This window comes from Cryptomeria japonica, chromosome 11 (genome assembly GCF_030272615.1).
Source record: "Cryptomeria japonica chromosome 11, Sugi_1.0, whole genome shotgun sequence".
NCBI classification, from domain to species: Eukaryota; Viridiplantae; Streptophyta; class Pinopsida; order Cupressales; family Cupressaceae; genus Cryptomeria; species Cryptomeria japonica.
In genome coordinates, this window is record NC_081415.1 from 622571313 (window position 1) to 622643401 (window position 72089).

Consider the following 72089-nt stretch of genomic DNA (forward strand, 5'->3'; position numbering starts at 1 on the left):
TTACATAATTTTATCCTTAAGATTACTATAGGAAGTTTTTCAGCTATCTTAGCTTCCTTACAAGTAGTATCAGAAGTTAATCAACTTTGGTTTTAGTTGTTATTTGTTAAGTTTTTGGAATAAATTTAGTTTTGAGTAGGATCTTGTGCAAATGATACTTCAAAATTTTGTTGTAATTATTTTTCAGATGTTTTTGATTAAAAAAGCAACGTTGTTTGGGGCTTGCTCCCATATGCTTTTGTGTAATTATTTTTCAGATGTTAAGTTTTGATTAAGTGAAAATAGGTTTTGAAGGGACCCTAAACCCTTTACAAAACAACCAAGGGACTAGACCGCTCAGTCAAGAGGAGAGAGCTACAACCCAAAAAAATAGAAACTGCCTCTAAAGACAGCACGCAACTCAACCAAAGACATGGCCAGGAAAGCCAGCCCAAACAACCACCAACAAGGGCCCTCAATATTTACAATTGGCCTTGTGGGAACGAAGATTCATATCAAAAGAAGGCTTGGACGTCTTTGAATGCTTCCCCTTAACAGTAATCCACCCTTCTTCAACTTTAGTAGCCACAACTAACTAGTCTGAAGGGCCCAACACTGATCTTACTGGATTGGGAGAAAGAGCATCAGAAGATGGAGCAACAACCATCGTGGACATCGGACCACAACCAGGAAATGGGGCAAAAGTTGTGTCAATACATGGTGAAGCAGCCATCGGGGAAAGAGACAACAATCCATTTTCAGTAGAGGGGACAACAGCATCATGTATCACAACATCTTTAATCTCAGAAACATCCTTCGTGGTAGCCGAAGAATCTTTCATCGTCAATAAAGAATTTGAGCCAGCTAAAGTAAAAAACCCTAGCAACCAACAGCTCTTTAGAAGAGTCCAACTATTTTCTAACCATATAATGTCGGTGTGAGGCCCCCGACCACCATGAGGCCATAGAATTTTGCTTCTCAAGCCCACAATTCTCAACTGCATGGTTGGTTTTGAAGCATCTGTGACATCTAAAAGGAATACATTCATAATCCAAAGTTTGGACCCAGCTGCCAAAAGATCAATTAATGACGATTTCAGCTAGCAATCCCTTAGAAACATCTAGCTCAGCCAGAATATGAGCAAAAGTAGTACGATAAAGCCCATAAGAGTCATTATCCACCATAATGAAGCTCCCAATGGCATCACCGATTTCCTCAAAGAGAGAGTAAGCCCACAAGTGGAGAGGAAGGTTAGGAAGCCTAACCCAAACCAGGATTTTGTTGATCTTCTCTGAAAGCAAGTTAAAATCAGAGTGCCAAGGTTTGGCCAAGAGCGGCATATTATCTTTCTCATAGAAAAAGCTTTCACATAGGATTTTTCTTCTATCCTCAGCATTCTAAAATTTAGAAACAAAGAAACCTTTAACCATAGGGTATATGAGAACTGTACCATAAATGAGGGGATCCTAGTGTTGGGAAATCCATTTATGCAACTCCGGGAGGCTAGGCCAAATACCCTTGAATCTGCAAATAGAGATGTGCTCCATGAAAACCTTCACATTGTTCTCTATTTCCTATTCAGACTCCTTATTCACATTAACAGAGATGGCATAGGAGACAGGGATAAACCCTCTTCCATCCCCTCTGCATGAAGATGAAGGGGGGACCTTGTCTGGATTTCAAGCAGAGTCTAAGCAGGGGGGCCCAGCGGCCACCGACGCCCATGAGGGACCACCAACAGTAGTTCCAACTGTATCGGCCAGGAGATCAACAGTAGCAAGGGAGCGTCCAGTTCCATCCGTGTCGTCCGAGAGATCATTAGCCGCAGGGGAGCGTCTAGGGAAGCATCCAGAAGAGAAGGCGGGAGACTGCGGTAGGTTCAAAATCTCCATCGCGCGGGAGCAGAGGTGCGAAAAGAAGAAAATTCTTTTTCAGATGTAAGTTTATCAAGGAGAATAAAAGTCAAAAAACAATTGGTAACAATTTTGAGATGTAGACACTGAAGATGGAAGATATATTAATTCATCGAGATCTATGGAATGCTCTTTATGAGAATGTTTAAAAAATTCAAATATACTACTTTGGCCAATCAATATTTTGTTATAAATCATAAATTCAATGGTTGAAGGATATTGTGCCTGAAAAACTCTATTTTAATCAATGTCCATAAAGATATATCTAAAAAGAAAGTATGGAAGAAACTTGGAGAGATATCAAACCAAATCTTTAGGGAACAAAAATTTTGAGGAAGAAAATTTAATCCTTTAGAGTCTAAGAGGGTGGACGAATTGTAGACTACTCGAAAAAATTTAATATGTTGGTGGTTTAATTGGCATCCATTGTTGTAAAAATGGACAAGGAAAAGATATGTCGGATCATATTTTATTGTTTTCTTGCTTCATGGGAGACTCTCAATATGGCTATCGGGAGTACTTATGTTGTCTCTAAAGTTGAATATGTTGTGGGTTCTTTTGTTTCTAAAGAGATGAGGGAGACATTGATCACTGCTAAAAATGCCTTAAATGTTTGTAAATGACCTAACAGAACAGTAAAGAATGAGAAATATGATAAATAAGTTCAAGAGGACATCAAAATCTCCTAGAAAGTACAAAGCTATTTGTTAGAACTACGATAAGCCTAGATGCTTTCATAAGGAGTGAAAAAAAATGAAAAAAACAAAAACAAAATTTGATTCTAACTCTTAAGTTTGAGAAAGAAGATGGTGATGAATTCATTGCAACTTTGGCCACTCGTGCAAATAATGATACATGGTTATTTGACTCAAACGCATATTTCCATATGACCTTTAATAGAAATTGATTTTCTAAATATAAAGAATTTGATAGAGGTAAAGTGCACTTGGGTGATTATTCTTATTTAATTATTGTTGGTCATGGTATAATTATAATCAAGTTTTCTACAATGGAATAAAAGAGACTTGTAATGTGGTGCATATCCCTAGATTAGCACAAATTTTTTAATCTATATAAACTAATAGTGCAAGTGTGCAGGTAGTCATTTTCTATATAAGATGTTAGATGGTTAGATTTATAATGGTAATCATTATATATGAAATTTGGCACATTGTATAAACTTGATGCATACAATTTTAAGTCCAATAGTAATATTAAAAATAAGTCTATGGCTATTTTGTTGAAATGTGAGGATCATATTTTTCAACAGATGGTCATAACTTCTGAGCACCCAAGGGTGCTCTTTCTTTTGAATTGAAGTTACATATAGAGAAGACTTTTTTATGGCACCAGAGTTGAAATTTTTAGTCAATTTTAATAATTTAAAGCAATGGTTGTGTTGCAGACTGGGAAAATAAATTATTTGAAGATTGACAATAATTGTGAATTTTTCTCTAATGATTTTGATAGATTTTATAAAAATTGTGGCATTCTAATATTAAATATATATATTCTCCATAGTAAAGTGGAGTACCAAAATGAAGGAATAGGACACTGATGGAGAAGGTTAGGAGTAGGCTTAGTGGTGCTAGTCTAAAACAAAAAATTTGGGATGAAATTGCTGTCACTGCTTACTACATGATTAACAATTCTCTATGTCATTTTTTATTGCTAAAATACCTACCACAAGCCTTAACTAACAACTATTAAGATTTTTTATTGCAAGGCATATGCACATGTGCTAAAGAAGCAAATAAAATCGCAAAACAAGATTGTGAAATGTATTCCATTGGGTACAATTATGATGTAAAAAAGACAAATTTTCGAATCTTGTTCTCCAAAAAGCAATGTATAGTACAAATATTATTTTTAGAGAAATCAAGTTTTCTTCTATTACATTTTAGGTAAAACAAAGTGAATAGAAAGATGTGATTCAATTTTCTTTTACCCCTGAACAAATTGAATCAAAACCTCTTAGATAGACAAGAAATTCAAAGCTCATCTAACTCTAAATTTTTAGAAGAGGAAGAACCTCCAACTTAGCTTTTTACTTCACAAGGCATAGACAACCACGTGAAATATACTCACCTGATAATTAGAAATGTACTTTTGCTTTGAATATCAACATGGATGAATCCAAATTTGTAGAAGCATTAGGTATGGATGATGAAAATCTTGAAAAATTGTTATAGATTTACAGATGAAGAAATTATTGTATAGCAAACAGAAAAAAGACATAAAATTTAGTACCATTGCTTGAAAGATGAAAACATATTGCTTGCAAATGTGTGTTCAAAAATATATTGGTTCAAAAGGAGGTATTGAGAAGTACAAAGAATGATTGATTGTATAAGGTTACTCTTAGATTGAATGTGTTAATTAAAGTGACATATATTCTTCTTTTACAAAAATATTATCGTATAAATTTTTGTTTTTTGTTGTTGTGAAAACAACTTTCCTTCATGATGATTTGGAAGAAAATATTATAATACATCTACAACACTGTATGATTAAAAGTAAAAATAATTTGATATGTAAATTGAAGAATGGTTGTATGACATCAAGAAAAATCCTAAAATATGTATACAAAAAATTAGATGCATATATATTGAGTTCAGAATTTGAACATTTTATAGTACATCATTGTGTTTATTACAAATCTAATCATGATTATTTCGTGTTTATTGCATTATATATTGATATGTTATTTATTGGTAAAGATAAAAGAAAAAATATTTTAAAACTAAAGCCTCAACTTACAACTATATTTGAAATAAAATATCTTAATGCAACTAAACAAATGCACCTAAATAACTTATGTGCATTAAAATGATATTAACCTATAGTTAAAATAAAATTCACCATGGTTATGTTTATGATTGCATCGGCTTTATTTTCATGTCCATCAACTCGATATAAGACAAATTTTTGAATAAGCTTTTAAAGGAGAAAGTTTATATGGAACACATTGAATGTTACAAACAAAAAAGAAACAAGCAATTACTTTGGAGACTACATGAAACATTGTATAAACTAGTAGTCCTAACATTGTTTTATCAATAATCGATGTGTTCCTCTGGAACAAAAGTTATATCTATTGTAATGTCAATTCAAATGTTCACACAAGCATATTTGTGAGTCAATTGCAATATTAACTTTAAATGTTAGCGATGCTATTATTATAAGTGATAGATCTCAAAATATGAATTATGTTCAAAGTCTAAATGAACAATTAAATTTGGGATGACCAACTATGATGAAATTTACTATTATTTGGCCATTCAAATTTTAAGAGACGAGAGAGAAGAGACAAAATCATCATAATCAAGAGAAGTACAAAAATGCTCTGAAGTAGTTCTCTAATGGAATCTAGTAAGAAACTTTTGCATGAAATTTATCCCAATACGCAAGATTAAAAAAATGACTATTGTCCCATACTGTCGTGACTTCTTCACGCATCACCCCATTGCAAATGGGGACCCCCTTTTTGCTTGCTTTGCTTAGTTGCTTTAGTTGTGTGGGATTTTGATCCAACAACAACTCGGTCTCAAAATGGTCTCGATTGAAGAAATTAAAGCAAACTCCCAAAATTCTAAAATGAGAAACTTTGATCTAAGCAATTATCATTCATTGTGCTAAGGTGATAGAGTGAGAATCAACTTAGGTTGATAAGGAGTTCTAGAGGAGACCTTGCAGATTGACTTGAGTTGATGGGAAGTAAAAAATTTCCAGTTGTTGGTGTTGGAAATAAGCCACACCCGGACCGACGATGGACTGGTCCAAGAGGGGCCAGTAGCTCAATGGTAGAGCACTCCAATAGCATATGGAAGGTCCTAGGTTCGAGTCTTAGTTGGTCCATGTCTCAACATGGTATCAGAGCCACGTCCAGGCTAAGAGCCTCAAGCACACGAGAGGTGTGGCTTAAGGGGGGTGTTGGTGTTGGAAATAAGCCACACCCGGACTAACAATGGACTGATCCAAGAGGGGCCAGTAGCTCAGTGGTAGAGCACTCCAACAACGTATGGAAGGTCCTAGGCTCAAGTCCTAGATGGTCCATGTCTCAACACCAATCTCCAAGAAAAGGAAGAAAACAAGATCATAAAGGAAGTTGTCAATGTTGAATCCTAACAGAAGAAGTCAAAGACAAACACTACCTCCCCAATCACAAGTAGTTCCTCAAGGGGAGAGTTAGAAATGAATTGAACTTCAGTTGAAGAAGGCAACTTGGGAAATGAGCAAAGAATAGAACAACTTGTTTGTGTTCAAGACAGAACATCACCAATTCGGGATTGTATGGAAGAAGAAAGGATAATCATGATGGAAGATCTAGAAGGTCATAACTAAAACACAAGTGAGAATCAAGATGAAGTTGTCATTTCAACCTTGAAGGGAATCAGTAAAGATAGCAGATTGGAAGAAGGGGTGGAATTGTCTACAGTTCCTGATTGGCTAAAAGATAGAATGAAGAAGAAACCAGTTGTAAAAGTTCAACCTATTGGAGACATAGATGATTTCTTTGCAAGGATCAATCAAGCTAAGGAACAAAAGAAAGCAAAGAACTTCTTCCACATCTTCAAAGATGATTCAAGATCATGCATACTACAAGTAGAAATCTCTATGGTTGACAAGCCAAGAGATGAAATCACTACTACAGAGTATGAGGTAAAGACAATCGACATCGGGCACACAACTGAAGAACAAGAATTTCAAGAATTGGATGATACTTTCACATCAATTTGACAAAGGCTTCATAAAGAAAAAGAAAATAAAGATAAGGTAAAAGCAAAGAATGCAAGATTGAAGGAATACATACAAAGGCTAGTGAAGCCAATCAGATAGGAAGATGAAACATTTGTTCCACTTTCTTCCATTCCCCAAGAGTCATTTGAGAGCCTTGAAGCAATGAGAAACTTAAACCAAGGATTAAAGAGATGGATAGAAAGCATCTCAAAGCAAGTGGAATTTTTGCAAGAGGTGGCAAGAATATATAGTGAGGTGGTAATGTTTAGAGGAAGATTTCAAAGCATGGAAAATCAGTGGAAATACTTCCCAATGGCACAAGATAAGATGATTGTTCATGTTAAGGTGTTGCGATATATTCCTATTCAAGTATTGATACAAAGAGGTGTAAATGAAGAGGGTAACATTTATGACTTCCATCGTTAGCATATCTCTTTGATGGTGATAAAGACAACACTTGATAGGGCGAAAGGAGAGTGTGAAAAGATGGCGGAATTGGTTAAAGGAATTCAATCAAAGATCTTTGGATCATTGGAGGAGTTGTGAGGACAAGAAATGAATGAAGAAGATGGTTTGGATCTTGAAGAGTTAAAGAAAAAGGTAAAAGTGTCTACTTCCAAGGGTTGGAGTTCGTTCAAGAAAGTCAGTTGAATAATATTATTTCATTCATGATCTTCATAAGTCACCTCCAAAGAAGACAAACAAAGTGGGAGAAAACTCTTGAAGCTTGTTATGATCAGTTGAACATGGCAGATTTGCAGCTAGATGCTTTGCCAAGTGTCGCCACAGAGGAACTTGAGTTAATCATGCCCAGATTCATTGCATATGGAATTAGAGAAAGGGATAAAGGAAACAAAGTTCTAGAAGATAATGTTTTGGATAATTTGTTGTCATCCAAATTTCTCATTGGTTCTTGCTCTTCATTGTTAGTGATGAAGATAATGTTCCACCTTTGTTGCTTAGTATTTAGTAAAAATTTGTTGGAAACCCTAATTAAGGCTTAAGTGGTTTAATCTTGGCCCTTCATTCTTTTGGAGCTCTATATAAGCTACCATTTTTCATTTGTAACTAAGAAGAGAGACTTAAGAATTGTTGCTATTTTGCTGCTAGATAAATAAAGACATTGAAGTGTGGTGTTTCTATTCAATCTTTGGAGCATTTGCATGGTTGTTCATCTTCTCAATTCAAGCTTTAATTTTTGTTTAAGTATCTAAGTTGAATCATAGAATGTTGTGTATGATTCATGGTGAAACTCTTAATCTATACCACTAGCAGTTTGTTGATTGCAAATTCACCTTGTGTGGTCAACTGAAATTCTTGAATGTGCTAAAGTTCAAATGTTATTCAATGATTGATATGCATTCAATTAATGGTGTCTATGCTTGGTAACAATTTGAAAATTTATTTAATTTCCTTAGAAAATTGCATTAGCCTTTGTGGAGTTGTTCTTGTATGTCGAAGCAAAGCCTAGTAGAGTTTCACTAAAAGTCATCCTTCATCCTTGCATTCTTAGGCATAGTTTAATATCTCTCAATCCTCAACTTTTGTATTTTCTTTATTAAACATCTAGTAGTAGTAGTAAGAGAGCTATATTGCATATCATTCAAAAAACATTCCTTGAAAGTTAGATATCCATCCCTTAAGAAGTACGTAAAGCCCCTTGGAGTAACAACAATTACATTGACCAATTGAGCTTATCCACAAGTCGAGACCTGACAATAGAAACCTTGGAGTCTTCCAATTGATCACACAGTTTAGCATTTGGGAAGATTTTGCTCAAGAAAGGATAAGATACTTTGGTATTTTATTATGTGTTTGAAGTGTCTAAAAAACACATCTACACATACCTGATTGCAATTGGAAGTTTGAAGCATGCAACAAAGTCCATTAACTTTGGCATTCCACTTATTCTAAGCAAATTGAGCTAATTTTCAAATAATCCTTGACCTCAATATCGGATGATTGTCAAAAGAATTTTCAGATATTCTCAAACTATTGAACATAAGATTAAATTCAATGAGAGCTCAGAAGAATCTCACTCTTACTGGATATTGTGATGGAGATAGGGCAAGGAATATTGATAACCAAATATCAACTTCAGAGTACTGCTTCATTTTAAATGGAGGTGTAAATTTACAGACAAGAAAGAACTGACAATTCTCTTTCAAATGCTATTAGTACATTGCAACTCGTCAAATCATAAAGTAATAAATATTGTCGAGAAAATTGTTGCAACCTATCGATATTACTCAAACGTAACCTGCAGAGTTGAAACATCATGGTCAAAGTTGCATTGTATTATAGAATTCAAGGTTTCAAAGAACTAAGCACACTTAAGTGAAGTATCATATTCTTTGTGAACAAGTTGAAAAGAACATTGTGCAGATTGAATATTATGCAACAAGAAACGATGGTGGTGGCTACATTATAACAAACAAATTGCCAAAAGCTATGTTTGAGCTTTGTAAAAACGGATACCGTGCAACAATTTAGCTGAAAGATATTTGGTTAAATGGAAGGCTTATATATAGGAAAATGGTGTTGAAGTAGAAAAATAACCATTGTGCTCAAGAATTTTATTTTCAATGATACAGCACATGTAAAATGTGTTCTTAACGTGAGTTTAAATTGGAAAGGTAGAGGCAAAATAAGTTGAGTACTTTAGTAGGACTGTTCAACACTAATTTTAGTCCACAAGAAGTTAACCATTAAATAATGTGAATGGTTAATAAGATATTCCAAAATATATTTTAATCTAAGTGTCAATTCTTGCACAATATTCTATTTTTCCTGATCTGCATTTTCTGTTTGGTAATTTGTATAAACATCATAAGGAGTTTGTTCTTGGTCTTGCTGAACAGAACAGAGTCATAGCCAGACTCCCCAAAATGACCCCTCATAGCAGGTACTCCCCAAGTTTGATTTCTTGCACAATATTCTATTTTTTTCTGATCTGCATTTTCTTTTTGGTAATTTGTGTAACATCTTAAGGAGTTTGTTCTTGTTGCACACAACAGAGTCATGGGCAGATTCCCCAAAATGACACCTCATACCACGTACTCATAGCTATAACATAAAACCAACAGTAATTAACAAAAATAAAACAATAATTTAAAACTTGAAGGGAAAGGAGCGGTGCCTAAGATAAAACTGATTTGACTTACAAATTTTATTTTAAAACTTAAGTAAAGAAATCACATGACTAATGGAACAGCCTGGGTTTTTGGTCAACTTTATATACAACAATAGTACAATTCAAAGCATTAAATGAGTTTAAAAAAGAAAAAGGGGAACCCAGAAACATTTACATACAACGCACTGAAGCATCTGACACTTGTTCAAACACTGGTGGACAAATCATCATAACCCAAGGAAAGAAAAAAAAACTATGATATTATCGAAGCATGAATTCGGAATTGGAACTATTGAATGAATCAATTTTGACCACCTATGTAACACCATTTAGCTCCCAAGTTTAAAGGCATCCACAAAAAGGCCCAAGCAGACTCCTGCTTTCCAGAAGTTTACCATAACCACTAAAGACTGTAGTTTGCGTATAGGTATAGGGTTTCTATACATTAGTATACCAATGCCCTCAATTGCAGCAACTACAATACCAGCAACCAAAACATCCCAATCACCTGTTTGTCCTATAATTGTAGCCAAAGCATTTGCTGTATAATAACCTAAGAGTAGAAGAAATGTTTTCATTGGAAAATTGCTTCGGGCTCCATTAATTTTATTTAAGAGTCGACTTCCACTAGCTTGAATTATTCTACCCAAGCGAGTACTTCCAAGGCCTGTTCTGGGAATATCTTCATTGACTGTGCCCTCATTTCTGTCTGAATTTGCTCCTGTATCTAAAACAAAACTTACCTGGCGAGCTCCTCTCTTTGAACTGTCACTGCATAGAAACAAACAAAAAATAGCTTCAGCACTATATTACCAGTTTTGAAACAACCAATCACCTTCTAAAAGATGCACAATGCTGAGTCGAACAAAAATCATTGGGAAACAGACTGGAAGACTTGTTGTCCAAGACATTGCCAAATTTCACCCTGTAATATTTTCTGAAACAAATGATAAATCATGCATTTGTATAACTTAAATATATTTAAAACCACAATGCAAAATCTCATTATTCAGTTATCATGAATCAAAACAAAAACTGGTGAAAATCTGCAATTCATGTGTGTTTTAGATCTATAAATAAGGAAATGTTTCTCAAACAAATGTAAATCACAGTTCCACCACAAAATCAACTGAAATTTTAGTACAAAATAAAACCAAAGAAAAGAAACCATCCATATCAAACGGGGGACTGGCAAATATGACATAAATTTCAGCACGGCCAAGGCCAGAAAATAACAAATTTTTCATCTGAAACATCATTTCTTAATAGCTTTTCTATTTCAACTGGCAAATGTTTAGGAATCCCTTATCTATGGTTCTGCATCTCTGACATGTACGAGACAAATCCCCAGTGTTTTACAGGTATCTGGTGATGACTGAGACACAACCTTGTATCCTCAAAACACAGGAAACATAGGGGCCACATCCCTGTGACCAAGGGACACACTGTATAAAATACTAGATTTAAAAGAAAATTTTCACCAAGTGATTCAATTATAAACTCTCTAATTTGATTTTGAAAACTTACTTTCATAATTCCACTTGCTCTATTACTGTGTTAGGAAATGATTTGATCATTTTTAAAATGGTGTCAGCAAAGGATTATGTGCCGGTGTATTTTGGAAAGAAAGGAAATCAATTTGAAAAGTGTATACTTAATCAAGACAAAGTTTGAGAGAAGACATTCTTGTTTATCCATTGTTTACCCGTGCTTGTTTGTCTATCATTGGAAATTGGGCAGAATTCCCCTAATTTCTATAGCTAATTAATGGACGAAAACCCCTGAACTAGTCATGATAGTCTCACACAGGGATTGTATTTGGTCTTCACTGATTTGTTGTTTGGCCAGCTCCTACAGCACCTGTTTGTCTAAATATTTAGATGCCTCCCTTAGTACCTAGGAATTGTAATTCTGGTTGTTGTAGGTTGCTATATCTCTGATAATAATATCGCTACCGTTATTCTTGAAAGTTCTGGCAAACTAAATTGTCTGTAAATGTAATTCTTCGGAGTAATAAGAGGATTAACCAATTACCGATTGTGTTCATTGATCATTTTGCGAAGGTTTATCATTCACTTCTGCATGTACAATTAAGTATATTATTTATTGCAATAGATCTGATTTGAAATAATATTTAATAATTGGTATCTTGTAGAGTTAATTAGAAATATACAATATCCCTAATATGGCATAGGTATCAGAGTTAAGTCCATGCCCCACTCCCCACTTGGAATCAAGGGCCAACATATTTTGGTGAAAAGTGGATACACAAGATGGCAAATAGATGGGGGCACAAATTTACAGAGGAAGAAAAGGCTGGAGCTATGTTTGAACCTGTGATCAATTTGAATGCAGGCAAGAGAGAAATGGCTCAAACATTAAACAAGAAAACAATCAAGAATAGATACCCCATTCTGGATGAATTGATAGACGAGTTACATGAACTGTATACTTCTCAAGGATTGATATGCATTCAAGGTACCATTAGATCTAAATGAGGAATGAAGATGTTCATAAGATTGCTTTTAAATGTCACCACTTTCACTTTAAATTCTTAGACATGCTCTTTGGCTTGACTAATGCTCCTACAACATTTCAATCATGCATGAATAAGGTATTCAGCAAACAATTAAGAAAGTCTGTCTTGGTTTTCTTTGACGATATCCTAATATACAGTAAAACTTGGGAAGAGCACTTGAAGCAGCACTCATTCTTTGTTAAACAATCAAAAGTGCAAATTTCGGCTTGAGGAGATTTTGTAGTTGAGTCATGTCATCAATGAACACAGGGTCCAAGTGGACCAGCAAAAGATTTTAAGGATTAGCCATCCCCTAAGAATGTCTCACAGTTAAAAGAATTCCTAGGGTTATGTATCTACTGTAAAAGGTTTGTAAAAGGATTCTTTTAGCTCAGTATCACTCATATATCTGACTAAGAAGGGAGCATTTAAGTGGATAAATGCTGATGATGGTTCACGGAGTGTGACCCAAAATGTTGATCCAAAAGTTCAGACACAATCAAATCCAGAAACAAGAAATAATTTTTGATATGGATTGTGGAAATCTATTTGCACTAATGGATAAATGCTACCAAGCAGACTTTCAACAAACTAAAAAAGTAATGTGTTCATGTCTAATGCTTGTTGTCCCAAATTTTACACTGCCACTTATGTTGGAATGTGATGCTTCTAGTGAAGGCATTGGAGTTGTTTTGATGCAACAACAGCATCCCATTGCTTTTGAAATTGGGACTAACAAAGGCAGAAAAGAAGTTTTATCTTTACGATAAGGAGATGCTAGCAATGATGCATGCCTTAGTGAAGTTTGTGGTTAATACTAATCACAGCAATCTTAAGAATTTCCTCAATTAGAACAACCTGAATGATAGACAACACAAGTGGGTAAACAAATTGCATCACTGGTATCATATCTAAATATGCCAAGAATGATTTTGCTACTAAGCTATCGGATGAAAGAGTAGAAGATGGCAAGTTCAAAGTGATGGGGGAGCTAATTCTGCATAAAAAGATGACATATTTGATCCCAGAATCAAAGATGAAGGAAAAGTTTTTAAGAGACATGCATGATACTCCATTGCCTAGGCATCTAGGTTATTTTAAGGCATACAAATATATCATAGAGAGATTCTCCTGGAAAGGAATGAAAGGGGATGTGGTCAAGCATATTCATGTTGCCAACAAAACAATGCAGAGCAAATCTATCCCACAGGCCTAATTCAGTCATTACCCATTTTTAAGAAAAAATAGGAAAGTATATCTATAGACTTTAACATTAGGTTACAAAAGATAAATGGTAAAGACTGCATCTTTGTTGTCGTGGATAGACTCACCAAGTATGCACATTTTTATGCCATATCCTCTTATTTGAAGGCTTCCCAAATTGCTGATTTATTCTTCAAGGAGGTTTCCAAATATATGGGTTACCTAAGAACATTGTTAGTGGCAGCAACAACGGATTTTTGAGTCACTTTTGGCAAGAATTGTTTCATTTGGCAGGAACAAAGCTCAACGCTAGCATGAGTTATCTCCCCCAGATGAATGGGCAAATTAAAATTCTCAACGAATGGATCAAAGGGTACATAAGAAGTTACATTCATAGGCAACAAACAGCTTGAGTCAAGTGGTTACATTTGAGAGATCACTGTCATAACACCTCCTACTGTATGGCCATAGGTATGTCATCTTTCATGGCTTTGTCTGGATATAATGCTCAAACCTTTGTGGATCTTGCAATCATAAAAACAAGGTGCCCAGAGCAACAGATATGATCAAGCAAAGTCAAGAGGTATTGAAATCCCCCAAGGACCATCTTCAACGTGTCCAAAACCAACAGAAACTCTATGATGACCAGCAACGTACTAAAAGAGTGTTTAAAGTTGGAGAGATTGTTCACCTAAGGCTGAAACCCTATAGCCATCCTTAATTGAAGAATAAAGGAGCATAAAAGTTGAAACCCAAATTCTTTGGTCCCTACAAGATTATAAGAAAGATAGGAAAAGTAGCCAATGAACAAGAGCTACCCAAAAACAATGAAATCCACAACATCTTCCATGTTTCTTGTCTTAAAAGGCATTGGGGCAGCACATTACTGCCGTCCAAAGCCTTGCCACATTTGCATGATGAAGGAAGACTCATTTTGACACCAAAAGCTATCACTGATACTCAAGAAAGAAAGTTGAGGAATAGAACCATTAGCGAGTAGTTGGTGAGGTGGAAGAATCTACCAACTGAAGATGCTACATGAGAAGGAGCCAACATCTTGAAGCAACCAAATTTGGATTGCTCAAGGGCAAGCAATCTCAGGGAATGAGGACTATCATGTCCCCTTTTCCCACAAGATTCTGGATTAATCCATAAGCCTTATTTTAATTTCTCATGGGCTTACAAAAAGTAACATAGAGAAATGTAAGTGTTTAAATTGGGCATCTAGATTATAGGGCCGCTAGTGTTAAGTAGCAAGTTAAAACATTTTAAAAATAATGTCAGCAAGTATTGTGTATGGGTGTATGTTCAAGGAAAGGAAAAGAAATTGAAACTTGCACATTTAATCAAGATACGTTTTGAGAGAAGGCATGCTTGTTAATCCATTGATTTCAATCGAATAAATTGGATATCTTGTCTGTCTGTTATTGGAGATTGGAGGATAGAAACCCCCTGATTTCCATTGCTAGTTAGCGGATGAATACTACTGAACCAACCTCAACAACCTCACACAAAGCTTGTATTTGGGATTCACTGATTTGCTGTTCAAGTGGCTCCTACAGTGCCTGTTTTTCTGAATATTTAGGCGTCTCTCTTAGCACCTAGGAATTGTGGTTCTGATTGTTATAGATTGCTATATCTCTAATAATAATATTGCTACTACCGTTGTTCTTAAAAGTTCTAGCAAACTGAATTGTCTATAAATGTAATTCTTCGTTGTAATAAGAGGATTAACTAGTTATTGCAAACTGCTGTGTTGATTGATCATTATGCAAGGGTTTATCATTCATTTTTGCATATGTTGTTAAGTATATTATCTGTTGCAGTAAATGTAATTTGAAATAAGATTTAATCATTGGGATCCCATGGAGTTAAATCTATGTTACCCCGAGTTTCCGAGACGGGGACATGTTGTGACCTTTTCACACATCGTCCCATTGCTAACGGGGACCCCCTCTTTGCTAGCTTCCTGCGTTGTTAGGTTAGGGTTTTGGCTGCTTAGTGGGCAATTTTGCATTTCCCGTGCCCGAGTCTCAGAGTTTTGATCATGCCTAGTGCCGTCTAGGGTTTTTGAAGTGTTAGGATCAAGTTGCAAAAGATGATATTTTAATGATCCTAAGTTTTGCTAAGTGTTCGACCTATTGAACGTTAACGTGTTTTTAAACACGCGCATCAAGTGATTTTAAAGTGCCAAGATATTCACAGACCTTTTGGAGTTGTTTTCTCGCTCCTAAGGTAATATTTAAGTTGGTTTTGCACTTTATTCCAATATTTTCCTAGCGTTTCGCTCATATTTTTGGAAAATTAGTATAAGTCCAGTTAAATTTAAAGTTGTTGAGTGATTTTGAGTGGTTAAAATGATAAAATCCTAAGGGAAATCCTTATTCCAAGGGTTAAAGGGTCAAAATCCATGCTAGAGGTGATTTTCCCCTCACATTCCAGACTACCCAACCCATTCCCCCACTCAAAATCCATACTACAAATGGGTTTCCCCTGGAGTCCATACTGGCCACTAATTTCCCCCACTGTTTATCCACACCTGGAGCGATTTTCCCCTTGAAATGTTAAAATTTGGCTAAGTGTCAGGATTTATCCAGACTACCATCGAATTTCCCCTGGGAGTGCGGACTGGAGTGCAAGGATAATAGGATTTTTGTGACAACTAAGTGAAGATTTTTGTCAGGATTTTTATCCAGACAGAGGTCGATTTTCCCCTGAGCATTTTTGTAAGGATTTTTGTCCGGATTTTTATCTAGACAGGGATCTATTTTCCACTGGGAACATTATGAAGAGTTTTGAGTCCGGATTTTTATCTAGACTGAGGTCGAATTTCCACCAGGGAGGTATTTTTTCAAGTTAAGTGAGTTTTGAATGTGGATTTTTGTCTAGACACTCATCGAATTTCCCCTGGGGGGTGATTTTTGCAAATTGAGTGCATTTTGGTCTGGATTTTTGTCCAAACTCATATCGATTTTCCCCTGGGATGGTTTTTATGTGTATTTTGATGAAATTGAGCATAGATTTTTGTCCAAGCATGGGTCGAATTTCCCCTATGGGGCAAATTTTGACACTTGGTGATTTTTGAAGAGATTTTTTTAATCCCAACCTATAGCGATTTTTCCCTGGAGGCTTTATTTTGGATTTAAATTGAAATATTTTAATAAAAAGCCCCATTTTTTATTGCTTTTAAATGATTATTAAATGATTATTTAAAATTTAAAAGCAAATTTAATAACTTGCAATAATTATTAAATGTTTGAACCTTCTAGAAGCAAGTTAGGGTTTCACCAAGCAAGTATTTATACAAGTGTTTTTTATCCTACATTGCTTGTGTGGTGAAAGTGAAAGATGAAAGCAACTATATGAGAGGAACTTCAGCATTATTTTATTATTATTTCTGCCAGGTGTCTCCATGAAAGCGATTTTTCTCCAAGTTGGGCGAATTTTTAGCAAGGCATTTTTGTTAAGTGTGGGATTGAGGATTTATTTTCCTCCATTTTTTCCAGCTTGCTGATTTATTCCTCCTTGGCTGCCATTAAAGACCAGTTTCAGATTTTCGATTTTGCTAAGTTTGGCAATTTTTTCCAAATTTAGCATTTTTGGGTGAAAGTTGGCAAATTCATGATTGGAAACTTGGGCGATTTTTCCTCCACCATTTTTGCTGTTGTTCAGACCTTCATTGCTGCAGATTGCTGCCATTAACAACAATTTTCAGAATTTTAAAATTTTCAATTTTTGCTAAGGCAGGCAAATTTTTTGTGTTTGGGGTATCCGACCCCAACTTGGGCGATTTTTCCAAATTGCTGCCATCCTTCATTGTTGCAGATCAGAGCTACCATTGACATCAAATTTTCAGAATTCTATTTTGGCGCTAGACTTGGGGAAAATTCGATTTTGCTTGGGAGGTGTTTTGGTGCCATGTTTTGATGATTTTCATGCATGTTTGGTGGCTGCCATCACTTCCAGCCTGCTGATTCGCTTCAGATCTGAGGTTTGCTTTAGATTTTGACCTCCATTAATGGCTGCCATTAATTTTCAGACTTAAGTTTTTTGCCCAGCCAATTCCAACTTAAACATTTAGCATTCGGAGGCATTTTATGGAGTTTTCTGTGCACTTTTTAGACCATCATATCGCTGTTGCAGGTCTGAAACTCCATTGTTAGGCGGTTGTCCTCAGAAATTTTCATTTCTAGCCACCTAACCAACTTTGGCGAATTTGCTTGGGGTTGTTTCCTTAGCAATTTTTCATCATTTTCAAGGATTTAAACCACTTTGCAAGGTGCTGGTAAGTCTGAAGTGTTCGATTTTCAGACTTGTCCTCAGAAAACTAAATTTTTACCAGCCATACTTACATTCCAGAAAATGATTGTTTTCATCAACAAAACTGATTTTTATTGATTTTATGCACATTTTGAAGATTACAACATGTTTTTGAAAGTCTGATTTTTCAGGTTGTCTTCAAAATTTTGACCTCCATTGTTGACTGCAGAAGGTGTCTTCAGACATTCACCGTGTGAAAACACAACCTTTCACACCTTTCCTTAGTCATCATCAATCCGATATACTCCTTTGCATTCTTTGCTTGCATATTTTCTAAGCATAAGGAGGTATAAATGAATTTTATGGAAGGCTTCCATGCCTTAGTGTTGTCACACTTTAAACGTAATTGCTAAAATTTACCAAGTGTATGGATTATTTTCCTAACTCCATGCTCTAAATTAGCTAAATCTTTAGAAAGTCAGGAATTTTATTACAAGTATTTACTTTTATCCTAGGACTAACTTCCAGCTTCATACAGGTGCGGTGTCAAAATTAGGATACAAGGAAAGGAAAGAGCTATTGAAGACGTTGGAGACTGTATTTTATCCAGAGTTTAAGATTTCATCCAGATGGAAGATCACTGATACCAACATGCATTTCCTAGACTTCGACCAGATGCAGCGTCGGATGTTCGGATCCAGAGATAAGGTTCCTTCTCCAGCATATGCGAATATTATGAAGAGTGGCATTTTCCATGCCGCTGGGTTTCCACAATCCATACAGTGCAGTGAGTTGATCCTGGAGTGTGCACGATGTTACGATCCACTCACAAGAATGATCAAGAGTCCCAAGGGCGTTGTCATCGCCTATCTTGCTGAGGATGCCATTGCTGAGGTGTTCGGAATTCCACGCAGTACAGATATGAAGGATGTGACCAAGGAAGATTATGCAGACAGATACACGAAGAAGATGGGTGTATGCAAGAGTTTAATTAAGAAAGAGTGGATGATTGAACCTAGGAATCATCATTCCAAGGCTCCCAAGACACTTATGTGCGTAGATTTTAAGGAGGAATATAGTGATTTGATATTCCTACTCAACAGAGTGATGGGAATGACGCAGGGAGCAATATTTCATGGATGGATGTTCTACTTCATCCAAGATTGTCTTAGAGGAACACTAGTGAATTGGTCCAAGATCATAAGCGACAATCTAGATTTCCAGTTGAGGAATGTAGAGCAGTCCAAGTCATTCGCCATGACTTCCTACCTGGTATACCTGCTTGCACGGTTCGTTTCATACAGAGGATTAATATGCAAAGGTGAAGTCGAGAATGGGCAAAGACAATTTAAGAGTTATGAATGCTACCCCCAGTTGAGTATGCACAGAATTGAAGACTATAAGAGAGTGAATGATGCATTCACTATGTACATCACGCGGATGCTGCAGGGCAGATCCACAGAAGATTGTCCAAGGAGGCAACAGAGTTAATAGAAAAATATGGATCTCGGTATATACAGTTCCCCACTTTCACATACCTCAGGATTCATGGGTTTCAATCTGAACCCTATAGACTTCCTAGGTATCCTACCGACAGAATGATATTGTTGGAAGTGGTGAGACAGCTTCTAGAGTTCGATGTTATCCAGAGAGAGAAGCATAGGATAGGAATGACATTCCCTATTTCAATTGGGAAGACGTCAGAGGTCTGCCAATCCGCCATAGCTGCCAGCACTGCAGGTGAGGAGATTGCATTCTACAGATTTGCTACCTACAAGAAAAGAGAAAGGTTCGATCTAGACAAGAAGGCCGGAAGGATCAGAGGAGAGAAGTTCACTCATAAGGTTGACATAGAAGATTATTGGGCTAACCTGATGGACGAGCAAGCAATGAAGAGAAGAATGTGGTCCAGAATGTCAGTGGATTTCATGAGGAAGTGTGGACTTTTCCTCATCCCTGATCAGGTATTAGATGATAGAGATCATACACACCCACATTATGAGAATGAAATGAAGAAGGCAATCCTATTGCCAAATTAGTCAGAGTCAAGAAATTGACCTGAATGTATTGATGAGAGAGGTCTTGAATTTCTCCCGCACATGGATAGATATGCAGATGAACAGATTAGTTGACATGGGTGTTCCCTTCACTTATGAAAGGATGAAGCCGGAAGAGTCTACTTCCGAGGATGATCGGAGGACTGTCAGTGATGTCAGGATTCATGCAGACGAAGAGAGTCAAGCTCCCAAGAGAAGGAAGAACATGCCTGGAGAAGTCAAGGCTAGAGGGAAGAAGATTGAGGATGTGATGAAGAGACAGAAGACTATCATTCCTCCACTCATCATTCCTTCACCCCCTCCCAGTGTCTCATCAATCGAAGTGATTGAAGTATCAGAACAGAATAAGGAGATTCAGCAGTGTTCCAACACAGTGATACTACTAGAGAATACTCAGGAATTTCATGCCACAGCAACATCTGCACCTCCTGATGAGAATGATGACCAGCCGGGATCCCCTACTATCCTTTTGGAAGTTAGCTTGGGAAATGAAGTATATGATTGGACTAAGGATAATCCTGATGATAATGAGGATGTTATCTCGGCATTGAAAGGACTTGATCGAGAAATATGTCTTGATGATGGTATGGAGATGACCGCTATTCCTGAATGGTTGAGGAGAAGCATGGAGAAAAGTAAACAAATGATAGAGGTACAGCCTATTGATGATATTGATTATTACCTAGCTAGGAGTGCTAAGAATAAGGAGCCCAAGAGAGCGGAGATTTTGTTGCACATAGCTAGAGATGAGACAGGAATGCGGATTGCGCAGATTGTTGTTCCTAGAGCCGGCATGATAGCGGACACTGCTACTCCCATGGATTTCCAGATCACTTAAGTTGCCCTTGGTCATCCATCCGCAGGGCAGGAATTCCAAGAGATTGGTGACAACCTCCAAGCAATCAATGCAAAGTTAGACACAGCGATTGCGAAGAATGAAAGGTACAAAGAAGAAAATATTAGACTCAAAGAGTATATTGCAGGGACAAGGTGTGGAGATCCCACCCTTATTTCCCCTATTGCAGTTGACCATGGAATACATTCACACTGCGAGGTAGTGAGAGGTACACACTCAGAGGTGGAAAAGTGGATTGAAAGCACAAGGAAGCAGGCAGATGATTTCCTTACTCAATTTGTCCAAGCATATGATAAGACAACAACGCTTGTATTCAGAATCCAGTATTTGGAGGGAGTTTGGGAAGAATTCCGGCCTATCCAAGAGAAGACTATTCCACGCCTCCTGGCATTGAAGAAGGTTCCTAATTCCACCTTGGTCAACGAGAACATTGTGCACAGTGGAGACATATATAATTTCCATGGCTGGTATTGCACTAGCCTTGAAGAAATCAGCTTATGAGAACGCCCAATCGAGTTGTATGGAGATGGAAGGATTAATTCAAGACATTCAGATGAAAATCCTTGCCTCGATTGAGGAATTATTGGGTGTTGATGTTAGTGATGCTAGTGGTTTACACTTAGCCGAATTAAGAGACAAGATGAAATTTATGTATTTTTGCCAGTTGGATTCTTTGTAGAAGAGTCAGATAGATGACTTGGTCTCTTTGTTGATTCATGTTCATAATTCGCAGAAGCTCATGCCTGAATGGGAGAACACTTTGAATGCTTGCTCGGATTCATTGGATGTGATTGATTTACAGCAGGATACCTTGCCTAGCATTTCCATGGAGTTAGATTCAGTATTGGCTAGATTCTTGGAGTATGCTAGGAGAGAGAGAGATGCAGGGAGGAATCTTTTAGAAGATTCCCTATATGATGACTAGGTATCTTTTCATTGGGCCATATGTTGGTGGCACCATTTTTTATGTGACCCTAATTAGGGCAATTCTAGGGTTTTGTTGGCATGATCTCAGCCGTTGATCTTAGATCAATCTGGGCCATCCATTTTGTAAGAGACTCTATATATGCCCCCTTGTCTCTCATTTGTAAGAGAGAGTTTTTGTAGAATTGTTGGTATATGCTACAGCTATTTGAATCCTAATCATTGTTCAATTGTTGGTGATTTTGCTCTTCAAATGTTGTATTTGCATTCATGGTTCTCAATTCCTCCAAGTTAGATTAGAATTTATTTTCATGTATGTTAGATTGAGTGGAAGATTTGTTGAATTTATTTGTGTGGAATCCTTAATCCATACCACTAGCCTCTTTCCGCTAGTAAGTGCGCCTTGTGTGGTCAACTAGAGTTTGAGTAAGCATAACTTCAACTATTATGCGTCTGTTGACAAGCATCAACTTGGATGGTGTCTTCGTTTGATGGTGATAGTCTGAAAATCATTAAATATACCTTAGATGATTGCACTAAGCTTGTGTCAATACCTGATTGGTTTGATTCCATTAAATCCATTCATCATTTCCTACATTCCTAGGATTAGAATGGATTTCCTAAACCCTATTCTTTTTTCCCCTTTTTTAGTAGGAAGTAAATCCAAAGCCTTATTGATAAATCTTAAGTTGTCAGCACACCTATTCCGCAGCATTCATGATAATCCAAACATTTGCGTAAGTCCCCAAAGTGAAACACAACAATTCACATCAACCACTGAACTTACCCACTCGTCAAGACCTGACATGTAGAAACCTTGGAATCACATTAGTTGATCTCATTCTTAGCATCTGAGGTGATTTTGTTCGAGGGTAAATTACCTTGGTACTTTATTCTAAAATGTTTTGTGCATAAAAAACACATCAATAGGACGGCAGGGGACGGCGGGACGAGTTTCCAGGATGGCAAATTTTTTTGCCAATTTTGGGGACAGCGGGGGGACGGCAAAGGGGACGGCTATATAAAATATAGGGAAAATTTAAAATATATAGTGAAATTTTAAATGTTCATATGAAAATAGATAAAGCATGTATATATACATTATATTCACATGAAAACATGGATAAAGCAGGTATATGTACATTATAGAACCTTAACATACCACATTTGTGTTCAAAATTCATTGTCAATACTCAATATGCATTCATAATGCAGAATTTATTGTCAATACTCAATATGCATTCATAATGCAGAATTTATTGTCAATATGCCAACACTTGTTTGCATGTAGTTCATTGTTTCTTTGTGGTTGAAGGATATTTTGATAGTCTTCCATTTCTATTATGACCTACAACCACTTCTTTATGCACTACAAAGTTTTGGATGTTTGCGAAATTCTATACCAAGCCGTTATTCATATTTCTGAGTGCTTTTGGCTATGATTCAGACCTGTTTACCTTTCATAATTGTGAAAAGTCCAATATTGCAGACCAACAACCACTTTTTTACGCACTACTGTGTTCCAAGTGTTTGTAAAATTTATTACCAGGCTGCTGCTCATTATTTCTAAGTGCTTTTGGAAGTGATTCAGACATGTTTACCCATCATATTAGTGAAAATCCAATTTTATAGACCTATAATAAAATTAAAAAAACGTTTTTTTGAGCATTTGAGTCTTTTTTTGTTTTTTAAATGTGCTGGGAAAAGGGGGATGGCTGGCCGTCCCCGGGACGGTTAGGGGACGGGGGGACGTCCCCTTTGAGAGTCACTGCCGTCCCCAAGTTTCCGGGACATTTCCCACAAATTTTGCATTTTTGGGGACAGTGGGGGGACATCCCCTAGCCGTCCCCAAGTCCCTAAAACGTCCCTGGTACGGGGACGGGGCATTTTAGCCCGGGGACGCATCTCTGGGTTACGTAGGAAATATACAATATCTCTAGTCAGGGATCTTGCAAAGCAAGAACAAACACACAAACACAGTTGTACTTGTCCCTATCTCCATCCCCATTTCCAAATATGAGATCAAAGCTCTACTTTTAACATCTATTTTTAGCTTCTCAGAATTTTCTGTCATCCGTTCTTTAGTGCTTATAATACTTTTTGATGGTCATGTAGGGTAAAGTACAAAAGTTTTCCAAATCAAATCTGCGATTTTATAGCTAAATCACATGGTGAAGATTTCTTTATATCTGGTATTTTATACAGTGCATCCTATATTTATGCATACTTGTACATGTGTGTGTGTATTCAGATGAATAAAGATGATTGAAAGATTTACAAATGAAAATTCAAATAAATGAATCAATATTATACGCCATGAAAAATCTGAACATGCACACATACCTATATTATAGTACAATAAATGAAAGGTTGGGAGATATTTTAGAAGCCCTTGGTTTCAGTAAAGTTTCTATGAGAAATTGCTGGTTGTATACTTCGAAATGTCCACAACCATTATTGCTGTAGACTTTATTGTATGTAATAATACTACTAATATAGTCAGCAATAGTTGAATAGCCTTCAACTCTAAAAGAATTAGTCCCTGATGACCATAGAGAGATTGTTTTTCATATATTTGAAATTTGTGTTAATTTACAAAAAATTGAAAATGAAAATCAGTTAGCATTCTAGATTATCACTATAAGCTACTAACATGAAGTACTTCTCTTCCCCATATGGATCAACTGATAAAAGCTTCCATACACAGAAATCTTAATCCTTCTTGTTACTAGCAATTTGGGCTTCAATGGAGAAAATTCTCTGCTACAAAACATGTCATAAAGTTTTGAGCAAAAATCAGAAAAGCACGTGTCTATTATTCTTCTTTTTTGGTTCCTGTAGCTTTCTTCAACCAGTTGCTTGCACAACAACAAAAAATCCATGTCTTTCTTTTTTACATTTTTAATAAACTTCATAGAAAAATCCAAAAAAGTCCTAATTTTCAAAGGAAGTTTCCAAGTGATGTATTGATGCATCAGCTGAAGTCCTCTAAATATCTGGAGACATTCCCAAGTGTGTTTCCAAGATGGGTGACAGGTATCAGGGGCCATGCTGCAAGTTCCCAGGTAACTGTGCTTGGTTTAAGACACTAAAGAGAAACAGAGTAAAGCCTTGGATCTAGTATGCTTACTTTATCATATCGCTAATGAAGTGATGAAAAGTAACAGTGGAAAGGCAGAAATGTAAAGGAAATAAAATGTTTGAAATTTGAATATTCAAAACAACGATAGAGTTATTTGTATTTTGTCATTTCATTCCTCATCCAATGGACTAGAGCAAAGAAAAATGGTCCAACACATCATGAAGCATTGAAGAAAGGGTCCAGAGTATCGTGAAGAAATATTACATCAGTGTGCGTACCAATAAATGTGTTTTTAATTTTCATAGCATAGAAATGTTAAAAAAGAAGTGTGATGATACAGAATATTATAATTTTCCATACCCCTTATTTCTAAATGGTGGTGTGGAAGCAATCCTGAAATGGATAAAACCTTTCCATGTAGAATTAGCTTTCCTTGAGTTCCAGCTACAAACAGTACTTTCTGCCACTGATGGACTTGGGTATCGTAAAGGATCAGGATTTCTCACTAATGATTGGGTAATCTTAATTGCCATGTTATTTAAAACCTGCAGTAGAAACAAGGGACACTTCATAACGGATCAGAAAGCTTTAAAATTTTAAACTGCTCTAAAAATTTTGTACTTTAGCAGTATATAAATAATTTCAACCTCAGCCAAGCTTGATGAATATGACAAATTAAATCAGATTTTTGTTTGAGTCTTGTCAAATTTACTTGTTTTAGACCCTGTATATATGATGTAATCTCTCCCAAACTCAAAATGGAAAAATTATTTAAGTTGAAAAGGGATTAAAAGCTTTTTAGGAGAGACAAAGCCAAATGGACTTCTTCCAAACAAAGTCATTGGAAATTAAGTTTTGATGATACCTTAAGCACAAACCAGGGTCTGCAGGAGAACTTATAAAAGGCCATGCCTTGCACCTATATAAGACAACCGGTAACATAAAAAACTCGCAGTTTTTGTTGAAGAGTTTGAAACTAGCCCTTCTCAATGATTTTATCTCAGCAGGTTGAGGTGACGACCATTGTTATTGAATCTTTAAAATTCATTGTCAAGATTAGAAACATAATGGGCCAATTGAAGAAGGAACTGCTCTTAAGATAAAATTCATACATACACATTTTAAATACTAATATAGGGAGAAAAACACAAGAGCTAACATTCTGGCCAATGATGACAACTTAACTGGGATTGGGATAACAAATTCCATTCAAATTGATCACACAAATAAATCAGAATGAAAATAATTATGTTACTTTTCCAATAGATGAGAACTATACAGGAGCCTTAGCCAGGTTTGTAGTTGTACTATTAATTATATATAGCTGATAACCCAAATAAGGGGGCTAAACCAAGAAGCCCATAGGGACCTAGACTAAATAGATGGTATCCAAGGTTCAAATTTGAAAGTTAAACTTTAACAGTGCATCCAAATGTGACTCAACCCATGCCAAAGAAGAAAAACCAATGATACTGACAAGATTGTAGCCTTTTATGCCCTTGATTTGTTACAACTACAAACATCATAGATGTATTAGGCTATTAGCTCTAATCCAAGGTATGAAAGTATCCTTGGGTAAAGGACCTGTTCCATCCGGTAATTGAGGGCAACTCTATGATGATTATTGAAGCTTTGATAAAAAGCAGGTACAATGACTGGAGACTCAGCTCTATTATAAAAGAAACAACAAAACTCAGCTGAATTCGATCCAATTGCCTTTGCTAAAATTTTCATCTAAGGCTGTGTTCTTTTTATGACCAAGTGTTGGCATTATCATTTATATAAAAATAATATTACACAAATTCAAAAAATAAAAAAGTGGGTGGATGTGAAATCATACCCGTAGAGTCCATACAGTGCATACACCCGGATCATAAAACATAAGAAAACAAGCCGCTCAGAGACAGCAGCAGTAGCAGAGAGGGGAGGAGGAGGATCTTAGTCACTTGGTTTACCCCATTCAAAGGCTGTTTTGACTTGCCAAAGCCCAAGAATAGGGAAGCAACTAAATAATGCATTGGCTTAGTGCATGCCCTTTAAGTCAGAGGTGCTATCAACCTATGGTCATTTTGCTATGTGGTTCTTCCTATGTTCCACAAAGTCTTGGGGCAAGGGAACAAGTTTTGGGGGTAGGAGGATCAAGAATCTTGATTTGGGAACAATGAGGGCATGACAGCTAGTGGGGATTTGGGGGCAAAGCCCCCAATGAGTTGATAGGCAATGGCCCTCACAACGTCCACAAGCCATTGATGCCTTTGACGCTACACGGATCTTCATGGCACATCCCATTTTCATAATTTTATGACTGTTTTCTCCAAAACCAAGTCCTCACTATTCAATATTTCTAGCCAAATCTTCAATCTTCAAAGAACTAACAATGAAGTTGACAAATCTAACTAGTCTATATGATGAGTACTATGCAATTTCTATAACTTCTTCTCATTGTTTAGGGTTTAGGGTTACAGTTGGGGGCCCAAATTTCAAAAAAGGTATTTTTTTTTAACTAATTTTTTAGCCAAATCCTCACTCCATGTTGCACCAACCCATCATTCTACCATGTTACTCTCCTCAAGACCCACCATTGTGTCATTCATCCCATCAGCTCCTATTGACACCACCTTTTTCACATACATGTATAAACACATGATCCTCACCCAACCTTGTGCCAGTTCATCGTCAAATGAACCAATGGCACTCCTCTTTCATTGAGCACATCTAAGATTGCTTTGGTGTGTGTTGACAGTTACACAAATTGATGATCCAACAACTAGTGCAATATCGTGACCCCTTTGAGCTCTAACATCCTTTGAGGTTGCATTGGTCATTGCTTATGAATATCATTCTATGGCTTCTACTCCTACCTCGTTTGATGCACTCATCTCTTTCCCTCCACACCTCTAGGATCAATATCATGGCATCAGCCAATATGGTGGACCCCTCTTTTTTGCCAAGGTGTTTCCCATTTGACACTGCCATGTGTGATTGTGAGCTAAAAAATTTGACAACCTCCCCTTCATAAATTTCTCTCATGCCTCCCACCATGCAATGAGCAATAAGTTTTGACAATTTTGCTATGTAGAAACTGACACCCATATGCCCATCATTGGCATGTTGTAGGCAACTTTGTCTATGTCAGTATTTTCTCATGCCCTGTTTCATGTGAATTATTAGATCTCAAATAATTTTTATTTTGTTTTTTTTCTGAGCGTTTGGATTTTGTGCTAACTGCAAATATGTTATCTATTCAAAATTTTCTAAAATTGAAAAGCACTCTATTATCAAACAAATGCTCTATTTTAACTATTTGTAGGATTTCATATATAGCTCGGATAACCAAAGATAAACTTGAGCACCCCAAGAAAATAAATCAAAATGAAGATTGCTGAAGCAATGTGAATGGAAGATTTTCAAGAAGACATGGCTACCTTGGGAATTCAACATATGAAGGTGTTTCATTTAACGTTGAATATGTTGAGTAGATATGGGAATTGGTGAAGAAATGAAAAGCCACAAACCCATTTAAGAACTTGTTTTGCACAGCTATGATATGAAAACTGGACTTGAAAATGGAATGGCTATAACGAAGTGCCTATCAACCAATCATAAATGCCCTGCTGCTAAAACTAGATTTGGCCTTTTCTAATGCCTGGAGATAATGTAGTCAAAATCAAATCAAAACAACCAGATCAGAATTGTTCATTTAATTTTTGTTGTAAGTAGCTGAGCTACTCAACAGATTATTCGGAGTTGTTTTTGTATAAAAGACCTCAAGTAAAACTTTGTAAAGGGTTAAAAAACCTCATATGGAAATTATTTTGATGCAATGTTAAGACTGTCATGCCCCCGCCTAAATAATGAAAACCCTAATAAAGAAAATTGTCTTTTCAAAAAGACGCCACAATTTTCTTAATCAAACCCAGGCAAACATTAACGTAGACAAACAAGGAGGATGCACCAATCGGCTTTAATAAGTTGCTTGTCGATTGGTTAAGGAAAACATATATTTAATATGCTGACCATTTTAAAACAAGGATTAAAAGGAATTAAGGAGCAATTTGTATATTAATCATTAGTATGCAGTGATTTAAATATAGTTAAACAGAGCAGCAATCTAAAAGACAAATCATTCATAAACTCATTATTGTTAATGAAGGTCGATAAGGATAGCAACTGAATACACATCAATAGCCTATGATGAAATAGATATTTAAAAGGCAAACAATATATAGTTTACAATAAAAAATGATGGAAGCAGCGATTAAAAATTATATACATCAAGTATCACCTAAATAAAGCAGCATTGGGATTTGTTTATCAGCGACCTAATGAAGGTATTTGTTTGATTGTTAAGAAGACATCAGTTGCAATCATGAAGATTAGTAAAGATAAGAATAAATTGCAATAATTTGCAAGAGGTGCGATTTGCAAAGAGATTGATTAATATTCATGAAAAGGTACGATTTGTATAAGGTTGTGAAGTATACAAACAAACAGCTAAATGTGAAGGGGTGCAATTTATTTAATGAAAAGAGACATTATGAAACATTGTCTCTTTCAAGTGAAGTCACCTCTCTCCATGAAGGGGCATCAAGGTATATATACTTGCACTATGATTTGTGAAAGGGGGAAGGAAGATATATGGAAGTATGTTTGATATATATATATATATATAATGACCCCTACCTGATTAACATAATTAATCTATTTCAATATACTAAAATTGATTGAGAGACTAATCATGAAGCCAATCATTGATATTCTTCAATTTATTAGTTATTAACTAGTGCTTATTTATTCTCACCATTAGATGATTAATTTCATTATTCATAGTTCTTAATATAGATATCAGACCCTGCTACTACTTCAGTTTTAAGGGAGAAGGGTCTATGTATGTTACTGTTGTCATTTTATGACACCTTGGTCCACCAATGAGAACCGATCAGAGATACGTCTATGGACCAGCGTTGCTCCAAGATTGATCAAGAAAGGATGATGGAATCATGAGGTGAAGTGTTGTTTTGTCGGAAGTTCTTGGGCCCTCTCTTATCCCTTCTCCGGAACTCCGGAACCCCGAGGTTCCGAAGTTCTTTGCCTTAGTCCTTTCTTTTCTGCTCTGGAACCCCGAGGTTCCGAAGTTCCCTTCCTTCCCTTAGCCTTTCCTTAGTTCTCCGGAACTCCGGAACCCGATTCCGAAGTTCCCTCCTTGCCTCTTCCTTTAGCCGGAACTCCGGAACCCCAAGGTTTTGAGGTTCCTAGTCTTGTTTCCTTTCCTTCCCTGCTTCCCTTTCTTCTCTTCTTCGAAACTCCGAAACCCCTGAGGTTTTGAAGTTCCTTTCCTTTTTCCTCTTTCTTCTTTTCCCGGAACTCCGAAACCCCGAGTTTCCGAAGTTCCTCTCCTTCTTTCCCTTTCTCTTCTTCTCTCCGGAACCCCGAGCTTCAAAAGTTCCTTTCTTTTCTTCTTCCCTTCCCTGGAACTCCGGAACCCTGAGGTTCCGAAGTTCCTTTGCATAGTTCCCCGGAACTCCAGAACCCTGAGGTTCCGAAGTTCCCCCTAGCCTTTCTTCCTTCTTTTCTCTGGAGCCCCGAGGTTCCGAAGTTCTCTTCCCTTGCTTCCCTTTCTTCTCTTCGGGACTCCGAAACCGCGAGGTTCCAAAGTTCTTTCCCTCCTTGCCTTTTCTCTCTAGTTTCCCCGAAACTCCGGAACCCCGAGGTTCCGAAGTTCCTTTCCTTCTCTTCCTCTCTCTATCTCGGAACTCCGAAACCCCGAGGTTTTGAAGTTCTTTCCTTAGCCTCTTTTTTTTAGTTCTTCGGAACTCCGGAACCCCGAGGTTCCGAAGTTCTTTCCTTAGCCTTTTTTTTTTAGTTCTTCGGAACTCCGGAACCCCGAGGTTCCGAAGTTCCTTGCTGCTCTCCTTCTCCAGAACTCCGGGACCTCGAGGTTCCGAAGTTCTTTCCTTGTCTTCCCCACTTCAGGAACCCAAGTTTCCAAAGTCCCCAAACTTCCTTCTGACTGGCGACACTTGCGGATGGTGTGATTGACACTCAAAGCTTTAAATGCTCCGACAGCTTTGGTGACTTATGCACCTACTTTTGTGGAGCCACAAGGGTGCATTTAATGTTTTTGGCAGGATTTCCATCAAGGGAGGTATAGGGCCATGCTTGTTGCAGTGACTTATGTCATGTCTGCATACTCTGACTTTGGAAGGTCAATCAATCCACCTTCTCAGAGTTGCCTTTTGTGGGTATGGCTAGGTTGCTTGCATGCACTTCCCTGCACTCCCAGACTGACATATAGGGGTCAAGATCACTCTTGTAACCAATTTTCTATATAAAGGTTGTTAATGTTAATTTTAGTACTTTCAGATTGAATAAAACTCAGAAAATTAGATTTAAATTAATTAATTTATTGTTTTCAGACTTTAAGCATAATAAAGGAAATGAAATGCTAAAGACAATGCACAGTTACCCTGGGAAAACCTCCTAGGAGGAAAAACCCAGCCAAAGGATCCTCAAATCTGATTTATGATTTAGAATTCAACAGGAAATTACACACTTATCTGGTTTTACAGCCACCATGAGGGAGGAATAATTAGGTTACAGTCCTCCTTATCTGATTACAGCCCTTGAATGGAGTCTTCAATATTGGATGATGATCTGTTGTCTCTAAGGGAGTTCGCTGCCTTCAATGTAAGGTCTGCTGCTATTTGATCAAGTTCGCACCCTCCTAATTTGGGTCTGCTACAACATGTGAGGTTCATTGTTTGCTGGTTGAAGTCTAATGCAACCCTTATGAAGTTCGCTGCCACTAAATGGAAGTTCACTGCCACTATATGGAAGACTTTGATCTTGCTGAATGCATAAGTATAAATTTCGCTCTTCACCGAAGATTATTTTGTCAACATAAAACTTGATTGTGTTAATGAGAGGAAAGTGTTGCATTTATAGGTGACATATAGTTTCCTAATCATGTCGGCCTCCTTTATACTTTAAACCATTTTATTGCTTTCCTTTTAATTTACCTTGATGGGGTCGGCCCTATCAAGGAGGCGTGTTTATCTGAGTGTGTGGCGAGCAAACCTTAGTGTCGTGTGGTGATGGGCCTAGCCCTATATGAAGGGGGCGGATTCCAATGTTGCCTAAGGCAATAGGAATTCGCTGGCCCTAATTACAACCAACACTCCCTCTTAATTAGGGAATAGAATCATAATCATAATCTTCCAGCTTGCACACAAGCATAGACTGGATCCACCTTGCATTACTCACAGAGGGTGGAGAGGATCCTTTGCTTACCATCTTACATTGCCCACAGAGGATGGTCATAGGTTATAATACCATCTTACATTGCCCGCAGAGGATGGTTTAATAATTTCAATACCATCTTACATTGCCCGCAGAGGATGGTTAAAGTTTATACTTCTCCCTGAGAAGTTTACAATACCACCTTACATTGCCCGCAGAGGCTGGTTAACATTTACAATACCATCTTACATTGCCCGCAGAGGATGGTTAATAATCACACTTCTCCCTGAGAAGTTTACAATACCACCTTACATTGCCCGCAAAGGGTGGTTAACATTTACAACACCATCTTACATTGCCCACAGAGGATGGTTTAAGAATTATGCTTCTCCCTGAGAAGTTTACATTACCACCTTACATTGCCCGCAGAGGGTGGATTTATACAATACAAAGTATCACTGCACTAGAGACTCCCTCTCAATTGGAGATTCATTTTCCACAATACCAAGTCTATCCCCGAAGTACACAAACTTCACTTTTGCTAGAGGCTTGGTAAGAATATCTGCAACCTGCTCATCAGTGTTGACATACTTCAGCTGTATGGCACCTCTTTGCACCATGTCCCGAACATAATGAAAATGAGTTTCCACATGTTTTGACTTGTCATGAAACACTGGATTGTTAGACATTTTAATACAACTCTGGTTATCACAGTGAATGACTGTAGGATCCCATGGCTGACCAAACAGTCCAGCAAGAAGCTTACGAAGCCATACTACTTCTCTGGAAGCTACACTTGCAGCAATATACTCAGCTTCAGCAGTGCTCAATGCCACTAAGGATTGTTTTCTGCAAGCCCAAGAGATCACTGCAGAACCCAAGCTAAAGCAAATACCAAAGCTACTTTTCCTGTCTTTGACACTTCCAACCCAGTCTGCATCAAAATAACCTTCCAAGGTTATTGGAGTGTTAAGTGGATACTTCAGCCCAAAACCAATAGTGCCTCGCACGTATCTTAGGATATGCTTGGCAGCAACCAAGTGAACATGCTTGGGTAGGCTCATGAACTGGCTGAGAGCATTCACAGCAAAACATATGTCTGGTTTAGTATTGACTAGATACATAGAGATCCAATCAACTGTCGGTACTCGGATGGATCTGCAAAATCAGAGTTAGCTGCAGAAATACTCAACTTCTTTAAGTTAAATTCCATAGGAGTAAACATTGGCTTACAATCCATCATCCTAAATCTTTTCAGAATGTCAATGGTATACTTTCCTTGACTTAGAAAGATTTCGTTAGATCTTTGTCATACTTCTAAACCTAGAAAATAATGCATTAGACCTAAATCTTTCATTTCAAATTCAGAAGCTAGATCTTTCTTGCATCCAATAATAAGTTCATTTTTACCAGTAAGAAATAAGTCATCCACATAAAGAACTAAAATCAACATTTCATCATTTGCAATTTTAAGATAAATGTTAGGGTCAGCATCATTTTTACGAAAGCCTAGACTTAACAAATATTTATCAATTCTTTCATACCAAGCACGAGGGGCTTGTTTAAGACCATAAAGAGTTTTCTTTAACCTACACACGTGAGTTAATCTATCATGGATCTCATATCCCTCAGGTTGCTCAATATAGACTTCTTCCTCAATGACACCATTGAGAAAAGCAGTCTTAACATCCATGTGATGTAGTTTCCAACCCTTAGCAGCAGCAATAGCAATGATCGTTCTAATGGAGGTATATCTAGCAACAGGGGCAAATGTTTCTTCATAATCTATGCCTTCCTTTTGGGAAAAACCACATGCTACAAATCTAGCCTTATATTTTTCAATACTACCATCAGCATTATGTTTAATTTTAAACAACCATTTAAAGGAAACAACGGATTTACCTTTGGGTCGGGGCACAAGGTCCCATACATCATTCTTGATGATTGACTGATATTCTTCATCCATAGCAAGCTTCCAGGCATGATGACTTAGGGCTTCTTCAACATTGCAAGGTTCAGTTTCAACGAGATTACACATTAAGGAAACATAGTTGGAAAATACCTGAGGTCTCTTAGATTCACGGAAGGTGCCACTTGGAGCAGCAAATCTTTCTGCTTCTTAAATGGTGTTTCTTACCCAAAGTGGCCTCTTTTTGAAGACGATAATGTCACTGGGAATGTCAGTGGGATTCATGGGCTCAGGGGGATCATCATGATCCTCTTGGGATGGAGGTTCAACTTGCTCCCTCTAAATCTCAGGGTTAGTATCAACATTTGTATTTTGATTAACATTAGATTCATCAATAACACAAGAGCCTTTCGATTTCTTAAAAGCAATGTCTTCTTCAAATGTAACATCCCTACTTACCTCAATGTACCTTTGACCTGGGATGTAAATCCTGAATGCCTTGGAGGATTCACTGTATCCGACAAGCATGCCTTTCTTTCCGGAGGGTTCCAACTTTGATCGCTTTTCTTTAGGTATATGAACATAGATGGGACTTCCAAAGATTTTGAGATGACTGATGTCTGGTTTGAAACCTGTGAAAGCTTCTTCCGGGGTCATGTTCTTTAGAGCACGATGAAGACATCTATTCTGTATATATACTGCAGTTCTAGAAGCCTCAGCCCATAGAAAAGTCTGAAGGTCTTGATCGTGGATCATAGCCTTTGCAGCCTCCACAATGGTCCTATTCTTTCTTTCAGCGACACCATTTTGTTGAGGATTGTATGGAACACAAAACTCCCTCTTAATTCCTGATTCAACGCAAAATCCATGAAAGCTTCCGGAGGTGTACTCACCTCCATTGTCAGATCTTAAACATTTAATTCTTTTACCAGAGGAGTTTTCAGATAATGCTTTAAATTCTTTAAATTTACTTAACACTTCATCAGATTCTTTAGATTTCAAGAAGTAGATCCAAGTTTTCCTAGAGAAGTCATCTATGAAGATTACGTAATAAAGAAATCCACTAGGAGATGCCATAGACATAGGACAACATAACTCAAAGTGAACAAGTTCTAGTTTGTCTTTAGCTCTATTTTTGCTTTTATGAAATGGACTTTTAACATTCTTACCAATAGCACAACCTTTACTAATGTTATCATGAACTTGACTGAGTTTAGGCATACCTTTGACTAACCTTTCAAGTGATGGAAGAGCTTGGTAATGTAGATGTCCAAGTCTTCTATGCCATAGCTCACAGGATTCCAGGACCTCATTAATGAGGGCTTGAATAGGGTTAGTAGAGAGCTTATAAAGACTATCATATCTATGACCAATTATACGAGCAGATTTGAAACTAGCTTTCTTAGAACAAGCAAGAACTTTTCCTTCAGAAAATGCAATTTGATAACCTTTATCTTCTAGGGCAGAAATGGAAATTAGATTTCTTTTAATTCCAGGAACAAACAGTATATCACTGAGATGTAATGAAATACCAGAATCTAAATTTAGAGAAGTAGAACCAGAACCTCTTACCGAATAACGAGCGTCATCACCAATTACCACATGAAGACTGGTATCCTTTTCTACAAGACCTGAAAGGTGGTCACAGTAACCTGTGATGTGTCTGGAGGCACCACTGTCAATCAACCATGTATTGCTATCTGAGGGAATACTGCTAGATAGGGCAAATATGAATAGGAAGTCATCATTGTGTTCTGAAACTTCATTTAGGTTAGCTTCACTTTGGTTAGGGTTAAACTGGCATTCCTTAGCATAGTGACCGAATTTGTTACATCTAAAGCATCGCACACGCGAAGTGTCTCTTGGTTCTTCCAAGGGTGTTGGGAACTAAAAGGTCTTGATTCCCTATTTCTTTTAGGATAAGGTTGCTTCCAATTACCCTTTTTCTTGCATTGGGCAGCAAGCATGTGATGCTCATCTACATGAGGGCTCTTGGATTGACCTCTTGTGAAGAGGCAAGACTCTTCTTGGATGCAATCATTTTAAGACGATCAAGGGAAGGTAGCTCAGACCGGCCACTTATGGTTTGGATAAATGATTCCCAAGAGAAGGGTAGGCCATTAAGGGCAATCATGACAAGGTCTTTGTCTTCCATGTTATGACCAATTAAACCTAGCTGATTCTTTAGTTCAGAAATTCTCATGAAGTAGGAAATAACAGAATCTTCTTTAGCCATTTTGATATTAAGTAGTTGTTGTCTTAACGTAATTGCCCTACTAAGATTGTTAACTTGATATGTACCTTGAAGATGGCTAAACATTTCTCTTGCAGTGGTGAATGAGGCAATAGAGGTGACGAGGTGATCTTTGACTAAATCAATGAGGATCTTCGTGGCCTTGACAGCATCCTTTTTGAATTGTTTTAACTCAGCAGCATCCGATGGCACAATTAGCTCTTTTTCTTCTATGAATTGGAGGAGGTCTTCTTCCTCGAGAACCAACTTGATTCGAACTTTCCATGCAGTAAAATTTAGATTCCCATCAAGCCTATCTTCAACTTTCAGCCCCATTGACCTGATTTGCAAAAACTACAGCAAACTGAAAATAAAGGTGAACTGAATTTTAAATCTGAAGATTAATCTAACCAATTAGCTCTGATACCATGTTAATTTTAGTACTTTCAGATTGAATAAAACTTAGAAAATTAGATTTAGATTAATTAATTTATTGTTTTCAGACTTTAAGCATAATAAAGGAAATGAAATGCTAAAGACAATGCATAGTTACCCTAGGAAAACCTCCTAGGAGGAAAAACCCAGCCAAAGGATCCTCAGATCTGATTTATGATTTAGAATTCAACAGGAAATTACACACTTATCTGGTTTTACAGCCACCATGAGGGAGGAATAATTAGGTTACAGTCCTCCTTATCTGATTAAAGCCCTTGAATGGAGTCTTCAATATTGGATGATGATCTGCTGTCTCTAAGGGAGTTCGCTGCCTTCAATGTAAGGTCTGCTACTGTTTGATCAAGTTCGCACCCTCCTAATTTGGGTCTGCTACAACATGTGAGGTTCACTGTTTGCTGGTTGAAGTCTAATGCAACCCTTATGAAGTTCGCTGCCACTATATGGAAGACTTTGATCTTGCTGAATGCATAAGTATAAATTTCGCTCTTCACCGAAGATTATTTTGTCAACATAAAACTTGATTGTGTTAATGAGAGGAAAGTGTTGCATTTATAGGTGACATATAGTTTCCTAATCATGTCGGCCTCCTTTATACTTTAAACCATTTTATTGCTTTCCTTTTAATTTACCTTGATGGGGTCGGCCCTATCAAGGAGGCGTGTTTATCTGAGTGTGTGGCGAGCAAACCTTAGTGCCGTGTGGTGATGGGCCTAGCCCTATATGAAGGGGGCGGATTCCAATGTTGCCTAAGGCAATAGGAATCCGCTGGCCCTAATTACAACCAACAGTTAAGCGTCATTGTAAAGGGTTCTCTCCCTGCTGCCTTGAGCTTTCCTATGCTCTTTCTCTTCTCTTGAAGACTTGTAATTATCTTTCCATTTTTGCAACTATAAGTTTGGCCTTTGGCCTTTGAATGAATTGAAATATCATTCTTGCCTCCCTTCAACTTATGCATGCTGTGTATTTTTCCTTACCTTCATCATAAGTGTATGTTTTGTGGCTCTTCTCTCCATATATGTTGTGTTAACTTGTTTTTCTGAGTGTAACTTGTGGGAAACCTTCTCCCCTCTTGGCATTCAGTGAATTCTAACCTTCATACATGCATTGGGATCACTCATACAATTGAAGTTTGTGCATCTTCTGGGTGTTTCAATTAATTCTTTGTGTCATTTTGGTAGGGAGAGGAACAATCTCTTCTTGGTGCATCACCCCCTTTCATTTTAAGCATTTCTCTCTTCCCTTTACCTCTGCAATTTGTTAGGATAGGCCTAAGAGTTAGTTTTGAAGTGTTGAGTTGGTTCAACACTTGCACCTGGATTGAGAAGGAAGTCGGCCTTCTCCGGAGATGCAACCCCCTTGCGCAAGGTCCCACACTTCAGGGTTGTTTCCATGTTTCACAAGGTTGCTGAGTTGATAGCTCAGCAAGGGTGTGAGCTTTTGTGATAATAGTTACCAAAGCGCTTAGGGACCAAATACAATAGTTCCCTCAAAGTTTACAGATCAAAGCCCTTAACTATCTTGGGTCTATACCCTCAAGGCTTATGGGTCGCTGATCCCCACCCTATCTTGGGACTTAACCTATTGCTTGGATTTAGACTATCCCTCTTTGGAATATCTCATTCCCATCTTCTTAAATACTGACAATAATAAAATGATTTAGACAAAAGTATACTAATTTCTTATGTATTATGAATATATATGAAACTAAGTATGACTGTCATACATATTGCAGTCCATATTAATATTACTATTTGTATGCTCAGATTGTGGTACCTACAAAAGAGACAAACAACACAAACACACCAATGGGACATTGCATTAGAGATTAAAATCAATCAAACACATTAGTTAATCAAAAACTCTCAAAATCGTTTCATTGTCCTCTATCTCCAAGGATCTTCAAGATTCAAGGTGGCCCTCACTTGGAAGAGCACTTGATCTTTAAGATGACAACCTAAAGTACGAGATTTAAATGATGAACTAGAATCCAAATGGATGCAACTAAGATCCTAGTGATTAGATGAAAAACTATTGATATGATAGATGATATGCAAGATGGAGGTGTATTTCCAAATTGAAAGATTGTGATGTAATTAAGTTAAGATGAAGATGAGAATGCTATGGACTTGATATGAAATTAAGCTAAATGATTGATCTAAAACATGATATAATCTAACTATGATGCAATTAGGATGGCCTAAATGCTTGAGAGGCACAATGAGAGCTCCTTGATAACCTACAAAAACAACTATAATATGGATGCATAGAAGTGGATCCTTAGATTGAAAAAATGGGCTCTATTTATAGAGAAAATAGAGAAATGGATGGTTGAGATTGAGCAATCTCAACAAGAGCTAGGATTGAAAGTTATCAATCCATGAGGGAGATTCAATCCAAATCCCAAGTTGACAAATGTCACCTTAAGATGGCTTGAGAGGATGCTAAGTAAGCATTAGGGGTAACCTCAAGAGATGACATCATTGGATAATGCCATTATCCAAGGGAGCATGCTATTGTCCAAGAGATAAACTCTTGTGCAAAGTTGAGGGATGGCCAAAGGGACAACGATCATGGGCTAGGATGATGTCTTGTAAGAGGCATTAAATGATCTTTGAAGACTTTGGAGGTTAACTTGTTGGAAGGTAGATAACCTTCAAGGCTTTTGTAAGAGCCTTACAAGTTTGGAAGACTCAACAAGTTAACTTGTTGAAGAAGGTAAAGTCTTCAACACATTTTGAAGACTTTTCCCCAAATTTGGAGGAGTGGCTCCCCAAAATTTAGGGATGTGACATGATTAGAAGAATTAGGCTAGTTAATGAGGGGTTAAAGGGGTTCTAGAAGAATATTAACATGCTAATGAGAAATGTGGGAGAATGCAAGTGGAGGAAAATAGGCATTTTTAGATAAAATAAAAGATTTATTTTAGCCAAAAAAGGTGCAACTTGCATTTGTAGGATTTTGCAAGTGTAGGGGGGTATTTATAAATAAATAATGATTTATTTAAATGCAAAGGGATTTTTAATCAAATGTAAATTCAATTAAAAGGGAAAAGGCTATTAATTAAATAAATAAGATTTATTCAATTAAGTGGGTAAAGAGTACTTAATCAAACCTTAGTTTAATTAATGGGTTAGATTGGAAGAAAGGGTAATTAATCAAATCTTTAATTTGATTAATAGGTCAATTAGAAGAATAGGGATAATTAATAGGCGAATAAATAATGATAATTTGTTGTGCAAGTTTTAGGTGTCTACAGTATTAATTCTGCATAAGAACATTATCGTGCTTCATATTTTAAGCATACTTATTAAACACATTTCCATGCATACCACCAAGAACAAGGATGTTACTGCTTATAACTTAATAACAGTTCTGATCTGATCTGGTCAATGGTGTTGTTGCTGAAGGCTTTTGATTCCTTTCCTTTATATCTCTCAATGCGATGGAGAGGTCACACCTCTTCATCATGTATGCCTTTTGGCAAGAGACGCACCCTTTCACCATTAGCACCCTTTGAAAGAGTGCAACTCTTCATTATTTCTGCCCTTTGAAAGGGACACAACTTTTCACAATCAAATCCCCACTTCTTATTTACTAAGTTACCGGTTCGGGTACGGATTCGCAGATTCGGCAATTTTTTTTTTCTTGGGTACGGGTACGGGTTCGTCCGTACATATAAATATATACAATCCATACAAAAATAAAATATACAATGTGACTTTCCATACATAAATCATAAATCATAAATCCATAATTGCCAATGCCAATAAATATTCATATAAGGGGTGAAATAGGGTTTTATTATTAAAAAACTATTTTAAAAAGTCTTTTTTTATTGTTTTTTGACCCGTGGGCCTCGTTTTTGGGAACCCACGGGCCTAGGTTCACGCAGGTCCTCCTGGGTTCGATCCACAGGGAACCCGGCCACCTAGGAAGGACCACAGTCAAACCCAAGCCGAACTAGGACCGAGCATGAACCAGGACCCGGACCCAGGCCAAAAGGGGAAGAACCGGTAACTTAGCTTATTTAAATTAGATCTACAATTCTGATTTCCAAATTATCCCTCCTCAAAAGAGGTTCTCTTCTCCCTTTTATATCCCATTGTTGAGGGAGTCGCAACTTTTCCTTCCATGTCTTTTGACCATTCATTAACTGAATTAAATTTTAATTAATTATGTTTAATTATATTCTTTATATTATAATTTAATTTTTAATATTTTAATTTTATTATTATTATTATTATTTATTAGTAAATTCTATTTCAAAATGGGGACATTACAATATATATATAAAAGACAATCAGATATAAAAGGCCAAATATGATTGGAGAGATATTAAGAATAGTCAACAGTCTTTGTTAATCACAAAGGGTTGGGCATGATGTATATATAATCTTTATTATGTCGTGTCCCTCATAATGTGATTATTTCTACCATTATTAATAATATATATATATAGTTAATTATAATAAAGTTCCTTTACAAGCTTTCATCCAATCTACCGCTACGTTGTGGAGGGGAAATGTGGGCATATGAGGAAAGCAAGTAGCCTGGTGGTCCATTTGAGTTAAGTTGAAAGGCCGAATGACAAATGTAATTCCGTGACCCTGAACTTGATGGATAGGCTCAAGGTGCCTTGCATGATCTCCCATGGGCTTCATAGCATGGATGGGTCATTGGGTTAAGCTTGAAGAGAACCCACATGTGTTGAGACATGGACCGGCTAGGACTTGAACCTAGGACCTTCCATACGTTGTTGGAGTGCTCTACCATTGAGCTATTGGCCCCTCTTGGACCAGTCCATCATTGGTTCGGGTGTGGCTTATTTCCAACACCAACAACCCCTTAAGCCACACCTCTCATGTGCTTGGGGCTCTGTTGTGACGTTTTCACACATCGCCCCATTGCAAATGGGGACCCTTGTTTTTTGTTTTTTTTTGCTTTTTAGGGTTTGTTTTCTAGGTCTTTTAGGGTTTTGTTAGTTAGCCTTTGCATTTTGAGTGCTGTCGGGGAGATCAATAGGATAGCAAGTCCGGCTTGAGTGAAGTCTTGATCCTGAAATTTGGCTAAGTTTGAAAGTCCTAATCCTGAAATTTGGCTAAGTCTGGAATGTCCTGATCCTGAAATTTGACTAAGTCTGGGAACTGAAAAAACCTCAAAAAACTAGATTTTGCAATATAACTCCTGGAGGTCTGAAACCACTCTCAAACATCCTGAAAGTATATCACTTATACTTAAATGTTATATTCCATTAAAATTGTCCTGATAGAGAGTTCGAAAAGTCAAATTTCGCTCCTGTCCTTCACTGAGGATCCAGAGCGAATTTCGCTCCTGTCCCTCTCAGGAGGACCAAGGCGAAGCGCTCCTGTCCCTCACCAAGGGACCAGGGCGAAAATACTTATTTAAGCCATTCCTGGCCTTGTTTGGTTAAATTGAGACATCAAAAGCATGGTGAAGGACGAAATGAGCGTGATAGAGCATCCAGACTTGATTAAGGACGATGAAATGATGAAGTTTTTGCCTAGAAGGTCAAATTCGCTCCTGTCCCTCACTGAAGGACCGGAGCTTGAAATCCAAAATTGCCTTGTCCTTGAAAGATTTGAACGATTTCGCGAATTGAGAAGTTCAAAGGAGATACATTTTATCAGTTGAATATAACTTGAAAGCGCAATCATGAGGAAAATTGACCCTAGAAGCAAAATCGCTCCTGTCCCTCACCAAGGGACCAGGGCGAATTTAAGTGATAGCTCCTGTCCCTCTCTCAGGGACCAGAGCGATTTTCCTTATAAGACAGGTTTTGGGCGAAGATCAAGTAAGTTTTAAGTTTGGGGCAAGCAAAAGGGGCATAACGAATCCATCGAAGATAATTTGAAGATTGCAAGACGCCAAGTGAAGGCCATATTGTCCTAGGCGCTCCTGTCCCTCTCCAAAGGACCAGAGCGATTTCTTCCTTAGACAAATTTCTCGCCAAGTCGAAACGAATTTCATGTCAAAGATAAGTGAAAGGGAGCATGACAAGTCCGTTGAAGACAAGTTTGAAGATTGGCAAAGCACGAATGGGCTTATAAATGGAAGTCCGCTCCTGTCCTCCAGTCGAGGACCAGAGCGAAATGTCTAAATGTGCTTAAATGTTGAATGTCACTCCCATTTCATACGTTCAAGAAGGAACAAAGGACATCATTTTACGCCTTGAAGACAATTTGATATCAATATGATGGAAGATTTGCACCATAAACCAAAGTTCGCTCCTGTCCTTCAGTCAAGGACCAGGGCGATATTCATAAAATCAATCATTCTTTCTAAAGGATCACATCAAATCAAAGTTACACAAGATTGAAAACGTCATTAGAAAGGTGATGAACAAGGAGTCGAGGTTAAAAAATGACAAATTTGAGCTAGGATTCAAAGTTCGCTCCTGTCCCTCACCAAGGGACCAGGGCGATGAACATTCAAATATCAAATTTGCCTTGTAAAAGACAAGTAAGTATGCGTGGAATGAAAGAACAAAGTCATTACTTGCCTTGTGATATAAATTGGTGATTAAAGAGGCGAAAGACCAAGGAAGAAAAAGCAAGTTCGCTCCTGTCCCTCACCAAGGGACCAGGGCGATAATGGTCTTAAGAGGCATCCATCTACAACATTGAATCGATCAAGCTCGAGATTCCCAATGAAGATGCCAGTTTCAACGTAGAGGAAGTGATTTTGAACGTAAAAGGCGAGAAAATCAAGAGCAAAATGCAAAATCGCTCCTGTCCCTCTCCCAGGGACCAGAGCGATGTGGTTTGTACCCCTTACATCTTCCATGTTTGGCGCCAACATCATTTTCAAATTACATTAAATGCTAAAAATTGATAAAGTTTGAAATATTCAATTAAAATTAGCATTTAAAAATAGCGCATGAAACATTTATTAATTAATTTTGCCTTTTTCAAAAAAATTAATCACGAAGGCATTTTAATTAATTATTAATTTTAATAAAATTGGTGCGCTTGGATTATATTTTATAAAAGTCGGCCTTGATTTTTATTTGAAATTTGTTTTAATTGCCTTATTTTTACAAAGTCGGCCTAGGGGCAATTATCAAGATGAGCACCTATATAAGAGGGGTGTGTTGAGCATGTTAATCCATCTTTCAATCATTTGTCCAAGTGCGATTTTGAAGGAGCAATAAAGGAGTGCGAAATCTGGTCCAAGAAGGAGTGCGAGTTGAAGGCTAGAGGTGGAGCGAATTTTCCTCAAGACGTAGAAGGCTAGAAGTGGTGAAGTTGATAGAAGAAGCACATTTTGAAGACTTTGATCCACATTTTGCCTAGCAAACTTGCTTAATTTTGCATCTTTTCTTAGAGCTAATTCCCAAGTGGAGGTATGGCGAGATTCTCCTAGTCTCAATTTTGAATTTTCAATTTTCAATCTCAAGTGGCTTAGTAAATTTAGGAAATGATAATTCAAAGATTTATCATGAGGTTTCCTAATTTAAAACTTAAATCCTCTTTCTAGTCTATATTTCCACGTTGCAAAATATATTACTAATTTTGAAATGTTGTGTAGGTATCAAGATGGCGACTCCAAGCTCGAAGGATCTGCAAGTCGGAAGGTTCTCCTCAAGGAAAATCAAGCCAGATCAAGGACGGTCTCCTCAAGGACGATCAAGCAAGGACAAGGGCGGCCTCCTCCAATCCAGCATTTCAGGGCGAGGTACATCATCATCCTGCAAATCAAGGACACAAGAAGTCAAAGCAAAGGGTTCGTTGAAGAAGCAGATAGTTCCAGATGAATTAATTAAAGCTAGCTTCTCAACAACATATTTACCAAGTTACAAGTGTCAGACGAGGTGGCATCCTAGTCATCACTTCTCCAGTCAGTGTGGTCCACCTCAGCATTTCCAGATTCAATGTACCTAACTCATGGAAGGTGGCACAAACTTCGATGTACCTACCCCGGCTATTCATTGGTGGAATTTTCTAGAGAGGACATGTGTCCAAGCAATACAATTTTATCATTGGTCAAGCATTAAATGTTATGTAATGGTTGTAACAAACCCTAATTAGGGTTTTCATTGTAAAATCTTGGCCATTGATCTCGAATTGATCTAAGCCATCGAATTGTATTGAGGGCACTATATAAGCCCTGGCATTTCATTTTGTAAAGGTAATTAGCAATAGCTAGAGAGTTAGAAGATAGTTGGAAGAGTTAGAATATAGTTGATAGAATAGCAATTAGAGTAGAGTAGAGAGAAAAGGCAAAGATTGTTGCCAAGAGGTTGTTGTAAAAGACTTGTAACTTCATTGAAGAAATGGTGAAATTTATGGGTCAATTCGACAATTTGCATGGTCTTTATACTTCTCATATTTGATTTCATGTTATTAGATGAGTGGAAGAAATATGCTTGATTGATGGTGAAATTCGCATATCCATACTACTAGCAGTTTGTTGATTGCAGACTTGCCTTGTGTAGTCAACTGGAATTGTTCAGCTTAAGCTTAACTTCAATTGTCGCTTCTTCATTGATATGCATCAACCTGATGGTGTCTATGCCTGCAGTGATGATTTGAACATCATAAAGCTTCCCTTCGAAGATCGCACTAGCCTTGTGGAGATGGTCCTGCGATGTCAAAACAAGACCTAGTTAGAGTTTCATCAAAGATCAATCATTGCTCCTACATTCTTAGTATTAGGATTAAATCTTCTCTTCGCCCTCATCCTTTTTCCATTTTTTCAAATCTAAGCTAGTAAGAGCCTCTTCGCCCTCATCATTTTTCCATTTTTTTCAAGTCAAGGCCAGTAAGAGCCTGTGTTCCAGCAAAGCAGATCAGAAGTTCAATCATCAAATGTAAGTCCCCTTGTGATTCCAGCAAATCACATCATACCACAGAGAGCTTATCCACACGTAGAGACCCTACACACAAGAACCTTGAAGTCATCCCGATTGATCCTTTTCGCGACATCTTCAGCATTCGGAGGCTTTACTCAAGAGAGGATAAGGTACCTTTAGGTATTTTATTCTGTGTTTGATAGTGTACAAAATACACGTCAACAGGCTCCTAGCCTAAACCTGGCTCTGATAAAATGTTGAGACATGGACCAGCTAGGACTCGAACCTAGGACCTTCCATACGCTGCTGGAGTGCTCTACCACTGAGCTACTGGCCCCTCTTGGACCAGTCCATTGTCAGTCCGGGTGTGGCTTATTTCCAACACCAACAACATGCACACTATGTAAACTACAATGATGATTAAGATAATGTTCCTAAACCGAGTAGGAAAGATTGATCTTATATCGAACACAATTGAGGGCTCTCGATCTAATTGGTAAAGTTATACCTCTAACCATCTTACATCTCTTATTTAAAAGGACATGTGATTTTAGGGCAAAAACAAGGGCATTCACAAAAGGGGACATTACAAAGACTACTTTTGTTTTATCAACTTTTTTGGTTTTCCAAACATAAGCAATGTTGTTATAAATGTATTTATGCAATTCAATTGAGTATAACGAATCTCAACTTGTGCTTAATGAAAATTTTGTAGAACACAAGATGCCACTGAGAGGGGGAGGGGGTGAATCGGTGGTTTCCAAACTTAACCCTTTTAATCCTAAAAGTGTGTACCAGTCAGCTGTTTAAACAATAAGAAGACATTCCAGTGAGATAAGGGAAGAGAACATTATGCAACCACACACAAGGATACATCACACAACACCGAATATATGAGGAAAACCCAATATGGGAAAAACCTCGATGGGAAATGTTGTTGGAGTCTACTGCTCCAATCCAGCCTCACAATAAACATTGTATTACAAAGTTTAGGGCACCAACCCAAGGAGCACCAACCCCTGATTTAGAGCACCAACCCAAGGAGCACCAACCCCTGCACTAAGCTACAACTCAGTGATTACAATTGAAATATATCAATACAATAGTAATAACCCAATTACAAATGAGTTTTGTAACCTCTGCATATAATCTCTTCACCGGTTTACCTTTGCTCTATTCTTTGTCAGTTCTCTGCTCACTCAAACTCTCTGCAACTTGTCACCACTTGTACTCTGCTCACCCTCTCTTTCTGATTCTCCTTTTGCTATGATTTTACCCTCTGCTACAACCTTACCGGTTCAGACTCTACCTCTTCTTTGTCGGTTTACTGTTCGCTGACTTACTACCTCTTTTCACCAACGGTACTCTGCTCACAAGTCAAACCCTGCTCTGTTTTTGCCTTGCCAGATCACCATCGGTACTCACTCCTTTCTTCTTTACTCTTTACTGCTATCTTACCAGTTCTAACACTACCGGTTCACACCACTGTCAAACTCAGTGACAGTCCACCGGTTGCCTTCATCTTGTCGATTACACCTTCCAACACTCAATCACTATAATCTTCAATGAACTTTTTGACTGGTTTACTCTCTGATGCACACGCACACACTCTTATCCAGCATCATTGGCAACATCAATCAACTATGATCTTTGATCTGCACATTTATATGTGAGCATTCCAACCAAAACGTAACTTCAAACTTTGGCGCACTAGGGTTCCTTCTACCGACCCAATCCATATCGAATCCAATCAGATCTTGCTCAGGGATTTTCCTACTTACCGGTTGATAATGCATCTGCTTGTATACTGGTAATAACTTTGATGACACCATGCCATCAAACTTTAACTGCCATGCATCAACCTACCTTTGCATTCCGATTGACATCAGCATCTCGAAGTAGATCCATGTCTGCAAGTGCTAAGCTTTTCTTTCTCCTTCATTAGCTAGGATCTCACCCCAACCGGTTTGTCAAAGTGACAAACCCATCACTTCTGATTCTTCCTCTTCTGTCCCGGTAGCTCATCATACTTTCCCTTGCTGAACCGGTGCATATCTATGATTTCATGTTCCACTATGGTCATCCGGTATAAGCCTTCGATCACCTGCCTTCAACTTCTCTAACTGTCTTATCTTAGAGGAGTATGATGCATTCCATGCATGTTGGGAGATAAGCTCACTATTACCACTTACTGGTAGAAGTGGATCTTTGTCACTTGCTGACCACCATCTGATAGGAATCGGTTGCTAATACATTGCTCAGTCTGCTTCCTACATTGCACTAATATGACTTCCTGTTAGAGCAGACACAACTTCAACCTGACATGTGATCCGATTGAGTACACTCTCTGTTAGTCTTCTCTTCATCCTGTGATGCCATCTTCATCCGGTGGGAGTCCTATTGTTTCACATCTTGCATACCGGTTGCACTGCATATTCTTCATAAGTTCAACCTTACTTGCATACTACTCCCATGCTTACTAGTTGGCAATAACACACTGCCAACATATCACTTACTGGTTGGCATTGCCATAATGCCAATTGTCTCCAATGTCTACTCACTGGTCAACATCCCAACAATCCATACCGGTCGACATCCCATATTTACTGCTGACAAGCTATACCGGTGACATGCTATACCGGTTGACATCAATAACAACACAATGCCAACAAATTTTGAATTCAAGGCCATGAGGAGTCATGTACCTAATTTGCACATGTATATGGTGATTTTTTATGTGTTTCTTCATATTTTAAGTATCGTTGAACATCCATACCATCTTGTGTCACTGGTTGTGTGTATACTAGTCAAACAAGATTGGTTTTTCATGAGGATTTGTCTTCTCAACCAAATCAAATTTGGCACATTATAAAAGTGGCTATTCCTTTCTCTTCACCCTTAAATCTTTTTGCAATTTTTTACATTGTTGTTAGTCTGTTAGATTAAGATTAAAACTAAGATTGAACATGTGATCTTATTTTACAAAGTTATATTTTCAATTTTTCATGATTGCAAGTGGCTTTCGTCGCTAATATTACATGTTTGTATGATAAATTCATGCAATGAAGAGTGTCTGAATCAATTATCTGTTGATTATAAAATTTGTAAATTCTGGTTTTTTTGTGTAATAACTAATATTTTGTCTGATTTCCTCTGACTCACTCATAGGCCCCTTGAATTGAAACATCACTTCATCAGTCAGTAAGTTATTTTGCATGGTCATGACCTGGTGATATAGACCTCATGGAAATTTGATTTCCTTTGAGGAGAGGTGAGGTAGATTAGTTTTGTGCCCTGCCCGAGTTTGTGTCAAACAACACAACGATGGATTATCGCTAGAAGGAAATCCTGAATACCAAAGTGTTCAAAATTCAAAATATATTATTATTTTATCGTACAAGTCAGAACACCAAGCTATAACTGAGGCCAATCATCACAAGATCAAAGTCCATTGAAGAAGGTTTTACGCTAGTATATCTCACCCAGTACAAACAAAAAAGAATTGACAAAGGGAAATCAAGGTCAAGGCATACTGATTAAGCTAATTTATCACCAAGATCTGGAGCTCCTATTTAGCCAGTGGTTGCTTGGCTTAGTGAGGGAAACTGCCCTTTCGCTATTCAAGGAGCCATCCATGATTTGCCAAAGAATCCTATGAAATTAAGTATATTCTAGGTGGTACTAGTACAGCAGAAGAACATAATCAAGCTTTTAAAAATGCGATAATCAGAACAATGTTCATAATGAAGATGTGGCATGCCAATCATTTCCTTATACATTGGATGGGGTGACAAATAACTAGTACCTCAGCTTGCCAAACGGATCGATTAGAAATTGGAATGAATTAGAGATTGTAATTCTCAATCACTTCAAAGTTCCCATTAATCCAACAATATGTTATTTGTCAATCTGCAGCCATTCATAGAGAGCATAATGAATCACCAAGCATGTTTAATACCCGATTTCATTAGTTGTACACTTTGGCTCAAAGATCCATACACCCAAACAAATGAGGTTGTTGTTCAAACATATCTCCAAGCTTTAGATGCAATAATCTCCATGTTTGTAAGCAAACCCACTATTCTTGCTTCTTTGACTTTGGTATACAGAAAAGCTGTTAAAGTAGAACAATAAATGATACCTCAAGTGTATAGCGCCAATCTCTTACCTTCATTGGATCAACAATGCTGGTTGCTTTTATCTAGGACAAGGTTAGATTTATAATCCAGCTTTGCTGAATCAAATGATGCCTACAAATCAAAGAATCCCTCAGCTTACAAATTAACAAACTACCAACAAGTACAATCACATTGTTTCTTTCGAAAATCTCTAAGTTAATATAACATTTCTCAATAATCAAGGAATTCAAAATCATGTCCAAAATCATCTTATGACAGTAAATAATCATATTGCACTCTCACCTCCGAATACACAAGCATCTACAAGTAGTGCAAAGTACCTAAAATTAGCCTACAAGCATGAAATCAAAGATAGAGGATAGCCAAAAAATGAAGTTAATATTGAGCATAAATTTCATTCAGTTAAATAAGCAAGTGCCTCAAAACTAGAACTCAATTAATTCTCAAAATAAAAATTATAATTTCCAAAGGCCAACTATAAAGTGGAATACAAAGCCAAACAACAGAAATGTGCCTAGCCCACTTGAAAACACAAATCAAAATACTAGTGGTACAGGTGCAACACGAATTTAGTTGACTTAGCATTACCTAAATCATGTAGACTTCATGGTGCAACTGCACATTCAAAAGCGGATTGCCTAAAATTCAAATTAGCCTCTTAGCAAATTTCAAAAGTGTTAAGAATAGAACCAGAAAGATTAAAACTCAGAAATTAGAAACACAAGAACAAGAAGCACAAGAATTTATCCTGGGAAAACCCTCCACCTAAGGGTGAAAAACCCAGCCACACCAAAAATTAAGTTTTATTGAAGATGCAAAATAGAATACAAAGCTCTCAAGCTTGAATAAGAAGTCCTCTAAATTTGATTACTGACACTTAAAAATTAAGAGAAGATACTGATTATATCTTCTGAAGACTGAAGCTTCCTCAATGCGACTATAGCATAATCTTTAGAGTCGCTGAAGAATATACAAATAGAAAAAATACTTTATGCACAGAAGAACACCAAAGCATATAAAATAGATTGTCTTCCTTATGGATTTTTACACGCACACCAGACAAACTACAGACACTGCTTTATAGGAGAAAAAAAGGGCTCGAATAGATATCTCGAGACGGAGGAAGGCAGAAAGCCACGACGCCATAACTTCGACGGCAGTTACAAAGCAAACCGAAGCATACTCCCGCACCGACATGAGCCACATAAGCATTGTCACAAATGAACTCGCACCGACAAAAGCCAGATAGACGATGACATGAATGAATCTCTCCTCGGAAGGAATACGAAGAGAAAAGGAGATGAATCACAGGAGACACGAGGCATTCATAAGTGCACAATCAATACAAGAAATGCTGTGACAGATATGATAAAGAACCGAAACACTTCCAGCAAACTTAGAAGCGATGAAATAAGCCACAACGAACATAGAGCTCAAAACGGTCGAGCAAAATTTACGAACTGTGAAGAGATGCGACAGGATAAACAAAACAACAGCGAGAAGAAATTCACAACCATCGCAGGTAATGATGTCTCCTGAAGTTAAAAACACTAACTAAAAGAAGATCAAAAATCTTGAAATTGTGCCTATAAATTAGAATACCATAAACAAGACTCATGATAGCTATGAGATAGTGTTGGTATTGGAACTGCTACACCTTTAACCTATAGCGTGCTTGGAGATATGTGTAGCCAACTTGTGACTACCATACCCCTTTATTAAGTTATATAAGCATATGTATAGTCTTATATAGGTAATTAGGTCAGCCAAGGCAGCACCCATGGCATAAGCATGGTATATAGAGGAGGTAATGGTTAATTTATTATCATCATGTTGTATATTGTGTTCTTATTGAAAATTATTTGAGGTAACCCCTTCGAAATAGCTTACTTTTTTGGAGGTTGCCCCATCAAATTGGTTTACTATTATCATGTATTTGCAGCATATTTCCTATCATATTCTTTATCTTATGCAAACCAATCTATTACAATTAATATCAAAGTATTATCTTGGCATCTGGAAGGTAAGAAACCAGGCAATTTCTTTCGTTTTTGGACATTCGATTGTTTAACACACATTTCTCTCAATTTGGCAAATTTTTTTCTGATTTTTGGAGGTTTGTTCAAGGACATATTTAAGTTGCTACAATCCAAAATTTAGGTCCTTTGAAGCCAATTTGAAAGAGTCATTACAGAATTAGGTTTTTCACCAATTTCGCTCCCAAAGCTTCAAAACAGCTAATCTCTTGGTGATTTTTTTCAGCCAAGTAGGATCAAGACACATGAAAGTTACAGTAAAAATTTCAGCTTATTTCAGTTCTTTACCGTTAGTTATTGTGAGTATCATTCTGGCGGCATCATGGCAAAAGCTTTTACAAGAGGCAATGGAAGGAATTCAATCACACTTAGAATTTCTCCTTATAAAGATGACCCAATATTAGAAGAGCTGTATCCATAGCTGTTCAAAGATTCTATAAATGAAGCAACCACAAAGTTTAAGGAGGAAATATTGTTAGTAGCAGCTAAGAAAGAAGGTAACTATTAAATAACCAAAAAAAATAGATTGTATCATGTAAGCCTACTAATCTCTGTTACTATGGATTTATTTACAAATGTCCAATATTTCACCAAGCTCCGATAAATTGGACATATAAGATTCGAAATTGGGTCATGACCATCCCCACAAACCAATTGAAGTCCAAGCAACTGCTAGTTTATATCAATGAATTCCCAACAAGTACTTTTTCTGTAGCTCGTTTGATGTATAATATATCTGTCAAATCTCTGTTAATTCAGCACGACCCTATCAAAAAAGCTTTGGCCAGTAATTTTCCCCAAAAATACCCACGATTTTAAACAACCCTAATTTCCGTCCGCTTAAAACCCAGTCCCACATTTGCCATTGCACAGCTTGGAGACATAAGGAACGCCAAAATACAGCCAGAAAATCGTGGGAATCTTTCATCATGGTGAATGGAGAGCTAATTAGAACCATTTATGACATCTATGTCTGGTATTTAATAAACAGGCATCTCCACTCTAGGGTTTTTGATCGCGCTAGATTTTCTGCTTTCAAATTTCGATTTTTACATGTGGGGAAAATATCAAGCAGACTGTAACAGACAGTAAAATCGTGTCTGATGAATTACAAAACTTTACCTGTACGCCTGTCTTCACTAATGCGGAACACCCATGATTGTCGCCCTTTGATCGTTCATCAGCGATCCAATGAGCTCATACGTGAATGAACAGCGAGTGGCCGGCACTCGTGATTAATTGACTTGTCTTAGGAGGTAATCTGTCGCTCCATAATTTTGTTTTAAATTAACTCTTAAACAAAAAAAAATAGTTTTCATTTTTTTTTTTGAAATAGAAAGGTTTTTATTTCCATCCCCAGTACTGGGTACGCTAAACACAAACGGTATGCACTAAAGTTCTGACAGGAAATTTGCGCAAACTCCAGCAGCTCGAAAACGAATTCGACGATAACAGCATTGGGGGAAATAAAATGAAATGATTTCGCAGTGTTCCAAATTAAGCTTAATTGAACCCCAACTTTGATCCTAATCTTATTTAAATCTTAATTCAAATTCATTCTAACTCTTATTAATAGGGATAAGATTAGAGTTGGAATTTGAATTTGGGTTAGATTTTCAATTAGAAATAAGGTTAGAGTTAAAGTTGAGGTTAGATATAGAATTAAAGTCAAGGCTGGGAGTAGAATTATTGTGAGCAATACAATTAGGATTAAAGTTGGAGTTAGAATTAGGTTAGGGCTAGAGTAACACTTGTAATTAGTATTAGTTTTAGGGTCGAGTTAGAGTTAGGGTTAGGGTTAGAGTTACAATTACACTTAGAATAAATGTTTTTGATATTAAGTAGTAGCAAAACAAGGATGTTGACCTAGCATACAAACAGTCCAAAGGCAACATTAACTAGCCAGTAATAGCACCAAAAGTCCAAACTAATAATATCAAAAGTACTTTCAGGGATGTTGGAAATAGCTTTGCGCCAAATTGGGGTGGATAATTGCACTCCCCAATAGCATTATGAGCCTATTTAAATATTAGCCCAGAATGTATAGATCAAGTCTATGTGGAAACCTTTGGATCACATCTCCTTCTTTGTTGATATGTGAACTTTGGAAGGAAAGAAACTAGAGAATTTTCTAAGATAAGAAGATGAATAGGGAGGCTCTACTAAATAAAATAGAAGCTGTCATTGTGGAAATAGTTAACAGTAGACTTATAACTCATTGTCCAAAAGTAGTCCAGTTCACAAATTGGGATGGCAAAATTAGGTGGAGAGAGCATGGATTGATGATCCCCCTTATTTTTGGCAATAGAGAAAATGTTAATAAGAATAGCAAATACTAGTGTGTATGGACCCCTCCCAAAGAAGGTTGATTTTCAAGCTAAATTTTGATAGGGCGTCCTGAAGGAACCCTAGGATCTCAAGAGAAAGTTGTGTAATTCATTATTGGGATGGGTCAGGAGTAGCTAAATTGGCAAAACTCTTAGAGAAGGATACCAATAATATAACAGAATTCAAGGCTCTAGCTGAAGGTCTCATCTTATGTAAAGATTTAGTAACTAAGGAGGTGGAAATAGATGGCAATTTTATAATAGTTATCAATGCAATCATAACAGGAGTGACTTTTAATTGGAGATTGAATACATTATTAAGTAGAGCCATCGACCTACTAAAGTTCTTGATGTTGTCACCATAAATCATATATATCGAGAGGCAAATGGTATAGAAAACTAGTTGGCAAATCTTGGAGCAGATGGTATGGAATTAAGGAGGGTGGGAATTGAATAGAAGTCTATTACTCTATAGTAAAGTCAAATTTAAATAGAGAAAGACATTGTTAGCTAGCAAGGAAGGGGTTCAATTTAAAAAAAGATGAGTTGGACCAAGTGTATAGCAATCGAGCTTAAATATGACGATCAAAGCTAGCATCTCCCCATGAGTTGATTTCAATTAATATTTGGGGAATTGGAAATCTCAAAGCCCAAACAAGTATTTCCTGGTCAAATAAGTTAGCTCCCTTTTGTTTTTTGTTTTTTGGTCAGAGGTGTGGATTTCCCTTCTTTTGTTGAGGGCAAGGGAATAGCATAATGTTTCAAGTCACAAAAACTAACCATGAAAAGGTTATAACCTAAAGGAGGACTATTGGGGGTAGTTTTAATCCCCTATGGGGTAGTTGGGCTGGAATTGGTTGAAGTGGTAAAACAGGAAGGGGTTTTGTTGGCATCTATGATCCTTAGACACTTCTTATTATTATTCTGACCAAAAGGGGAGTCCAAAATAATAGTCATAAGTGGGAAGTCAATGTTGATTGGCATTCGTGACAATCAAAGTTAGGGTTAGGATTAGTTTTAGAATTAGAAGAAGTAATTTTAACTCTAAACCTAACCCTAATCCTAAGTATTAGTTACAATTAAAATAAGTATTAGTTTTAGAATTTGAGTTAGAATTAGGGTTAAGATTAAGGTTGGGGTTCAATCAATGCTAGGGTCAAGATTAGGTTTAGGGTTAGAGTTACAATTACTATTAATATTTGGGCTAAAATAATGTTAGTGCTAGGTTTAAGGTTAACATTAGAGTTATGATTAAGGTTAAGAATAGGGTTAGGGTTAGAATTAGAATTGGAATCAGTGTTATTTTTAGGGTTAGCATTAGGGTTATGATTGAAGTTACAATTCTAGGGTTAGTATTGGGGTTAGAAATAGTATTAGGGTAAGGGTTGTTAGGAAATAAGCAAGTTCAATACTAAATATTGTGAAGACCAATCTCTATCGAATAAACTAATCAAAGAATGAGATACAAGACTTGGATAGCTGGAACATGAAAAATTGAAATTCATATGAAAATTTGAAAATCAAGTTGCCTTAATTGCACGGAAAATCAAGATTAGATCCTTCTTCTTAATGATACCCCAAATCAACCTGTTTGTCATGCTTAATCAACCTATCTTATGTGAACTTATAAAAACAATAAATAAATATTTTATATCAACATAAAAATAGCATCAATTAGGAATAAATCAATAACATAAGATCAACATATAACACAACATTTACATGGAGAAAGCCTTGTGGGAAAAAGCTCCACTAAGAAGAGAGGACAAGCTTGCATTATCAACAATAAATTTTCTTACAAGACAATCACTTCCATTCTCCTCTTTTCCTCCACCATAGAAGCACCTATGCACATGTGAACAACCTCCTTATGCCTCCCATCCATCCTTCATTCCTACAAATAAATCTACATTCAATTGTTACCCCCTTATTTTACACCTAAAATATTGAATTTATTGAATGGAAAGAGCTCCAAACCCACCAATAAAGATACCAAAAGAAGCCTCTTCATTCCCCATGACCACAACCCTTGGAATGCCTCCATGAAACTCAAAAAGATGTCAATTTTGGCTCAAATACTTTCCCTCCAACTTAGACACCCATTCTTGCAAGATAATTTGGAGAGGCTCAAAGGTCACTCTTTTTCTACTTCTTTAAGTCATTAAATGTCTTATTCTAGATGTCCATAAGTGAGGAAAACAATATTAAATGTTTGTGTTCACAAGTCACTTTTACCATTGTTAATTGAACCCATCACCCCTTATGAATGTATTACAAATAATGGTGAGAATCAAATATCACAAATTATTTTTGATACATCCTAAGTGCATTAGGAAACTTTCCAAGGATGTTGGAACCATTTCATTGGATTTATAAGGTAGATGTAAATCCTAACAAGGGTTGGGGTAAAGGTAATAGTTATAATTAGTGTTAGTTTTAGGGTTGGGGTTACGATCAAGGATACAATTAGCGTTGGTTGAATTCATTTAACATTAGAATACTTTTTGAGGTTAGTGTTATTGTTAATGTCAATGTTAACTATATAGAGTTACAATGAGGATTAGAGGTAGGTGGGTGATAGTACATCTTGATTTTTTTTTTAAATTACACATTTTTTAGAAAATATAATGATTTAAGCCTTGAGAGGTCCCATTTGAAGTAATTAATTTAAAAGCATTAGATCTAAAACTATTAGGTCAAAATCTCTTGGATAGATACCCTCTACTCTTAATTCATACTTGCAATGGAGTCTCCTTCACACCTAACTGTGTTTCACACATGAAAAAATTAAAAAATAGAGAAAAAAATTGGTAAAAAAATCTTTTTCCTAGGTATTGATATCCTCATTTCAACACAGAAAGAAGAAGTTAATTCAAATGCATACAAAAAAAAATTATGCATTACGAAATATGCCTCTATCCAAATTAGAATTACTCCAACTTTAAAAATTAACTAAAAAAAAATATGTAACAAAAAATTATGAAAAAATATCTATCCACTAGATATTGGTGTGACAAATCTATATTTTTAAAATTAGAATTGCATTCTTCCCATAAAAAATGTTATGCACTACACAATAATTGTCAATTCTGAAAAAATGTTGATTACTATAAATATTAAGTTATTAAAAGTTACATAAAAATATGGATGATTAATTTATAATTTTATATGTATATACATATGTGTATGCATATGAATATGTGTATGTGTATGTGTATGTGTTGCATATGTGTGTGTATGTGTATGTGTATGTGTATGTGTATGTGTGTATGTGTGTGTGTGTGTGTATGTGTATGTGTATGTGTATGTGTGTGTGTGTGTGTCTATGTATGTGTATGTGTGTGTGTGTGTGTGTGTATGTGTATGTGTATGCATATGAATATGTGTATGTGTATGTGTATGTGTTGCATATGTGTGTGTATGTGTATGTGTATGTGTATGTGTATGTGTGTATGTGTGTGTGTGTGTGTATGTGTATGTGTATGTGTATGTGTGTGTGTGTGTCTATGTATGTGTATGTGTATGTGTATGTGTACGTGTATGTGTGTGTACGTGTATGTGTATGTGTATGTGTATGTGTATGTGTATGTGTATGTGTATGTGTATGTGTATGTGTATGTGTGTGTACGTGTATGTGTGTGTCTATGTGTATGTGTGTGTGTATGTGTATGTGTATGTGTATGTGTATGTGTATGTGTATGTGTATGTGTATGTGTATGTGTATGTGTATGTGTATGTGTATGTGTGTGTGTGTGTATGTGTATGTGTATGTGTATGTGTATGTTTATGTGTATGTCTATGTATATGTCTATGTGTGTGTATGTATATGTATATGTATATGTATATGTATATGTATATGTACATATGTATGTGTGTGTGTGTGTATAGATAATTAATTTCTAATTATACACACACACACACATATCTATAAACACACATGTGTATATATACATATGTATATGCACACACAAATATAATCTACATGAAAATGTTTACTTCATCTTTGAATTATTAATGGTTTAGCTACAATAATTAGCTACTATAAGTGGTAGAAAGTGAAGATCTAGTACAAAATTTTGATTTCAGTGTCAAGTTTGGCAAAAAAATCCAATGCTATAGTATGGGATCACCCAGATATAGGTTTAGGATTAGGGTTTGGGTTAGGGTTATAAATAGAATAAGTATTAATTTTAAAAATAGAGTTAGGGTTAGGGTTAGGTTTAGGTTTGGGGTGACAATTATTGTGATTGTTAGGGTTAAGGTTAGAGTTAGAGTTAGAGTTCGATTAGGGTTAGACTTAAAATTAGTGCTAATTGTATGGTTGGAATTAAAGCTAGGTTTATGGTTCAATTAGGGTTACTATTAGGGTTAGGGTTAGGGTTCAATCAAGGTTAGGATATATTTAGGGTTAAGAGTTGGGGTTAGAGTTCAAATAGGATTAGGGTTCAATACAAATTCAATTAGGACTAGGGTTGGGAATATGGGTTCAATTAGGCTTAGAGTTAATTAGGTCTAGCATTAGAATTCAATTAGAATTAGTATTCAATTAAGGCTAGGGTTTATATTCAATTTGGGTCAGTATTTAATAATGGTTAAGGTTAGGGTTTACTTAGGGTAAAAGTTTAATCAAGGTGGGATTTAGAGTTCAATTAGGGTTAGTCTTCGCTTATGATTAGGATTAGGGTTCAACTTGGGTAAGGGTTAATGTTAAGGTTAGGGTTAGGGTTCAATTAGGGTTAGAATTTACTTATGGCTAAAAATTAAGATTAAAAATAATTAGGGTTAGGGTTCAAGTAGGATTAGAGTTTAATTAAGGTTAAGTTTTAAATTAAGGTTAGAGTTCACTTATAATTAGGGTGTAATTAGTGTTAAATTTAGGTTACAACTTAATTAGGATTAAAATTTAATTAATCTTACAATCTAATTAAGGTTAGGGTTTGATTAGGGTTAAGATTAAGATTGGGATTACGATTTAATTAAAGTCATAATTAAGATTAGGATTAGTGTTAGGAATCAATTGTGTAAATAGGATTTAATTAGAGTTCAAAGTTAGGGTTAGGGTTCATTCATGTTTCAATTAAGATTAGGGTTCAATTAGAGTTGGGATTTAATTAGGATTAGGGTTTAATTTGTGTTAGAGTTTTATAAGGGTTTGGATTAAATTTGGGTTAAGATTTAAATAGGCTTACGATTATGGTTACAATTAACCCAAACCATAATTTTAACCTTGAACCTATACCAAGCTCTTACACAGACTATAACTCTAACCTTAACCCTAATTCTAACCTTAAAATTAATAGGAACTATAGCTATAACCTTACTCCTAACTCTAACTCCAACTCTAATGCTAACCCTAATCCTAACACTAATATTATTTTTAATCACTACCCTAATTCTAACTCAAACTCTTACCCTAACACCAATTCTACACTAACCCTAACCCTAAATCTAATTCTAACCATAAACCTAATTATAATCCTAATGATAATTATAAATAACTAAACTAATTATCAACAAAATTATTAACACTAACACTAAATCTAACCATAATTTTAGTCCTAACCTTAAACCTCAAACCTAACTCTAACAGTAATTGTAACTCTAAAACTATCACTAATGTTAACCCCAATTATGACCCTAACTTTAATTGCTATAATTAAATTAATTATCAACATAAATATAGATTATTAGTATTGTAAAGTTTTTTTTTTAATTGGTGAAATATTTTTTTATTACCAGACCAGGGTTTTGAACCTGGCCTAAATCAAGTGTGGCTACATATAGGGAGCCACCTCCCCAAAAACACAAAGCACCGAATTGCATAGACCCATTAACATGTCATATCATTACATATTCAGTTTTTATTTACCTTTGGTATGTGATCAAAGAAGCATGTTGTAAGATCCCTCCTTCTTTGATCTTTTATCTCTCTTTCCCTTCACTTTCCAACAATCCTCCTACTCACTAACATCTTGCAACTCCACAATAGTATCACCAAAGCCCTTCAATGGAGCTTTGCAAAATCTTACCCTTCACAACATTCCAACCTTTCTATGGAGTTTTGTGAAATCTTACCCTTCACAACATTCCAACCTTTCTCCAGATCTTTTGTTTCCTCTCATACCTTGGGGGACAGACTAGTGAATTGTTTCTCTCTATCCTCCTCTTTGTGTGAACAAGCAATTCTCACAACCATCTCCCTAATAGAACAACAACTAGCATTAGCATTGGTTTTGCATTTTTTCTTTACCCCTTCCAAGGCCTTTCAATTTGAGCGCGTTCTTTATGTTGTATCTCCTTAGCATCTCCTTGGCCATTAGAGCCCTTTAAGGTGTCAACATTTTCTTTTTTCCACTACATAATGATAGTGTAAAACCTCCATCCACTAGGTTGTCATTTTGCTCAATTTTTGCTTATCACGGTTAGCTACAACTCGTTCTATTTTAAAGCATCTTCTCCATCTGAAAATGACTCCTTCATAACCCACAAGTTGTAGCTTTCTCCCATTAGAAGATTTTAAATCTAGTTCCACAGGAAGAGCCTTAGTCACATCCATCTCAACCAAAATACGAGCATAGGTACTATGTAAAAAATATAGGGAACCTTCATCTACATCCAAAACCCTACCCAAAGAATTTCCAATAGATTCAAACCAATACTACCATGGAAAATTTGGAAGTCTTACCCATATTGGAATCTTGTCAAATGATTCAGTGGTAGGGTTGAAAGCCATATACCATGGTTTCAAAAACATCAGGTGCTTCTCCTCCCATCTCCATTGATATTCACATAGTATTTTATTCCTATCCTAAACATTCTCAAACACTACCACAAATAACCCTTGGGCACTAGGGTAAATCTACAAATCCCCTCCTAGAATGGGGCTCCAAAACTTTGTTATCCATTTGTGTAAATCACCCATACTTGGGCCAAAACCTTTGAATCTACCATCCAGCCCATCTCAACAAAAAATTTATCATTCTCCATTACTTCATTTGTTAGTACCTCATCCAAGCAAACTGTATTCTTGGTAGCAACTCAGTTTGTGTCCAATACATTTATGTTCCTTAAATTCTTACCTTCCCCTACGAGACACCCTATTCTCTGTAGATTTTCCATATGCATCTTCCATGACCAATGCCCATCCCTGGGTAAGTGCACAAAGATGGTGGTCAAAAAGGGGGGCATAAGTGGACACTTTTTTTTTTTCTGAAATCAAGTGAACCTGAACTTAGAGGCAAAACTTGAAAGTCATCCACTCAAGATATGAAGATAATTAAAAAACAAATATTGTAGTACTTTGAATCTAGTTTCCAAACTACTAAACGTTTTCAAAATTGGATAAGATTAAGGGGGTCAAATCCTTCGCGCACGAAAAACTGACCCTATTTTTTTTTTCTGAAAAACATAACATAGTGTCTGACGTGCGCATCAAAAAAGTCATAGTTAGATTTAGTATTTTGACAAATCCTTTGGCAGAAAGAAATTTAAGAGTGAGCACTAGAAGATGTGTATTTTTTTGTAATTTTTTGTTGAGTATTTTTTTTTATGATTTTTCCAATCGAGCACATCCTGAAAATTCGGTACCTGTTTGTGCGTGAAGCATAAGTTGCACTAAACAAATCGAAAATACAATTTTTTTTTTAAATTGTAAAGAATCAAGTGCACAACAATAATATATAAAGTTTTTTAAATTTGGATATGTATATCAAAAGTTATTCAAAAAATGGTGCACCTATGTTTGTGAGAACTATGGAGACACTAGTAAAAGAAATTCAATAATAATATGTTATTGTTGTTCAAACTGAAAAAAAATTATATGGTTAGAAAGCTTAGAAGATGGGTGAAAATATGGTGGCAATTTTAGAAATACCCAATTTATGAAGTGTAAACCTGATGATGACAAAGTCGATAAACCAAGTTGATAAAATAAAACACGTCAAAAATGAGAGAAATGGAGGGAAATCAAACTTCCAATCCATAGCTTTGTCATCCAGGCCTATTTCCAAGCCTAAAAATTCAAAAGCATGTACGGGGTACTTATGGTTTAAAAAGCGCGTATGGGGTATTTATAGTGTAAGAAGTGCCTACGTGCGTGTTTCCCATCAAACAATGCCTACGCGCTATCTTTACTATAAACAGCGCATACGCGCTATTTTATAATATTATATTCTATGTATAATATGTGTATATTCATATAATATATGTAATATATAATATGTGTATAATATGACATTGTATATATAATATGTTTATATACATATAATATATTAAACATATATAGACACATGTAAGTGTATCATCTCTCCCTCTCAAATGCATACAAGGTCTCTCTCTCTCTCTCTCTCTCTCTCTCTCTCTCTCTCTCTCTCTCTCTCTCTCTCTCTCTCTCTCTCTCTCTCCCTCTCTCTACCTTCCCTCCCCCCTCTTCTCTCCCTCCCTCCCTCCCTCTACCTCTCCCTTCCCCCCATGTTCTCTCCCTCTCTCTTCCTCTCTCCCTCTCTCTCTCTCTCTCTCTCTCTCTCTCTCTCTCTCTCTCTCTCTCTCTCTCTCTCTCCCTCCCTCTCCCTTCCCTCCCCCCTCTTCTCTCCCTCTCTCCCTCCCTCTACCTCTCCCTTCCCCCCATGTTCTCTCCCTCTCTCCCTCTCTCCCTCTCCCCCTCTCCTCTCCCTCTCTCTCTCACCCCCCTCTTCTCTCTCTCTCTCTCTCTCTCTCTCTCTCTCTCTCTCTCTCCCCTCTCCTCTCCCTCTCTCTCTCTCCTCTCCCCTCTCCCTCTCTCCCTCTCTCTCCCTCTCCCCTCTCCTCTCCCTCCCTCTCCCTCTCCCACCCTCTCTCTCTCTCTCTCTCTCTCTCTCTCTCTCTCTCTCTCTCTCTCTCTCTCTCTCGTGCTCTCTACACATTAACTCATTACAATGAATACAACCACAAAATACAATGAATACAAAATAATGAACTCATTACACATGTATTGGATCGAATATCGATATTTATATGTATAGAAAAAGACATGTCTGCCAAGTCAATACAAGTATTACAAAAATGTGGCATATGCCATGTCCAAATCGATATACAATAAAAATGTAGAATATATCTACATGTATTGGCCATTCTATGACCAAAACTAACACTATATGATCCTAAACTTCTAGTGGATCATCAAAATCAAGCCTCTTCGGCGCAGTACATGGCTCTGTAGATGGCTGCAAAACCACAATTCAAAAGCCAAGTTAGAATTCTTTTGTAGAAAATAGTTCACAATTAACATCATAACTATGCATTTAACTTTAATTCCTTTGCAATTGAAATGTAGATTACCTCATTAGCTGATCCAGGAGCTAATGTCTTCACTCTCCTCTCCTTGTCACTCTTAGGAGTTTTCTTGAAGACATACTTAAATGGATCCACATTATGGCCGTACCGCGAGCAAGTCTATTGTACAGATTAAATGTACTAATACAATGTACTAACATAAATATATCAAAAACACTTAAAAGCTATAATATAGAGAACAATGACATACCTGTGCCTCAGATGCTTCTCCAATGGACTGAGGATGGCTCACCATCGATGTAGAAATGGTTGCTATTACCTATACAAAAAATGTACAAAGATTAAATACAATTAATATAATGATAAGTATTGAAGGTTGAAAATAATTAATTTTACATATCAAACAAAAGTGTACCGGATCCTAATATGCTTCTTCAGTGCAAGGAGGGTTCGCCATTGATGAAATAGGTATGGATATTTCCTGTATGAAAAAAATATAAGATTATAATATATCACAAGTTCACATGTACGCGTGCATATAATCATGAAATCAAGAAAATAAAGTAGAGATACACACCTCCACCCTCTCTTGATTCGCGGGCGAATCAGGTGCATTCAACATATCCACAAAGCTCAATGGCCACTGTACATGTAAAATAGACAAAAAACACTAATCAATCTACAAACCCCAACTAATACTTGATTTCAACATTTTCAAACAATTGTACAACTAAAAATGTGTTCAGTTACCTTCTTCACACATTTTGGCGTCTTCGAGATATTCTTTTTCTTCATACGAGCCCTAGACGCGGAGGGGGTGTCCTAAAAATAGAAAATTAACATGAGATATTAGTACAGATAATAAATTAAACATAATTTTAAAAATATAAAATGAAATGACTTGCATATTCCATCAAAACAATACATAAAAAGAGTTGTACAAAATATGATACCATATAGCCTTGTAGGCCAAAATCGATCGCCGATAATGTGATGTCATCAATCTGGGACATTTCGTCCCCTGTCAACACCTACAAACCAGAAATTGGACCAAGCATTAAAGATAGTTAGTATATCTTGTATTTTTTTGAATTCAAAGTGTACTATTCTATTTTAACATGTTACAAAATTTATACCTCAGGCGTCGAAGTTGCAGCTGTGGTAACTGGGGGAGGTGTATGGGATACCGCTACTGCATCCTAAAATGCATATTATTTGTCTCAATTTAAATTGATGTAAAAAAAAAATTCATTTATGTAATTACAATGACTGATAAATAAAATGTTATGAATTCAAATCAACACACCTGTGTCTGTGGCTCATGGGCAAACACCATGTCCATCAACTTATCTGTCAGCGCGACATCCTCAACTATGTGAGCCTGACATCTACAACCGCAAATCGTGCATAGATGATATGAGTATCCATTTGCATTGGCTGCATCATCTATCCCCAAGCATATCCCCGAGCAACTGACACACATATGCTCGATGGGCTCTCTATCGCCCTCTAACGGCTCATCATCCAATACAATAGGGTGTGCTAATGATGTCCCATGTTGGATGATGGCACCAGTCAATGTTGTGGCCGCCTGAAGAGTCTGTAGCTACATCGACTCTTTCAGCTCTAATGGGATAGCCTGATGCACCTTGGGTTTGGGTGCTAGGGGGGGCGACTCTCTGCGACTAATCGCCTACGGGCTCTAGGTCTATCTTGGGCAGAGCCACCACCTCTACTATGAAACTCTCTCATGCCAAAATAATTTGGGCGCACATTGAGTACAAACTCACAATATATTTTTCTCAAAAAATATAATGGCACCTCATAATAATTACAAGGTGGATTGTCAAAGACCATCCACCACCTCTACCAAAAAAGATTCTTCATCTGCACATTGGTACACCAATGTATGGGAAACCTCTTTGCATTAGGAGGTAATGACTGACCAGTTTTGGGGTCAACAAAAAGGGCACATATTTGTTGTTTAGAAATATTTTTGTTTTTAACTCCATTGTATGATAGCCCATTGGCATAGAATTGATGACACCTATCCCTAAAGCTTCCCCATTTGGTAATTTATGTGGAAACAACTATGGCACCACTAGCTAATGTTTCTAGGCTAGTAGCGAGGGATTGATGATGGTCAAGCTCAAAAGTTTTCAATTTTACAATTAGTCTATTGATTTTGGATGTATTTTGCCCTAACTGATTAATTAATTCTTCTCGTGTTTCGGTTGTGCGGTCAAAAGGAGGAACTGGGGGTTGTTCTTGTGTGTTTTCAGGAGGTGCATCACATTTGAATCCACAATGTGTGCAATACCACGCAAAATATCAATTCCATTCTTATCACTCTGAACCATACATTTTAGACCCTCAATTAATGAAAGAGCTTGACTATCGGGGTATTCTTGAGACATCCATTGTCGAAAATCATCAAATTGGTTATCCAATTTTGAAAGTTGTTCTACAGAAACCTCATGGAGAGCTTCTTCATCATTAAGAGGATTAGAGGAATTACCCATGTCCTCGTTAAAAAGGCCATTCAAATTAGGTTCCATCTCCTCAGTAATTAAACCTTGGAAAGACTTAATTCTAAGGCTTCGTCTAACGGGAATAGTGTAAGTAGGGCTTATTGTTGTAAAACTCATGCACTAAAGAGAGAGAGAAGATTTTGAATTTTATAGGTAGCAAATTTCAGTAAAATCAGCCAATCTCCTAGATTTAAGTTGTTAAATACAATCAGGACAATCTCCCGAAATTTTGGAAAAAATGTCAGGGACCGTGGCGAATGGAGTGCACACGGTCCTCGCAAGTTTTTTCAAAATTTTCAGGGATGAAAGTTATGATGATTTTAAAGCTAATCTGAAAAAATTGAGTGATTTTACGATCTGTAGATAGGCCAAATTAAAGTTGCAATCTCGAAATTGAACCCTACCAAGATTGTGAAAAAATGCAAAATTTGAATTTTGAAAAAGAGAGGGAAATTGAAATTTTGAATTTTATGATTTTAGAGGGAATACTTAAAGCAATGCAGGCTTTGAAATTTAAAAGTTGACTCAATTTCATGCAAAATTCAAATTTGAAAGTGGAAATCAAAGTTGCCGCAATTAAACACTTAATTTCAAAAGTCACAAATTGTAAAAATTTGAATAAAGCACTGAAATTTCGAATGAATGCTAACACACTTTTCAAATTTAGGACAGTAAGGAACACAATTTTGATACAAATTTCAATTTCAACAATTTTTGAATGATTATAAGCCTTTATCCAAGCAATCACTAGACCAACTTTGATTTTAATTTTGAAAGTGTTAGAATTGATAAAATCAGCCAAAATTTTGGATTTTAGCAGAAAAATATAGTAAGATCTAGCTCCCGAAATTTCAAAAAAAATGTCGGGGACGATGGCACTTAGGGTGCACACGGTCCTCGCAACTTTTTTCAAAATTTTCAGGGATGAGAGATATTGTGATTTTGTTGTGGAATCCAAAGTTACAGCCGATTTGGAGGTGTTTTGATCAATGAAATTATCAGTCAAAGGTTGAATCAAGAGGGTTCTAAAAATTAGGGTTTTGACACTTAACCACTTAATTTTCAGAATTAGAGCACAAATATGAATTGATAATTTGCAATAGAAGGGTAGATCTGAAACAAGCATTAACAATTAAACCTTTCACAAGCCCAATTACTAAAAAGAAAATTTTAGGGTTTTTATGCAATTAACCTCTAAAATTTGCAAAAGATCAAACATGGAAATGTAATTAAGGAAGCAAATTTTTTAGATCTAACCATGAATAATCAGAATTAGGATGTTCACGTCAGGTTCACCAAAATGTAAAACGGAAAAATTGAACCCTAGTTGTTCTCCCCCCCCCCAACTCCAAGGAGAGAGAAGGGAGGTCACTAGGGTTGATGGTTTTCACTTAGGAGAGACTTTAAATTCAAAAGAGGGGTTGAAACCCACAAGATCCAATCCCACACAATGCAGGATTGGATTCTAAATGAGTTTCAAGGGTTAAGACATCAAGGATACCCTCTTTTGTAAAGAATGTAGATAGAACGATTGAACTAGGAATGCATGTAAAGTAGGAAAGATTCGCTTATAAACAGAGATAGGGATATGGGATGAAGCTGCGGACCTGGAATTAGCAGTAAAATGTCGAGACGATGCTATTCTAAAAATTTGAGTGAAATTTGACGGGACGATGGCGCCCGGAGTGCACACGGTCCTTCGAAAAATCTGCGAAATGAAGGGGGATCTGTTCGTCTCTGAACAAGGATTCCAGATCTTCAATTACAGCCGCGTACCTGTAACCTACACATAGAAAAGAGAGGATGATTGGGGGGTTAGGGATTAGGGGTTTGCCTTTAGGTCAAACCCCGGTTTTGGAATTAACCAAGAAATGAGAATGCTGTAAATGTAAATGTTTGTAATGTAAACAAGTACTGATACCTTGTTGTAAGAATGTATTCTTACATGCAAAGGTGTAATGACGTTGTATGTTGTATGTTGTAAGTGATCTCCTCTTCAATGGTTGAATCCTTGTCTTGAATGCAACACCTAGCCTTAAATGGAGACTTAGAATGCTCAATTGCTTGAAGGAATGCTTGAATGCTTGAATGTTTGAATGTTTGAATATTTGAATATCGCTTTCGCGTCTTGCGCACATATGTTTTCCTCTCTTTTTTCTACCTCCCTTTCTAGGAGAGGAAAAGTAGTTTATATACTTGTCAATTAGGGTTGAGAGACTGATTTTCCCGGCCTTAGGCTGACCTAGAAACAATATTTTCCAATTTGCAAACTTCAAGACCCGATGCCCAAAAGGAGACCGGGCCCAAAATAGGGCCAGGGACCAGGGCGCTGGGCGCCATGGTCCCACCTCCCAGGACAACAGGGTGCAAGGAGGGATCATGCCAAGGTGCAGAAATATGCAGTTTTTGGTGTCGCAAGCAAGTTTCGGGGTCTCCATTCAGGTTCAACGTTGCGCCACCATCGTGAAGACCCAAATGCAGTCGAAATTGCAAGTGTCGCAATTTTAGGACGCTACAGATATAAGAACCAAAACCATACAAAGGAGAATAAAGGAAATACTTGTCGTGAATATATTGGATATGGGATCCACCTAGCAAACTTTATAAGCACTATTGTTAAAGAACAACTATGGTGCCTACTATAGGGGAATGATAGTTCTAAATTATAGATCTAACTATGCTCATCTATTATGAGGTAGAAAAGGTGGATGGAATAATGGGGTGGTTGGGAGGTAGAGTCAAGTGTTGAACTACTAAAAACCACCTACCATGATGATAATTACAACTCACCTATTATTCTACATGTGTGTGTCACTAAAACTCTTCTCAGTTTCTCCAAATTCATCATACAATTGATCAAGGCAAGTCATGCAATAACCATTATAGTCATAACAAATTCAAAGGTAAATCATTATTATATTCAACTTTTACTTGATCATGTGGAATAATTCTAAATTGGATTTGAACCTTTGGGGTGGAGGGATAACAACTTTACCAAATATAATTATTTAATTTAAGAAGAATGCCTTTTATATTTGAATATTTTTTCATGAAAAAGATATTGTTCTTAAATTATAGATATTTGATCTCCCCTGTATGGTGTTATGATTCCAACTATTTCAGTCTAAATTAATTTTAATAATTTGATACTTATAAGTCTCACTTGTGGAAACCTCATACTTGTGAATCATTTTAATTCACTACTCAATTGAACTTTGCCTTGTCTATTTTGGTCTTTTTTTGTATGATGCCTAGATGGTTGAATTAGGAGGGAAGTTCATCCTAACTAGAAAATGCAGTTGTCTTATTGATAATGACATTTCAAACATGATTAATTGTCAAGAATACATTGCAAAGGTTAAACAAATGGTTAAAGTACTAATTGTATCTAAGATTGTCTCAATATATGGTCTAATATAGACTATATACTTGTGATAAGTGATACTCCACCTCAACTAGTTGATTCTTCAAAGGTGGTTTGTTGAGTACGTATCATGCATACATATAATGGATTCTAACACAAGTTTTGAAGTGTGCAAGGGAGTTGTACATACATGATAAATAGTAAGGAAACACCTTATAATGGATCGCGTACTAAAATTGATAGGGTGGTGATTGACAAAACAATTCCATTTGAATCTGTTAAGGTTGAAATTAGTATGTTTGGAGAAAAGGGAATAAGATATATAAGAAAAGTCATGAAATTCGAATAGAAAAGGTATACTAAGAATCTTTCTTCACATGATATATTACGTTGATTTCTATAATTATTATTTTTTGAAGAACTTGTTTTGTTATATTTACTAAAATAGAAAATATGTTCAGTCAAAACTTGAAATTAACTTATCTATTTTATTGAAATTGACTTTTTGAAGTTATTCTTTGATGTTTCTTGGGTTAGCTATTAAAGGAGACACAACTGCATATTCTACAAAAGGAATTAGTTAAGCTCAAGGAACAACTAAAATTTGTTAGCTCAACAAAAGATCAAGTACCAATTGAGTTGGTAGAAGCTAAGAAAGATGTTGGAGTTTTGTCTTTTAAGTTGGAAAAGACAACATGATCAAGTAAAAAGGCAAGGCTTCATGCAAAATAACTAGAAGCTTCAAAAGGTAAAATTAACGATTGGAAGACATATTTATTGTTGTAAGAAAGGATCACATGGAAATGACAACAAAGTTGGAAATTGCTATCAAGAACTTCAAAAATTGAAGCAGGAGTTTCAAACTAGCCTTAAAGACAAAGTATTTGTAGGTAAACAAGAAAACCATAAAAAACCTACAAACCCTACAAAAAATTTCGTTCAAATTTAAAAAATGAAAACCATTAATGCAAAGATCAAAGATCTAAACACAGGAAAATGTCGAAGAGAATACCTAGAAGATAAAAAATTTGGTCGAGTTGGAGAGTGGGATGTTTTAGAGAGATTAGAAACCCATTATGAAGTTGCAAACTTCAAGGGGTCAAACTAGGAAACTATCCAATAACACACAAGAATGTTGCATCTTGAGAAATGATCAACAATGAAATCAAATTGAAATGCTTGACAAGAACTTGCAAGGAATTGATAAAGAATTGATATGTTACAATGTACAAATGAGCCTACTTATATACACAAGTGAGGAAGGAGTATTTACAACTACTCAATGACAAAATTAAATGCATAAAATTAATGTGATGACACCTAATTTATAACTAATATGAATAATATTAAATGATTGTGTAATGTGACAACTAAACTATCTTAAGTAAACCTAATATGTGTGAATAGGTGCTAACCAAGAGCTAGTTAGGAAATATCCCTTATTGACACCAATAGGACGTTGGGTTGAGCTTTCAACAAAAAATCTTACTTGGTATGTCCCAACAAAAATGCTTGGGCCCCCAATTTTTTTAATAATTATATTTCAAGCAATCGGTCACTCTTCAAGTTTAATAAAACCCATATATATTCAACAATGAATCATCACCAAGCTCTCTTGTCTCTGGGATGACTAGAAAGATTGTACCAAAATAAAATAAAAACAAAATTAATAAGCTCAACTTTAGTAATGAATCAATAAGAAAAGATTAAGTGCATGCATAATAAATGGCATAAAGCATTTTCTTATAATATTATAAAAAATTTGGCCAAGAAAATTGAATAGCTTGTGAAATGGTAAGAAAAAATATTACCAAAGCCAAATAGATGCTTAAGGATGTCAACAAAGGCCCTAAATTTTTGACATAAATTGTTTTTTAAATCAAAAAGTAAAATGAATTTTGTGTCTTCCATCAAAATGGGTCATACACTCAAATTAAGGAAACTCCTCAATAGATTTCCATTCAAGCAACTCATTCAGATCACTAGAGAAAATGTTTGGTGTGCAAAATTCAATAAGTGAAAAAACAAAAAATAGCAACCAAAATGTGTGTGGCACACAACTTCAAACAAAACAAAATGTTTAGGTGAATATTTTCAGGGGAATTATGTGTTAGATAGAGTAAGTAACATCACAAAATTGCTATAAATTTTATGGGGAAAGAGTACAAAAACAAAGAACACAATGTGCCAAATGTGATAATATAATTCCAATTCAGTTTCAACTATGATAATTTACCAAAGCTTTTCTATATACTAGCTAGAAACATGTCAGAATCTCACCCTTTTGCAAATGAACAATGCACACTTCCTCTCGTCTTTGCAGTTTCTAGCACTCTAAATATTTGCAATTATCAGTACCTCCAATATGTGCAGTTTCCAACTTTTGCAATTTTCAACTTGCATCCTATTCTCTTATGACAAGATCTTTAACTTTTATTTACCTACCTCCATTCGATACACATTCAATGTGATAAGATTTTTCTAGATTTCTCAAGACTGGTAAAACAAATGGTTGCATCTAATTGGGTTTGTCTACCCATGCATTACTATTCAAATGACAAAAACCTTTATGTACTTGCTTGCACTAAAGAAGGTAAGATTTGTTTAGATTTATGTATTTCCTTACATTAAAGAAGATAAGATTTGTAGACTTTTGTAGATTTTTTCAAATTTTCATTTTTTCTGTGTTTTTGGGTTGAATTGGTGTCTACTGAATGGCCTATGCACATTTACTTCTCAATATTTCAAAGGAAAAACAATTGCACATATTGTAATTCATTAAAATTGCTATAAATGCAGTAGGCACAACTAATAGAATGAACTAAACGCAAAAAGATTAAAAATATGATTAATTTTCTTGAAAGACAAGAAATAAAATTGATTGTGCATGATTGATAGCAATATAAGCCAATAGGAGAAAAATTAAACTAGCAATTGCTCCATGGTGTGCAATGTGTGAGATTTTGCGAGAAGCAAGAATCGAGCCAAGATCTAATGTCGGTTGTAGATCACATGCAACTCCTCACACAACAGATGATCGAAGATCAAAATAGTTGAATGAAGATAATTTCAATATGAGAGAGAAATAGAGACAAAGAGGAGAATTTG

The 72089-nt window shown here is 36.5% G+C and overlaps 1 protein-coding gene across 3 annotated transcripts; it reads right to left on the bottom strand.

The window, feature by feature from the left end:
* Positions 1-10004: 10004 nt before the first annotated feature.
* On the bottom strand, positions 10005-52948 carry LOC131063139 (ycf20-like protein). 3 transcript variants are annotated; one of them, XM_057996907.2, is made up of 5 exons: positions 52612-52947; positions 49483-49564; positions 49120-49223; positions 25026-25210; positions 10005-10536 (listed from the first exon to the last, which is right to left on the bottom strand). In XM_057996907.2, the coding sequence occupies exons 4-5, from the start codon at positions 25196-25198 to the stop codon at positions 10095-10097; spliced, it is 615 nt and encodes a 204-aa protein (XP_057852890.1). In that variant the 5' UTR covers positions 25199-25210; positions 49120-49223; positions 49483-49564; positions 52612-52947; the 3' UTR covers positions 10005-10094. The 3 variants fall into 3 exon arrangements, with proteins under 3 accessions (XP_057852890.1, XP_057852888.1, XP_057852889.1); XM_057996905.2 differs by lacking the exon at positions 49120-49223 and having other exon boundaries at positions 52612-52948; XM_057996906.2 differs by lacking the exons at positions 49120-49223; positions 49483-49564 and having other exon boundaries at positions 52612-52944.
* Between the last annotated feature and the right edge of the window lie 19141 nt (positions 52949-72089).

Coding starts and splice junctions, on each gene's coding strand:
- LOC131063139 (XM_057996905.2), bottom strand. Junction 10,537..25,025: donor CCACCATTTAGAAATAAGGG/GTATGGAAAATT, acceptor GTTTCTATGCAG/TGACAGTTCAAAGAGAGGAG.